The sequence below is a fragment of the Leptodactylus fuscus genome, chromosome 1, assembly GCF_031893055.1.
Source record: "Leptodactylus fuscus isolate aLepFus1 chromosome 1, aLepFus1.hap2, whole genome shotgun sequence".
NCBI lineage: Eukaryota > Metazoa > Chordata > Amphibia > Anura > Leptodactylidae > Leptodactylus > Leptodactylus fuscus.
In genome coordinates, this window is record NC_134265.1 from 85,291,980 (window position 1) to 85,352,927 (window position 60,948).

Genomic DNA, 60,948 nt, shown 5'->3' on the forward strand with positions numbered 1-60,948 from the left:
AAGCCGGGCCGGAGCTTTAAAGCAGGAGCTGAGCTCACAGCTCCTGCTTTAATCGCGATTCAGCTCATCGGCGGACGGACGCCGATGAGCTGAAATCGTGACAGCCAGGCAAGTGCCGGGGGGCCCCCAGAGGCTCTGCGGGCCCCGGCACTTGCCCGACTATGCCGAGGCTAACCAGGCTCGCCTGGCCCTGGATCCGCCTCTGGCTCCTTATCACTCTGCCAGTGGCGTAGCTACCAGGGTAGCGGGGTAGCAGGAGTAGCGGCTGCCACAGGGCCTGGGACATTAGGGGCCCAGCGACAGCCGTTACCGCTGTGTTTTTTTTTTTTCTTCATAGTCCGTTACCAGCTGGAGTTACTTCAGCCGGTAACGGGCCCTATTTACTTACCAATCTTAGCAGTGGCCGGGATCGGTATGTGACCAGACCCCCGAGTATAATGATCGGAGGCCCAAGAGAGGTAAGGGAACATAAACAGTGTTACTTACCTCTCGGCGCTCCAGACAGGGTTCGGGCCTAGTTGTGTGACGTCACATGACGGGGACCTGCGTAAAAGGTCATGTGACGTCTGGACATCATTGAAGATTGCTGACACCACCGAGGACTGCAGCAGAGCCGGGGATAGATAAGTGACAGTGTTTTTTATGTTTGTATCTCCCCTCGGTCTCTGATTATTATACTCTGGGGTCTGAGCTAAAGTGACTTCTGACTGCTGTGTGAATCATTAGCTTACTCACCAATCAGCAGGATAATGCATGAATTGCAAAACAGTTATAAAGCTGGGACCGCACATTGCAGAAATGCAGCATTTTGGCCATAGGATAAAGCACTGCCTTTTACAATACCTGCAAAGTGAATGGGATTCTGGCTAATCTGATCCATACATTGCAGAAAAAATTGCAGCATGTCAAATATGCCTATGGAAAAATTGGCACTTCACATATAGATATACTAGTGGCAGAAAGTCTGCAGTGGAAAACTCTGTGGACTTTCTATGAAAAATCCACATTGACCTCCATTCATCTGAACGGATGCAATATATTGATACATTTCTCATGTAGCTGCTTATTAGGTTACATGTATATAATAGAGCGGGACCTTCTTCATTGAGCCAAAATGAAGACCCACTCCATGGTTGTTCTGGACAACTTGAATTCTTCTTACATGGTTGTCCATGCATTTCGATTTTGTAGCTTTCTACTTCAAAATTAGTAGACAACCCTAAGTGCTAAGAAGCAGGTAGTCTTTGATAAGACAACCACTTTGATAATGGCCACCAAATTCTGACCTGTTCTTAATACGCATGCCAAGCTGAATTTAAAAAAGAAAATTAATTATTATTCTTGCTATTCTCCGGAACCAAATCTTATTTAAGATGGGTAATATAGAAATGATGAGTCCTTGTAAAACAAATGGCTGCACCTTCATTTTTGTTGTATAATAATATAAGGTTTCTATTGGATATTTATCATGTTGGCATTGATGTCTTTTCTTCAAGGACATGAAAGAATATATAAAAATTAACATGACAGCTTCCAGTCAGGTCAATTTATTGAGCAGCTCTAACTCATCATATTCATCCTGTTCTCCAGAAAAATTATTGGCAAGTTCTTCTAAGGTCAAAATTATTCATACAATGCATTATGAAAATAATTCTATTTTACCATCTATTTGGTTTTTGTTCAAATACTACCTTAAAGAGGTAATATGTTTGCAGAAAATAACACTTATTGTTTGTATATATGCATTTAGGTCATTCTAGTACTGGTGGCTGATGGACATTGCTGCAGTGTCTCACCTCTCCCCTATGTCCATAGGCTCCCTGCTTACATTGACTGATCACTGCACTCGCGGGGTCATAATACTAGTACCAAATGGGACAAATGCACTCTGTCTTCTTCTTAAAGAAGCCAGTGTGTGAACTGGATCTGTGTGCCCCAACCACCATACACCCTTGGTTATTTAAGGCCCTTTACTTCATGTGAAGGTGCCTGGGCAATATGGGACCTAGTTCCTGTGAACCATAGTTTGTAAATAATATCCATTTTTGATCTCAGCATGTGTTACCCAACTAAACATGTTCCACTTATCCAGACCTCAATCTGTTTACCATATTGATTCTGCATAACATGCCTTGCCCTCTGCCTGGATTTTCATCAGGCACAAACTCTGACTGCCCTGACCTTTTAAACAAATTATTTTTCTATATCAATGGCATATTATAATATGGGTGGTCTTGGCGGCAGTCTAAGGACCAAGGACCAACTTCAATAGTCGCACTACACATTTAGCAAGGAGAGGGGTATGTTTTTGCATACATGTATGCAATGAACCATGATAGAACCTTCACAGGCACTGAAGCTTCTGCTAGATTCCACTAAAGAATATACTGATGGAGAACATGTACAGTGGCTTGCAAAAGTATTCATATCCCTTGAACTTTTTCACATCTTGTCGGCGTACAACCACTTGAAGCTCGTCAAGGGAATGCCAAGAGTGTGCAAAGCAGGAATCAAAGCAAAAGGTGGCTACTTTGAAGAACCTAGAATATAAGACATATTTTCAGTTGTTTCACGCTTTTTTGTTAAGTACATAATTCCACATGTGATAATTCAAAGTTTTGATGCCTTCAGTGTGAATCTACAATTGTCATAGTCATGAAAATACAGAAAGCTCTTAGAATGAGAATTTGTGTCCAAACTTTTGGTCAGTAAGCTTGTTTTAGTACCGTGCCAATTCAGTAAGCATGATTATTTTATCTTATTCATGCTGTAAACTTGGTTCTTGTACCATATCTATGTAATAAGCTTGGTTCTGTTACCTTATTCAAACGGTGACTTTGGTAACATTGCAGTAGTAACTTTGGTTCTGGCAGTATTTGTTAAATCACTTTAAAAACATTATACTGATAGGGACCCACAATCTTTATACCACCTAGAGCCCATAATAACCTTACTTCTGCATGCTTTTCAAGATCTCTGCTTGCTGTCATTGTATAAAATGCTTGATTGTTTTCGTCCAGATAATGGAATTCTTTCCTGGGCATATGAGCATCACATAGCTGTAGAGTTTATTATAGCATAGTGCTATAGTGTTTTATGATAATCTATACATCTCCAGAGAATAAACTATGAAGGTTCCTATTCAAAATCAGCAAGCAAAGATTTCACAACATAAGTAGGTGATGCAAAACTTGTATGTGAAAATGTAACTTAGGGCTAGTTCACATGGAGTTCCGCGTGTACACATTCCGTCGCGGATGCCGTGACGGGATGCCGATGCAGTGCACTGGCATCCCGTCGCAGCATTCCGCTCCGGATTAGGCCCAAATGAATGGTCCTAGTCCAGAGAGTGATGTCGCAAGGCAGACGTCCGCGGCTGATTCCGCCTGAAGAAAGGACAGCTCGCTTCTTTTTTCCGCGAACAGGAACAAACCGCTACTGGAAAAAGGAAATGACCAGATCCCATTGATTTCAATGGGAGGCTTTTTTTTTTAGCAGGATTTTGATGCGGATTCCCCGTCAAAATCCTGACCATTTTGCCCCGTGTGAACTAGCCCATACTGAGATAGTTTGCTTGCTCGTACCATACCCGGCCATAAAAGTATGTGCCTGTTTAATTTTTCTGTATAATGTTGAGAAAAACAAGATGACTTTATTATTCTCAAATGTTACTGTTCAGATTCTTGCACTTAATAACAGAAAATTGAGCTGTCATATAAGATTTATCAGCCATGTCAAGATAAAATATCTGCACAGCTTTAAAAATGAGAATATAGAAACTAGAAAAAAAAAATGTACCGACTTTCAAAAAAGTTCACATATATAGTCTGTGCTTTCTGTCCTACAGCAGGGGTGTCAAACACAAATACACAGTGGGCCAAAATTAAAAATTTGAACAAAGTCGCAGGCCAACCTTAATGTTTATTGAAAAAATGTCTATAATGGAGGAAGTTTTTCCTTCTCATCAGATATAACAATGAACCTTTTAATATGGAAACATACTTAAGCTTTGCTTAAACATAAAATCAGGTACAAGCAAAGCTTATTACAGTTTACTACACTCTTATATACTCTACTAGGCACACTAGTAGACATTTGGTATGTTCTCACGGGCAAAATATAATTACACTGCGGGCCAGAGTGTGATACCTAAGCTCCGCAGCAATAGTTTCTATATCAATGATCATACAAAAAGATATGTACTAATGGTCTAGAATTCCTGATAATTTTATAAAAATGTATATTAAAGCCGGTTGCAGATGACCAAGGCTGAACAGCCGCCCGTATGCTGCCAATGCACTGGCCGTGCTTCTCCAGCCCCTTTCATGAAATGAATAGGAGCCACAGAAGCAGGGCTGCAAAACAGTACAGGAATCGGACATGTTCTATATTTTGCGGCCCCATACACATGATCATGTAATTCAGGTTTAACACTACTCTCACCAGACCAAGATTCAGATGTCAAACTCGATTTTTGTATGTGCCATATTTACAAGCCTGTAAATTATGCAGGGAGATAGACTCCCAGCTACACAGTTATCTATCCCATAGGGATTATAGTATTGGACATTATGTAGCAGAGTGGCAGGGTCTCTTGGCATCACAGATAAATATAGTGCTAGGAGTCCATCACCTCGCATAGTGTTCAGTCCAGTAAATCCAGCCAGCATATGGACCAAGTTTCACAACCAAAACCTGTTTGTATGAAGTGACGTAAATCACAAATCATGGAGAAAAAGCTATTTCTCTAGGTAAGAACTAATTGTCATCACTACAGGACAGTATATAGCAGACCGGCAGGGACTTCTATCATAGATAACTATAATTCTAGCAGTTTGTCTCCCGTCATAGTGTACAGGCCAATGCACACTTCTTCCACGAGAAGTGGTAATGTGAAAAAAAAGCCTTAGGCTGAGGCCCCACGTGGAAACGAAACTTTTTTTGTTGCACATTTTTCTGCATTTTTTTAAGCCAGAGCCAAGAATGCAGAACTTACATAACATTCTACCACCAAGCACTGAGACGGGGCAGTTTTTTAGACAACAGGGCTATGAGCAACAAGCAAGGTAGCCAACTTATAGCTATGAGGGCCACCAATTGGAGACAACTATGCTAATAACTAATTTACAATATTCCTGCTCAAGGAACATCAAATCTTGGTGGGCCAATGGCTCTGCCCACAGAACACCCTTGCTGTACCCCCTTTCCATTCTTTTCAGAGCTCAGTTTAGTGTTATGGGCAGAGTGAGGTCCCATTTGACCGCCAGCAAACTAAACTTTCTGTTTGCTGTCTCCTCACCAAAACACACCAAACTGGCTCTGTTTATGTAGGCGCGGGCTCTACTAGGTCCTTTATACTGCTACTCAGATCTCATTCGACCCTAACCTGCCAGGCACAGCTGGTGGCTAGCGTTCTGAAACAAGGACGGTTCATCCCCTCAGATTACATTTATCAAGGTTTTCCCAAAATATTACACATTGGTAATAAGCATTCAATCTGAGAAGAGGTGTTTTAGAGCCTTTCCAAAGACGCCGATTCACCGAGCTGTCAATTAGATTCACTGCTGAGGATTCATTTTATATTGTCATACACTATGAAGTGCAAGAGATAATTAAGAAGAAGTCTATGGAGTATAAATCTGTATCTCTGCTATTCTGGTACGCTTGATAATGAGCATGTATGCTTTAGAATATGACATTTAGATGTCACAAGAAAATGTGTTTACTCTGGTCCAGACCACCCTCATTAATAAAAAGGAATGGCATATGGGAAAAGGCTAGAGAAACTCAGGGCTGTTTACCTAGAAAATAGGCAATTTAGAAGCAACCTATTTGTGTATAAATATATCACAGCTCTGTATAAGGATCTGTCAAAAGTTTGTTCAAGCTTAGAAAAGACTGTTGGCCAAGAGGCGCACGCTATGAATAAAACAAAGGAAGGGGGGCAGCACGGTGGCTCAGTGCTTAGCACTGCAGCCTTGCAGTGCTGGAGTCCTGGGTTTGAATCCTGCCAGGAACAACATCTGCAAGTAGTTTTATGTTGTGTTTGTGTGAATTTCCTCCCATTCTACAAAGACATAATTATAGGGAAAAAAATGAACATTGTGATCCCTATATGGGGCTCACAATCTACATAAAAAAAAAAACAAAGGAAAAAATCTTTTATCATGGTACATTAAATAGAGTCTATACTTCCCCCGGCCACCTTATGGCAATAGAGTTGGTAATATGAATAGAAATCACACCGTTGTTATGTTTCACAGTGCAATGGATACCAAGAGGATGGAGTTTTATTCAATATGCAAATTGGATACTTGGAGTATTGGGGCCTTAACTTCTGCTGTATTCAATAAAAACACCCCCCTGATGCTGGTAGTGCAGCCCATGGGAAATAAGAACTGAACCTCCAACTACTCTGATATCACAAAATTATCGTCGAGACTCCATGCACGTGCAATGTGCTCTTGTAGTCTTGTATGCTCATACATGTTGAGAACTACATGAGCACATTGTGCATGTATGGATTTTGACAATGATTTGGTGACGTCAGAGCAGTAGGAGATTTAAGGGTCAGTGCAAATTGAGTTTTTTAGCACTGATTCTGACGCTGAATCCGCCTCAAAATCAGCCTCCAAAAAAAGCCTTCCAATAGAGGAGGCTTTTTTTTTAGGCTGATTTTGAGGCGGATTCAGCGTCAAAATCAGCACCAAAAAAACTATGTATTCACTGACCCTAAGTCTCATTGTTCAAGAGGCCGCACTAACAGCATCAGGAGCTTTTTTTTTTTTTTTTAACAAAAACATGTTATTGAAATAAAGGTAACACCCCCCCCCCCCAGTGCCCCAGGTACCTGATTTGCATATAGAATAAAACTTAAAATAATAATGATAAATATTCTCAGCATCCATGAAGCTGTGAAACATAACAAAGGTATGGTTTTTTTAATTCACGTCACCACATCTACAGCACTATGGTGGCAGCTTAAAGTGGCCTGGGGAGGTGATAGATTCTCTTTAAAGATAATGTCTACCTGTAAAATAAATAAGACATTAGAGCTGCCACAAAAGTTTGATAGTTATATTCTAATCTCCTTACTTGCCAGTAGATATCAGCAATTTTTATTCAGCCGCAGGGGCCAATTTTTCATATATATTTTTCAGCAACACTTGTGTTAACTTTTACATAACTGTCACTGGCATCTAAGATGACTGTGTTACTGTAGTCACTTTAGCAAAATTGCCACTATACAGAAAATTGCTGATATCTCTGTAAGTAAATAAAACCAAACTTTATCTGTTCTAGCTTCTTGTTTACTTATATATTATATATGTATTTTTAGATTTTAGGTGAAAATAAAGTTTATAGGTATTTTGAGGATATAACATTGATGGACAACCACATGTGTGGGAATCCAATCTAAACAAAATGAATAGAGATGAACAGCACGCTCGCATAGAAATGAATGGACGTAGCTGGCACGCGGGGGTTAAGCGGCCGTTCGCTGTCAAAGCGGAAGTACCAGGTGCATCCATTCATTTCTATGGAGCGTGCTGTTCGGATCGGCTGATCCGAACAGTACTCGCTCATCTCTAAAAATGAACTTCATTAAAGTATATCTTCAACTTTTATTATACCTTTTGTTATTCCATTTATTTGTAAGTGGAGGAAATGGACTGCTGTGGCAGCTGGGGAATGGGGTGAGGATTATTGTCATCATTGGGGAAAGGGGTGCACTGATGTATTTATAGACAGGCATGGCTATTAATAATGAGAGCATGTGGGATACTGTTATGATTACTGTTGAGAGGATGTTACAATAAATCCTTGTATTATCCTTGTACCTAATGTTATGGCTTGGGGTTTTTTTGCTTCCACGAACAGAAATCATTTTACTTTTGACATGTGACTACTGGACATACATACATGTGTCTATACATACCTGCATACCTGATTTAAGGATTTTAGAAGATATTTTTTATTGGCTAACTGAGTAGGTCAAAGTTGCTTCCTCCTCTGATCCTGATGTCATTTACAGCCTTGATGAATCTGACTACAGCTTATATTAATAATATATTAATGCATATTAATTATCCATTAAACTACATGAACTGGAAGTAAGCAGGGTGAATGACAGCAAGCAGAGGTTTAGAAAACTGTGAGGAATTGATACAGAAAATATATTGAAAAGTTGTACAACTTTTCATTATACAAACAATAACATTTATTTGCTGAAATCGGACAACCTTAAAGGGGTTGGCCACTTTGAGACCAATATTGACAAAGAAATGTACAATAGAAAGATATACAGTTTTCCGATATACTTTCTGTATCAATTCCTCTCAGTTTTCTAGATTTCGGCTTGCTGTCATTCATTCTGTTACTTGTACAGGATAAAACTCTGACCATGGTCATGTGATTTACGGTCCATGGTCATGTGATGAGCACACAGGTGCACAGCTGATTACCAGGCAGATGTCTGATTACTGCGCTGTGACTGTAACGAGAGGCACCTGTGTCCTCATCACATGACCATGGACCGTAAATCACATGACCATGGTCAGAGGTTTATCCTCTAGAAGTAACAGAATGAATGACAGCAAGCAGAGATCTAGAGAACCGAGAGGAATTGATACAGAAAGTATATTGGAAAATCTTTCTATTGTACATTTGTTTGTCAATATTGGTCTGAAAGTTGCCAACCCCTTTAAGACTGAAGAATGAGAAGAAACCTTAGAATCTTATACCCCAGTTTAGCTAGTGCTCTGTAAGATGGTGAAACAGCCCTTTTGTTGTGAATGTACCTGTTTCTGTAATTAAGATTTTTTTCTATAAACTGACATTTTGTTGTGTGACCACAAAAGGCCACTGTTGCAAGGCCACAAGACAAAGGGAAAAGACTGTATGTTTCTGGAGTAGTGACGTGGAGACCCTGTTCTGCAGAGGTGGAGCTGCAAGGAGGAGAGTGTGTGAAGCAGCCATTTTGGGGAGTGTGCTTTGTGCTCTCGGAGAAGGAGGACTGGAGTGTCATCCTTATGTAGGAGATCCTTAAGGGACCAGAGCTACAGCAAAGTGGAGCTGAATCTGAGACTTCCAGAGTTTATCCACACAACATCCTGAAGGAGAAGATTGCCGTCAGGGACTCGGCTGAGAAGTGGCACTGTCAGTGAGATCGCATGCTGTTGGGACAAGCCCCTCTTCCAACTGTTCCAAATAAAGGCTAAAAGGTACCCAACAGAAGTAACCGTGCACGCGCCAGATTGCAAGTTTGGCACCAGATTGCAGATTGCAGAGTAAGGCACAGGTCGCACTACTGGTGAATTATCTACCTGTCCGGTAGTAAGGACTAAGACTCAGAGGATTCTACAGAGTTATAACTCTCACAAAGAGACTTCTACGGAAGTCTGGGAGCGACATTCAGTTTAACTTCACATTGGTTTGGCTTTCAATCTAACCTACTATTATATTTACTTGGTTGTACTTTGCTTGGGGGGAATAGGGGTGTGATAAGATTTTAAGCTTTGGTATTATACCGCCGGTGCCTGTGTCACACTCATTGAATTGTTCCTGTGTATTAGGGTGAAAAAAGGTAACAGGCTGCTGTATAGGTGCAGCCTGCAGCTAGGTAAAAGCGTGGAGTATATTGGAAGTGCACATCAGAGGGCACCGCACTGTTCAATACCAGGGCCTCAGCTTCCTGGCTGAGTGAACGTAAATATCCAGGAGTGTTTTTTGGGGTAAAGGGGTGTTACTAAACTAAGTAAAATCTTGTCTTTGCTAAATTGAGTGGGACTCACTTCCTTTGTTCATGACTTCGCTGTATCTTAGGGAGCCCACCCCAGTACATGGCTAACAGGTAAACCACTTACGTCTTAAGTTCCAAGTGAACAAATTATATAAGTTTCACACACAATACCTTAAGAAGAGACATAACCTGTCCAGACAGTGTGTATCTGAAATCTACTTAGTTAGCCAATAGTACTTGTATCATACAACTACAAATTTTGTCTCTACATATGGATAAATGGTGCAGCACTCTACAACTGGTTTAACCAACTTTATACAGCATATGCCTGTGAGAAGAAGCAACAGTTTGTGGACTTCGTATTCGCTTTGACGCCTGACGCTATTATTGGAAAATGACTTTGAAACAAAAGGTACATTCTCTATAACAAAGACTTCCCATATCAGTGCTACCCATTATGACTGTACCGCGGAACCAGCAAGACGACATTAATCAGCAAGAAAAGGGTATTCATTTAGCTGCCTGAATTTTCCGAGATAAATATTCTAGTAAGGTTTCCTGAATTGCAATATAACAACTTGCCAAGGAAATGAAGTAGAGCCGCTGATGTCTGGGCGATTCCTGCGAGATAAGAATACAACAACGGAACATTTAATTCCAGGACAAAAATATACATATGATCCGTAGCTAAGAGAACAATCCTGTCACAAGATAAATATAAATCAAATCTCGACCAGACAGAACAATAATTGTCCTATAAGCAGGAAGGCAAGAATCAATACTGCAGGGTGAATAAGCATTATCCTGCTTTGTGAGCTGTAACATCGGCAGGTATTAGTCTGTCAGTGCTTGAGCGAGCATTTCACTATCCATAGGATTCTAATAGGACTATACGGTAGATAATCATATATAAGAAGAAGAATTACACATTAGCTCTATATGAAGCTCATAATAACAAATAGTCTCTGAAATCATAATACTCATGAAATGTCTGTGATTTAGGCCACAAATGTTGTCAGTGTACTAGTCATGTTTTTCATGGCTAGCACACAAACCAAATCCTTTCTATAGCCAAATGCACATGACCATATAGTTTTATTGTCCTGTGTATGGGACCGTAAACCTGGGGCAAAACTCAGGACAAGTTCTATTCCTGTTCATTTTGCAGCCCATACTTACTGACCTGAATGAAAGGGATTGTGTGCATGTGAAAGTATCCAGACACCCCCCAAAACATACGTTTTTCATATTAGGTGCATTGTGCTGCCACCTACTGCCAGGTACTCCATATCAGCGACCTCAGTAGACATTAGACATTGTGAAATGGGGCGCTCCGCAGAACTCACGGACTTCCAACGTGGTCAGGTGATTGGGTGCACCACATCATGCAGGTCAATGCCAAACGACGCCTCACTTGGTGTAAGGAGCATAAACATTGAATGATTGAACAGTGGAAAAACATTGTGTGGAGTGACGAATCACGGTACACAATGTGGCGATCCGATAGCAGGGTGTGGGTATGGCGAATGCCCGGTGAACTTCATCTGCCAGCGTGTGTAGTGCCAACAGTTAAGTTCGGAAGCGGTGGTGTTATGGTGTGGTCGTGTTTTTCATAGAGGGGGCTTGCACCCCTTGTTGTGTTGCGTGGCACTATCACAGCACAGGCCTACATTGATGTTTTAAACACCTTCTTGCTTCCCACTGTTGAAGAGCAATTCGGGGATGACGATTGCATCTTTCAACACATTCAAGCACCTGTTCACACTGCACGGCCTGTGGCGGAGTGGTTACACAACAATAACATCTCTGTAATGGACTGGCCTGCACAGAGTCCTGACTTGAATCCTATAGAACACCTTTGGGATGTTTTGGAACACCGACTTCGTGCCAGGCCTCACCGACCTACATCGATACTTCTCAGTGCAGCACTCCGTGAAGAATGGGCTGCCATTCCTCAAGAAACCTTGCAGCACCTGATTGAACGTATGCCTGCGAGAGTGGAAGCTGTCATCAAGGCTAAGGGTGGGCCAACACCATATTGAATTCCAGCATTACCGATGGAGGGCGTCACCAACTTGTAAGTCATTTTCAGCCAGGTGTCCGGATACTTTTGATCACATAGTGTAGCTATAGAGTAAAATGGGGGCATCACTGGATCCAGTAGCAAGGGTTAATAATAAAAGTTTAATAATAATTATGGTTATATTCTACTTTGGCGGCAAAATCTTACATAATGGAAGTAGGCTATCTATCATTCAGTAAAAGTATGGTGTACATTTTCTACATTGCTTTTAGAACTAGATATTATACTATTTTATGCTATGGCAGCATAGCTTGCTTTTTATTTTTATTTTCAAGTCTTCACAGCAAAACACCTGTCAGAAGCAAACTTGTGATACCATGACAGCTCGCTTGCCTGATTTTTTTTTTTTTTTTTTACCTATTCTATCGCTTTACTTTTTATGTGCTTGAAATCTGATCCAGGAGCCCAGCAGGAAAGAACATCAGCCATCACCACAAGTTTTTTTTCCCATTGATATTCCATCAGAGCCTCCATTTGCACAACCTTCTCCAGTGAGCAGAGATGTCTAATACATTATACACAATTGAATAGGGTCTTCTACTAGGGGGTGCCCTTTCTGCTTTTATATTTTCTAGGTCTTTTGTAACATCACAAACTATACCATAAGTTTTTTTTCAGGCAGCTGTGGGTTGTGACATCTCCAGTTTGTTTCCGATAGGTACGCGGCTGAAATACAAGTGTACTTCTCTTAGGTAAGCTGTTACTAGCTGGTACCCGCGACTTCGTCTGCGGTGATTGTGGAAGTGGGTAAACAGGCGCGGGTAAGGTTTTCATACTGTGTATAAGGTATGGGATATGAAATGTAACTTTGTATGTTGTTTTTGCTGTAATTCTGAGAATACATGAGACTTTTGTGATGAATGTAATTTGTATTTCAGCTGCTATACGGTGTTCTGAGAAACTGTACATAGTGTCTTTGGGACAGAGGTATTTCGATATACGACATTGTATGATTTGTTATTTTCCGCCAGTACATGTAACTTTTGGGCACAGGATACTCTTGAGCAAGCAACATAAAGTCTGGCCCTGTGCATGACAGTTTAGTAACTCCATGTGCCTCTTATTAATAGCAATTAACCCCATCATGTCCCTCACATTAACCCTTGTGTAAGAGTTACTGATATGTGAGAGACTTGGAGGTAATAATTAAGTATCTTCATTATTGAGGTCTTTTATTATTACCTCCATATGTCTCACATATTAGTAACCTTTATATGAGTCACACAGGGGTTAATATGAGGGACATGATGGGGTTTATTCCTATTAATGTGAGGCACACAGGGGTTAATATGAGGGACATGATGGGGTTTATTCCTATTAATGTGAGGCACACAGGGGTTAATATGAGGGACATGATGGGGTTTATTCCTATTAATGTGAGGCACATGGAGTTACTAAGACTAAACTAATAACCCCAAATGCCTGACATTAATGAGAACAGTAATCCTATGTACCTGCGTGTTTTTCAGTTTCACTTTGCTAGCAGCTTCCTCTCCTCCTCGGGGAATGTTTGCAGGATGCAGACCACTATAGCAGGCACAGACCTGAGCGATTAAGCTCCACCCCCTGGGTTTCCTGCACCCCTCTCAAAGGGGAGTGTCCTTATGCCTCAGCTCTAGCAGAGCACTGAAGGGACCTCGGACTTCATTTAACTCTTGCAGGTCCTGTGCTGCTGCTGTGCCAGTGAAATATGGCAGGAGTGCCACTCTTGGCACGTGTGCTAGGGGTTGCTGACCTCTGCTGTAGAGGGTAATATGAATTTTGTGGCTTGCTATGGTCCAAAGTGTGTGAGATTGCAGAGATAGTGATGTGAGTTTGGGTTTTGTGGGGGTCCTGGGAAAAACGTATGTGCGCTATTGTGACGAAAAGTAGCCTATTGCGCAATCCAGTGTAGTAACTATGTTTGTGGAAAATTTCAGCCAAATCGGTCGAGCGGGTTTTGAGCGATTGAGTAACAAACATCTAAACATCCAAACACACAAACTTTCACCTTTATAATATTAATTGGAATTACATCAACGGTGAGTTCAAGTCAAACTCTTGTGTAACATCACAAGTGGGTTTTCTGTCAGGTAAGCTGTTGTAGCTGCTATGTCAGGTAGGTGGTTATGATTTGTCGTGCAGGGCCGGTTTTAGACAAATTGGGGCCCTGAGCAAAATTAAAAGCGGGGCCCCAAATGCTGATATATAAACAACACCAATATATTTCCAGTGGCAGCCCATTAATAATACACCCTTTTTGTCCCCAAAACAATAACAACTACCCTAAGGGGTACCGCCTAATAGATTTTTGCACCCCTTATCAGTTATTATAGGGGCTTCTTATAGTCCTCGCATATAAACAGTGCCCCATATCAGTGATATTCCCCCTTATCAGTAATAGCCCCCTTTCCTCTGCATATATATATATATACACTCACCGGCCACTTTATTAGGTACACCTGTCCAACTGCTCGTTAACACTTAATTTCTAATCAGCCAATCACATGGCGGCAACTCAGTGCATTTAGGCATGTAGACATGGTCAAGACAATCTCCTGCAGTTCAAACCGAGCATCAGTATGGGGAAGAAAGGTGATTTGAGTGCCTTTGAACGTGGCATGGTTGTTGGTGCCAGAAGGGCTGGTCTGAGTATTTCAGAAACTGCTGATCTACTGGGATTTTCACGCACAACCATCTCTAGGGTTTACAGAGAATGGTCCGAAAAAGAAAAAACATCCAGTGAGCGGCAGTTCTGTGGGCGGAAATGCGTTGTTGATGCCAGAGGTCAGAGGAGAATGGCCAGACTGGTTCGAGCTGATAGAAAGGCAACAGTGACTCAAATAGCCACCCGTTACAACCAAGGTAGCCAGAAAAGCATCTCTGAACGCCGCACAGTACGTCGAACTTTGAGGCAGATGGGCTACAGCAGCAGAAGACCACACCGGGTGCCACTCCTTTCAGCTAAGAACAGGAAACTGAGGCTACAATTTGCACAAGCTCATCGAAATTGGACAATTGAAGATTGGAAAAACGTTGCCAGGTCTGATGAGTCTCGATTTCTGCTGCGACATTCGGATGGTAGGGTCAGAATTTGGCGTCAACAACATGAAAGCATGGATCCATCCTGCCTTGTATCAACGGTTCAGGCTGGTGGTGGTGGTGTCATGGTGTGGGGAATATTTTCTTGGCACTCTTTGGGCCCCTTGGTACCAATTGAGCATCGTTGCAACGCCAAAGCCTACCTGAGTATTGTTGCTGACCATGTCCATCCCTTTATGACCACAATGTACCCAACATCTGATGGCTACTTTCAGCAGGATAATGCGCCATGTCATAAAGCTGAAATCATCTCAGACTGGTTTCTTGAACATGACAATGAGTTCACTGTACTCCAATGGCCTCCACAGTCACCAGATCTCAATCCAATAGAGCATCTTTGGGATGTGGTGGAACGGGAGATTCGCATCATGGATGTGCAGCCGACAAATCTGCGGCAACTGTGTGATGCCATCATGTCAATATGGACCAAAATCTCTGAGGAATGCTTCCAGCACCTTGTTGAATCTATGCCACGAAGAATTGAGGCAGTTCTGAAGGCAAAAGGGGGTCCAACCCGTTACTAGCATGGTGTACCTAATAAAGTGGCCGGAGAGTGTATATATATATATATATATATACAGTCCTATGAAAAAGTTTGGGCACCCCTATTAATCTTAATCATTTTTAGTTCTAAATATTTTGGTGTTTGCAGCAGCCATTTCAGTTTGATATATCTAATAACTGATGGACACAGTAATATTTCAGGATTGAAATGAGGTTTATTGTACTAACAGAAAATGTGCAATATGCATTAAACCAAAATTTGACCGGTGCAAAAGTATGGGCACCTCAACAGAAAAGTGACATTAATATTTAGTAGATCCTCCTTTTGCAAAGATAACAGCCTCTAGTCGCTTCCTGTAGCTTTTAATCAGTTCCTGGATAAAGGTATTTTGGACAAACAATTCAAGTTCAGTTAAGTTAGATGGTGGCCGAGCATGGACAGCCCGCTTCAAATCATCCCACAGATGTTCAATGATATTCAGGTCTGGGGACTGGGATGGCCATTCCAGAACATTGTAATTGTTCCTCTACATGAATGCCTGAGGATTTGGAGCGGTGTTTTGGATCATTGTCTTGCTGAAATATCCATCCCCGGCGTAACTTCAACTTCGTCACTGATTCTTGAACATTATTCTCAAGAATCTGCTGATACTGAGTGGAATCCATGCGACTCTCAACTTTAACAAGATTCCCGATGCCGGCATTGGCCACACAGCCCCAAAGCATGATGGAACCTCCACCAAATTTTACAGTGGGTAGCATGTGTTTTTCTTGGAATGCTGTTTCTTTTTGGACGCCATGCATAACGCCTTTTTTTTATAACCAAACAACTCAATTTTTGTTTCCAAAATGAAGCTGCCTTGTCCAAATGTGCTTTTTCATACCTCAGGCAACTCTATTTGTGGCATACGTGCAGAAACGGCTTCTTTCTCATCACTCTCCCATACAGCTTCTATTTGTGCAAAGTGCGCTGTATAGTTGACCGATGCACAGTGACACCATCTGCAGCAAGATGATGCTGCAGCTCTTTGGAGGTGGTCTGTGGATTGTCCTTGACTGTTCTCACCATTCTTCTTCTCTGCCTTTCTGATATTTTTCTTGGCCTGCTACTTCTGGGCTTAACAAGAACTGCCCCTGTGGTCTTCCATTTCCTTACTATGTTCCTCACAGTGGAAACTGACAGGTTAAATCTCTGAGACAACGTTTTGTATCCTTCCCCTGAACAACTATGTTGAACAATCTTTGTTTTCAGATCATTTGAGAGCGGGCTGTCCATGTTCGGCGACCATCAAACTTAACTGAACTTGAATTGTTTTGTAGAAAGAAATGGTCCAAAATACCTTCATCCAGGATCCAGGAACTGATTAAAAGCTACAGGAAGCGACTAGAGGCTGTTATCTTTGCAAAAGGAGGATGTACTAAATATTAATGTCACTTTTCTGTTGAGGTGCCCATATTTTTGCACCGGTCAAATTTTGGTTTAATGCATATTGCGCATTTTCTGTTAGTACAATAAACCTCATTTCAATCCTGAAATATTACTGTGTCCATCAGTTATTAGATATATCAAACTGAAATGGCTGTTGCAAACACCAAAATATTTAGAACTAAAAATGATTAAGATTAATAGGGGTGCCCAAACTTTTTCATAGGACTGTATATATATGTTACCGGCAGGGTTTGATATCAGGCCTTCTATACAATGCCTGGGCATTGTATGTAATGCCTAAATCTAGCCGGCAATGCATGAAATGATTTATATTTCACACATTTGCTAAGCATTCTATAGACTGCCAAATGAGAAACCGAAAAAGTGTTAAAGAAATCTCTAATTCATTTTGAATATCACGTGGCAAGGCACGACTTTTAACCCGCGATACGGTCGCCTCAGGCTTACAATTTGTCAGTTGCACTTTCCAGTTTGTTTGGGAGTGTCCATGAAAATGTAGGAGCAAGCCGTAGTCTTGGAGAAGGACATGAAACAACGATTCGACGATGACCTGTCCAAAATTCGAGTTAATGCTGCAAAAAACAGTATTTTCTTATCGAAAATATTTACCAGAAATTAAGAAATGATGTTCAAAAAGCCAAAATGACAGCAGACCTACAGTAAGCCTCTAGAAGCTTGAACTAATGGAAGATCTTATGGCCTCTTTGTGGGTATATCTATGGCAATTATTTCTTGGAACTATTGGCTATGAGGCAGAAACACCCAAGCATCCCCAAATATGGCTTCCCCTGGAACCCTTCATGTCTGTAAAAGATTACATTCCTAAAATCTTTTATTTTTTTTTTAACCCATGCCCTCTCTCCCTTAAATGTATTTGTTTTTTTTATTGAGTCATTGCTTGTCTATACATTTTATTGAGTCAGTTTGTGTCTATGGCATATTTCTGCTGCACGAGGTCAGTCCTGCAGTAAGCTACTAATAAAGAGAAATACGTTTTTAGAGAGACATGAGCGACGCTTTGCTGTTTTTCCTATCTCACACATTGCTTGTATTAAATTTACTCACTGAACATGTCATGTTCTCAACTGCATACATGCCTTGTTTCCTCACATCCACTTTATCTTTACTGACTATCTGCTTCTTTAGGCTCCATTCACACAGCAGAATTTGCCGCTGATTTAGCAGCAAATTCTTCCACAATCCTCCCATGTTTTTAGTGAGAGGCCGAGATCGATTTGGTCAATTATCGGCATTTTGCTTCAGGAAGGCAGTGGGCAGAACATGACAAGGAGTCAGAGAAAAATCTCCCCATATAATTACTCTTCATTTTCAAGTCTGAACAGTCTCTTTTCCTTTTTATAAATTATTTATATGTTTAATAAAAATCATCAGAAAAAAAAAAGAAATGAGTATTTCTATAATTGCTAAATATATAATCAAAGTCTAATTCTGCCCCATTGAGGATGTGAGCTGCATCAGAACATGAAATATTACGGGATTCACAGAAAACTGCAGTCATTTGTAAAATGATTTTTACTAATTATATCTGGAGGAACAGCTGCTGCTGGAATCACAGATATTAGTAGTACAAGGCCTTAATGGAGGAGGCTGGAGGATAAATCTTAAAAAGAGAGCTAAACAGTAAACTAGATAAGAAGAAAAACTCCACACACATTGAAGAAACAAAAAAAAAAAAATCTATTTATTCAATGCGACTTAGATCAGATGAGATCATGCCCAAACAAGTAACTTGATATTGGCTGACATTTAGAGAATGCAATCATCTGACAGGACAGACTGAGACCTCTCTGTGTATGGTAGACTATAGGCCATTAGCCTGGAGGCCAGCCCAGCTGACGTCCTCCAAGAATATGCAGGTGAACGTGGTACACAGACTGGCCACCATCTGGCCCTTCATTCAAAACCATGCGGTAGCCATTTGCTAGGCCTAGATCAGCAGCACATTTTTTTCCAACAATCATCAGATGTCCTAGGAGCTGCAAAGAGAAAACAATAGAATTTAATTCAGATGCACGGCACTATTCACATTGTCAGAAAATATTTCTCAACATAATAGAAAAGCGTGTACAGATCCAGAGACACTGTATGGAGAGAACACAGATCTAGAAAACTTCCACTTCCAAGTCAATTGTCACCAAACAAAGGTGACCTAACTCACCTTCTCTCAGCATGGTTTGTAAATGCAGCTTCATAAGGATAACAATTATTTCTGCCATTCACAGGATGACCATTACAATACAAAGGATGACCATTATTTCTACCATCTTAAAGGGGCTAGATCATTGGGAAAAGTCATTTTGAACTAATCACATCCTTGCATAGGCGTTAGAAAGCCTATTCCACACCTACCTATAGTATGTAAATTGCCTCAGTGATTTTTGAATAAGTCCGTTTTTATTCATATGCTAATTAGACCGGGGTGGACGATGCTTCGTGCACAGTCTTTGCTATTGTTCCCTATGGGAGTATATGCACAGGCTGCTGCTGATGATGATGACTCAGCTTCCTGTTTGCACACAAACATAGGAGATGATAGCAGAGACGAGTGCTGCTGGGAACTTCCTGTGCTGGCTGGAAGCTCATTAGCATATGAAAAAAACTGACTTATTCAGAACCCACTGAGGCAATTTACATACTAAAGGTAGGTGTGGAATAGCATTTCTAAAGGCTATGCAAGGATGTGATTTGTTAAAAATGACTTTTCCCAATGATAGAGCCCCTTTAACAATAACTAGTGCAAATGTTCTCTTATAATATGCTCACAATAGCTCCGAGACTACAATAAAACCTTCATCCCATGATATTGATTACAATTTCTCTTATGTTGCAGAGTTGGAATGAAATATAATATGCAAACAGAACCTGTGATGTACTAAGAGCTAATCTTTTTGTTACTATACAACATGAACAGGACAACAATACTATTAATCTGCCATTATAGAAATCATAATGCCAAACTATGGACAGGAGAGTAACCTATCCCATTAGAACGTTTCCCATAAAACAATTTTATTAAATTTGTTAAAATTGTATCCCCTGAAAAAACAAACAAAACAGAAAATCAAACACCCACAAACCAGTGTACAAAAATGTGATCGCCCCCCTGTTTTTGGAGATCAAAACCAACGGCCAAAATAGCCCAAAATTAAGTCCCTCAGAAAAGTAAGACCACTGATACTGTGGCTCCCGGATTCCTTTTAAATCCTTATGGAGTGTCACACCGATGAATAAATCATCCGCGGTCATAAAACAGAGACAGCCCTGGATCCCGACCCTTGTTAATTTTTCACCAGTCGGACCTACAAGTATAGGCTACAAACTCTTCTCTGGACTTAACTGAATTGCTACCTAATAAACATCTACAAATGCCACCTGACGCGTTTCAGTGCCCCATAGATGCAGTTCGGGGCATCTCCTCTGAGGTAGGATTAAGATAGAAAAAATGGCTATCACTCTATCATTGTGCAAATTATTTAGCCGGTTATATGGAGCCTCAGCTGTACACTAATGCCGGCGGGGAGCGGGGGGGTTTAGGATGAAAAACCAAAGAATCATTCCCTCCATATAACAGGCTAAATAATCTGCACAATGATAGTGATTTTTTTCCATCTTAATCCTACCTCAGAGGAGATGCCCAGAATTGAATCTATGGGGCATTGAAACGCATCAGTGGCATTTTTAGATGTTTATTAGGTAGCAATTCAATTAAGTCCAGAGAGGAGTTTGCAGCCTATACTTGTAGGTCCGACTGGTGAAAAATTAACAAGGGTCGGGATCCAGGGCTATCTCTGTTTTATGACCGCGGATGATTTATTCATCGGTGTGACACTCCATAATGTTTTAAAACGAATCCGGAAGGCACAGTATCAGTGGTCTTACTCTTTCTGAGGGACTTAATTTTGGCCGTTGTTTTGATCGTTTTTATCTCCAAAAACAGGGGGGAGGGGCAATCGAATTTTTGTACACTGGTTTGTGGGTGTTTGATTCTGGTTTTCTGTTTTGTTTGTTTTTTCAGGAGATACAATTTTAACAAATTATTTAATAAAATTGTTTTTATGGGAAACGTTCTAATGGGATAGGTTACTCTCCTGTCCATAGTTTGGACAATAATTTTGTGTTAGATTATAGAAATCATAAACACAAATCAGACCATAGAACAGTAAAAGTGGCAAATTTTTGGCACAAAAAGTTGTGTACAGTGAATCATAATTCATTTGTTTCAATCCATTTTTAATTTTTTAGATTGCATATTATTTTATGTGATATGTTTTTATGTTTTGGGATAGCCATTTTTTTCTGAGCTGTTGTTCTAAGCTGTAAACATCAGTTCAGAGATTTCTGGCAGGGAGGGGGACATAAAAAGAATTGTCAGAAAAGGATTCTTAGTTGGGAATGGTTCCATATATTGACATACCATGTATGTTTCAATTATGGGAATAGTTTTCTTTCTCAATTCTAACCTCCCCTTTTTCCCTCTCCCCCTATAATCTGCCTTGCGTCCTTAAGACAACTGGGGTGTTCTTGACCTGCATTTACCAATTTCCACAATCTAACCATCACTTTCCCTCCATAGGCCGGGGCCCCACAGGAGAGAAACACTGCAATTTGCCTACAGCAGAAACGCAGCGGGAAAAACCGCAGCGTTTTACAATAAAGGCAAAGTGGATGGGATTCTAGTGAATCCCATGCCCACTTTGCCGTGAAAATTGCCGTGTAGACACGCTACGATTTCCAAAACTGATGCGGTTTTGGAAATTACAACATGCCAATTATACCTATGGAAACGTCGGGAGTTTTCCCATAAGTATAATTGTAACAGAAAGTCCGTGGAGGAAAACTATGCGAACTTTCTGATTCAAGTGCTGCGAGAAGAACCATAATGAGTTGCCACTGTGGTTTTTCCTGCAGCGCTTTTTTGCTGCGGGACGTCCTGTTAAGCTTTAGCCTTACGATCATGTCTTCTACCACCAGCTTTACATTTAGTCTATGGAAGACAACAAGATGGACTTACCCACCTTGTGGTAGTGTCAAGTCACTTAAACACGCTCACGAAATTCTGGTTTCTGAACCGCTCTTGGGCAACCCAATTACTTAACCTTCATCTGCTCAAATATCCTTAATGATAATGAACCTCATTAACACCACCGAAACCAGACTATTGGCATAGATGAATTAGTAAATCCCCACCAAAGTATGTAAGAAGTCTATTTGAGCTCTGCTACATCTGTACCTCTAGCAGTATTTGATCCTTGTTTGGTATACATATAGAGAAAAGACTTGATTTGCTTTATTTGCACTTGACTTTTGTAACTGACACTTATCTAGGTCTAGTAAATGACATTTCCTCTCTCCCTTCATCAGACATACACTATGATTTATACTCGCAGCTCCTTCAACTTGAAAATAAACTGGCTGCCTAGCTGTGGGTTTCTGTTCAGCTCCTGGTTTATACAGAATACATCAAAGTAAACCTGTCCCACTGCGATCTGTACGGCTGGAGGCAATGTATCCTCAATGGGCTGAAAGAGGCCGGTTATTAATCAATATCACAACAAGCTTTCACTTACAGCTTCATCAGCAGGATCCGCTTCTGAAATCCTGCAAATGGCCTTCTTAGGTACCACTAGGAAATGTGTCGGCGCTTGTGGAGAGATATCATGGAAAGCGATACACTACAAAAGAAGAAAATCAAGACACATTAAATAATGATAAGAATCCTGAGGCGTCCATGCTCTTACAATACAGGGATAGAGCGGCCTTTGTGTACATTCTGTAAGTAAAGAAATGAGAGGCTGGGAAAGATTACTGCACAGACCTACAGAGAGTACTGCACTCGATAGAACCGGTATATGCTAAGTCTGTGATGGTCAGTCTGCTGTACCTGGAGTAGATGCCTACGCACCATATATTGATGGCCTATACCAAGGGTAAGCCATCAGTATTATATTTCAGACAACCTTTCTATAGCCGATCTCTTTATTTTAATTCTTGCTTATTCTGAGCTTAGGAGTCCAGTGGGCAGTCCTACTATATCAGAATGTAGACTTATACAATCACAATCACAGATAAGACCACCTACTGGACTCCCAAGAGGAGAACAAGCAGAGATTAAGATGAATGAAATAGAAGTTATAGTAAACCTTTTCCCACAAAGCTGTATATCTATCTTCTCAGCATCCCTTGCCCTATATAACATGCTGCCCATATTCTCGCCATGACAAGTCCATTTTAATTCTAATATGGGCATCAGAAATGAGGATCAGGGCTATCCTGGAGTTTAGTAAAGAGAAGACTGCCTCTTCTACACGGTGCGTACTATACCAGGACTTTGAAGGTCAACATAGTTTCATATTCACTGTGACAATAAGTATACTCATCACATAAGGTTACTATATGGTGAACATATCAAAGTGCTTCACCATCATTTGCTATGGTAGGATCACCATCATGGTACAATTATTAGCAACTATTCTTTTATGGGCAAAAATTGCTATGGAACCAAAGGGTGTCCAATAGGCAATACAGCAAAATGGAGGTGTCAGTTATCCTTACATGCCTGTTTCAGTAAGTATTTGTAATGCTTACACATCTCTTTATACAGCTCTGTGATATGCTGTCCTTTAGTTGTTCCTCTTGTCATCTGAAAGTGCACAAGCACAGTCTGACACACACTATAGACAAGCTAAATGGTAACCCCCAGTTGTTAATCAAACATTTCCAGGAGGTATAACAAAGTAAGGACACAACACAGTCATGAAGCAGAAGGTGTCCCAGAATAATTTTTGCTAAATAGCAGCAATGGAACTATTCAGTGTCCTGTAAATGTTTTACACCAAGAAACAACATTAGGAAACATGGACTTTGTGTATGCGTCCACCAGAATGTATCCCAATGTCTAAAATGTAACTAAAATACAACAGAGTTGCATGAACAGTATTCACACACGGCAGACTCCCCAGATTTCTACATTCAGCTTCAGCCCACATAATCTAAAGACACAAAAAAGATCTACTAAAACCCTGTGACCCCTTTATATGAAGATGGTGAACTAAACTACAATGTAAAGAACAGAACCACGGTAAATACAGGCCTGGGGACCTAAGTAGCTTCTGTATATCCTGACCCTCATGTGCAGGCCTTGTCTTCAGGGATACAGATCAATAAGAGGATTCTGACAGGTCTGCAGTTCCACAGAAAGCAGGGAGGTACAGTGTGGGGATCCACTGACAAAGATCTAACCAACTGTAGGGCAACATAGTGGCTCAGTGGTTAGCAGTGCAGCCTTGCAGCGCTGGAGTCCTGGGTTCAAATCCCGCCAAGAACAACATCTGCAAGGAGTTTGTATGTTCTCCCCATGTTTGCGTGGATTTTCTCCCATTCTATAAAGACATACTGATAGATTTTTTTTTTTTTTAAATGTACATTGTGATCCCTATATGGGGCTCACAATCTACATTTTAAAAAAAGTAAAAAATAAAAAGCTCTAACCAACTGTCTGGCACTTACGTTCCTTATGTTTGCTTATTTTTTTTGGTCACTTCCAATACATCAGTTTCAAGACCTGGCTGTTCACTTGATTGATTTTAGCAGCAATTTAATTTTTAAATGAAAAATTGCAGTCAACGATAGATCCCATAATAGGTAGAATATTAATAAAAACCTCAACTGGTATGAGGTACCCCTGTTCTCTCACTAGATCCGATGCACACTTATGTACAAGAATGGAATTCTATGCCAGTCAGAGACTGTCACAGATTGTAGATTTCCTACTCACGTCATGGGTTACTATAAACGTCAGGCTAAGCCACCCACATTTGCAGAAAGCGGGCAAGGCCCTGAAAGGTGTACATGGCACACCTCAAACATGAAAGCCAAAAACATGACACCCCCATCCCCAATACTCTCTCAGCTTTAGACTGTCTCCTGTTTGCATGGTCTTCAACTGCACCAGATTTTCCAAACTGTCTGATGGTGTTAGTCATCTGTTGCACTTTTAGACAGTGTGGTCTAATTTTACGCCACAGCAATGCAAAATTAAACATGCCCCTTTGATAAGCTCACCCTTTCCAAACTGCTCAACATGTGGGTGAAACCAATTTGCAGAGAAGGTTAGAAAGTGTATAAAGTAATACAATAAAATGATTGTTTAAGCATGTACTCTAGAATTTATGCCAGAATTCTTCTGCATTTTCATTTGTTACTATGGACGTTCATTTGATACTATGGATTTATAGAACCAGGCGTCATGACATCTGTCTGTAGAGAAGGTTTTAGACATTGGCAGCTTTCATGCAGACTGTAAACATATCCCCTATGACAGGTGCTGGGTGTATCTCAGAGGATTGCATTTAGAAATTAAAATTAATCGGAAATTTGTCAAAACCCAGAACATTGTTAAACTCTCACACATATCACCTTTCATAAAGGGTATTACTTGGGCCACATTGAGCTGGTATATTTTAGGCCTCATTCAGACTGCACTATTCTGGTAAGTATTTTGCATCACTATTTCACAATGACAAACATTTGTAATGTGCTTTTCCCCAAAGTGCAGGAATTATAGAGGAATTACTGTATTTTGCAGACTATAAGGCGCACCGGACTATAAGGCGCATTACCCATGAGCGCCTTATAGTCCTGCCTAGGTCCATATATAAGGCGCACCGGACTACAAGGCGCAGCGCTGTCCGGTGCGCCTTATATGATTGAAAGCGGCGGCCGGCAGACTTTGCCGGCGGCCGCTTAACCCCCCGCGTGCCAGCCGCTTCTATTCATTTCAATGGCACGCTTCCATTGAAATGAATGGAAGCACTCGGCACACGAGGAGTTAAAGGGATTCTACCTTTAAAAGAACTTCCTTCTTGATCACGTTGGAATAGCCTTAAAAGACTATTCGTCTCTTACCTTTCCCATAGCCAGCGCCGCCTTCTCCCTGAGCTGTGTTCGCGCATTCCGTGTCGTCTTCTTTGGGCCTCATGGATGACGCATGCGCAGTCGGCTCTAACAGGCTCTCGCAGCCAGAGCCGACTGCGCATGCGTCATCCATGAGGCCCAAAGAAGACGACACGGAAGGCGCGAACACAGCTCAGGGAGAAGGCGGCGCTGGCTATGGGAAAGGTAAGAGACGAATAGTCTTTTAAGGTTATTCCGACGTGGTTAGGGGGAAGAAGTTCTTTTAATGGTAGAATCTAGAGTTGAGCGAGTACTGTTCGGATCGGCTGATCCGAACAGTACTCGCTCATCTCTAGTAGAATCTCTTTAAGCAGCGGCCGCCGGCAAAGTCTGCATGCCGCTTCCATACATTACAATGAGAGCGCGCTATTCAAATAGTTAGAGATGAACGAATACTATTTGAATAGCGCGCTCCCATTGCAATGTATGGAAGCGGCATGGAGACTTTGCCGGCGGCCGCCGCTTAACTCCTCGCGTGCCGCCGCTTAACTCCTCGCGTGCCGCCGCTTCAAGCCTTATATAAGGCGCACCGGACTATAAGGCGCACTTTCGATTTCTGAGGAAATCGAAGTATTTTATGTGCGCCTTATAGTCCGGAAAATACGGTAGTGGTTGCCATATTGGCACTCATCCTCAACACCCACAAGAGTCAGTTGTTTTAAAGGAAGCAAATTTACTCATCAGTATTTTGGGCATGTGGGAAGAAACCAGAGTATCCGGTGTAAGTGAAGACCAGGAGTGGAAAATAAAACAATGAAGAAATGAAATACTCTCCACTGTATTTTTTGTGTAGGTTCCATTCCAGGTTTTGGCTTACTAATGTAAAATACTGGCCAGAATTCTGCAGTGACGAATGAGGCCTTACAGCCAGCTAGTAAACATAGTACCATTCTCAAAATGTGATTAAACAGGACCTTTCACCAGCTCCGCCAAGTCCAGCAGAACAGTTGCAAAAGAAAAAAGTCTCGATCTCACCATATGAGTAAGCTCCAGGATAACCTGATTCACCAGCAGAACAGTGCCCCTTTACTGCTCCTACCTGACAAGACAGATCCTAAATAACATATCAGGCACCAAAACTAAAAGCACTACCGACTGCTCAGGAACAAGGAGGAGGAAGAGGAAAAAGACATCTAACTACGCTTGACTTGGTGAAAATGGTAAATGGTCCTCTTTGAATCAATTATTGCAGCCCATATATCTGCTGCATTTGGCCGATAGCTAAACCCACTGACTCCTTTGAGCTTTCAGATAAGCAGTATGTCCAGCTTATTCCATCATAAACCAGAATAAATTAGGTCCAACAAGCAATCACTGGCACGGCCCTATCTGGTGTCGTTCCAATCTGCATCCAATATAAACTATGCCACTATACTTGCCACTATACGTGTTCAGTGTATCATTCGCGGGCTCTGTTTCCTCTCCTCTTTCCCTTGCTGTTGGGGTTCCTCAGGGCTCAGTCCTCGGCCCCCTGCTCTTTTCTCTCTACACAGCCCCCATTGGACAAACCATCGCCAGATTTGGCTTCAGGTACCATCTTTATGCTGATGACACCCAATTATACACATCTTCCCGTGACATCACCCCTGCACTCATACAGAACACCAGTGACTGTCTCTCTGCTGTCTCTAATATCATGTCCTCACTCTATCTGAAACTAAATCTCTCTAAGACTGAACTACTACTGTTTCCACCATCTAACAGATCTGTCCCTGATATATCCATTGCAGTCTCAGGCCTTACTATAACTCCTAGGCAGCATGCCCGCTGCCTTGGGGTCATATTTGACGCAGACCTTGCCTTCACCCCTCATATTGAATCACTCGCACGTTCATGTCACCTCCACCTCAAAAACATCTCCAGAATACGCCCTTTCCTTACCAGAGATACACTAAAGACACTTATTGTCTCTCTGATTCATTCTCGCCTTGACTACTGTAACTCCTTACTAATCGGTCTTCCCCTCACTAAACTCTCCCCTCTACAATCTATTCTGAATGCAGCGGCCAGGCTCATCTATCAGGCTAGACACTACAGCGATGCCTCTGGTCTGTGCCAGTCAATACATTGGCTGCCTATTCATTATAGAATAAAATATAAAGTTATCACCCTCATCCACAAGGCTCTCCATAATGCAGCACCTCCCTACATTTCTTCCCTCATCTCTGTCTACCGCCCAACCCGTGCTCTCCGCTCACTCAATGACCTAACACTTACATCCTCTATTATCAGAACCTCCCACGCTCGTATACAAGACTTCTCCCGAGCTGCACCACTTCTCTGGAATGCTCTACCCCGGACAATAAGATTAACTCCCAACGTCTACAGTTTCAAACGCAAACTAAAGACGCATCTTTTCAGACAAGCCTATCACAATTCCTAATGCACAAAATTGTCTGAACACTGTATAAGCAATGCCGCCCCTGCTACCTCTTGTGTCACCCCTCTACCTCATAGATTGTAAGCTCTTTTGAGCAGGGCCCTCAGTCCCATTGTGTGAAATGACGTTCTTTGTTATGTATGTCTGTATCTGAACCCTATAAATTGTACAGTGCTGCGGAATATGTTGGCGCTATATAAATAAAATGTATTATTATTATTATTATTAAAAGTCTTAAACAGAGCCTTGGCTGCTGAGCCAGACTATATCAAATGTCCACTGATAAGAAAGAGGCAGCGCTCACTATAAACTCCAGAAGAACTCTATTGTGTGTTGCAAATATAAAATAACATGCCCAGGCAGATTCTCTGCAACAGGCCATTTCACACTGACAACGCTTTAAAAAAGTATTCCCATCTCAAGGATCTGATCTATACTGTTAGTTTATGTAAATTTAAAGACTTTTCCTAAATATATTGCTTTAGAAATACTGCTTTGTTTGCCTGCTACATGAAATTATTCCTCCCATTGTTTACAGCGTCATGGCTGGGCGGTAAGGAACGCCCCTTCTCACAGTACAGCGCAATAGAGACTACTGTGAAGAAGGGCATTCCTGACAGACTGTCAAAAACGCTGTTCTGACACTGAATAGCTACGGTAACACCACAGAACGGGAAAGCCGATAGTACGCTGAATTCAGCGCAGTTGGCTTTCTAGCGGTGTATTACACCACATGTGCCCGAGGACGTGAAAGGTCCTCTTTAAAGGGTTATCCCATCTTGACAAACCGCTGCCAAAATGGGAATAACTGCTTATTCACAAGAACAGCGAAACAGTGCTGCTTTATGCTATGCCAATTGCTTCCATAGAGAAAAATGGAAGCTGTGAAAACAGTATACAACAGATGTGTTGCTTCCGTATCTCCCAGTTTATAGGTGTTACGTGAACAGCGTAAGGGCCCATTCACACGGGCACAGAGGGGGTGGATTGCATGTTGCCGCTAGCGAAAAAAAGAAACGAGCCGCCCTTTCTTCAGGAGGCAGCAACCTCCGGAGTCGGCCCATTCATTTGAGCTAACACCAGAGGAGGAAGCCGCAACCTCGACAATCGTGGCAGGTGGGTTTTGACCCGAGTGTGATGCGGCTCCCCGCATCACTCTCGGTGCCAAAACCCGCCCCACGTGTGAACTAGCCCTTATTGGGAATATCCCTTTAGTATTGTGTGGCAGTGATTTTTTGTGTATAATACTGGTATAAAGTAAACTAAGGCTGGGTCCTCACCTGCGTCTGTATTCTGCTTGGGGTTTTTGTCCCTGAACCCGCTTAAAAAATACAGATCGCAAGCAGAACTTTTCTCTCTGCATATTTCGTGCGGAAACCACATGAAACCCATTATAGTCTATGGGGTCTGTGTGGTTTTCTTAGGCTGCGTTAACGGGGTTTTTTGGTCCGGATTTTGACATAGAATCCACGCCAAAATCCGGATCAAAAAAACGCCTCCCACTGACTTCAATTGGTTCCTTTTTTCACGAGTGGTTTGTTCACGCTCACAGAAAAAAGAAGTGACCTGCCCTTTCTTGACGTGGATTCCGTGGCTGACTCAGCCGCGGAATCCGTGGTGCGGCGCTCCCTCCTGACTAGACCCATTCATTTGGGACTTATCTGGAGCGGAATGCCATGACTGGATGCTGGTGCACTGTATGCACTGCAGCAGCATCCAGTCGTGGCTAGCCGTTTTTTGGACAGGATTCTGAGGCGGCTTCTGCGTGAAAATCCGGACCAAAAAACCCGTGTGAACCCAGCCTTAGGTAACCGCTTTTTTATGCATATAGGTTTCCAAGCAGATTCCCTGAACGGAAACCTGAACACAGATGTGAACCAGGCCTTATGAATGAGTCAGAGCAGAAGTTAGCGTTGTTCTGTGGAAAAAGTCGATGGTTTGGCCTTAACAACGCTACAACCCTGGGAAAAAAAACGTGTTCTATAATTTATTCTGTGCAGTTTCTAGCCATAGCAGCAAAGGCACACATGAAGGTAACAACCAGGTTAAAAATCCATGGTATCTGAGTCACAGATAACACAATCGAGTTCCATACCTCCCAATCGTCCCAATTTCCACGGGACATTCACGAATTCGGTGTCCTGTCCCGCGGTCCCCGGGAGGTATGTCCCGATTTCAACTCATCGGCGTCCAGAGTTTAAATGAGTTGAGTTGAACACATATGCGAGTAAAGCAGGAGCTGTCACAGCTCAGCTCCTGCCTTACCGCTGCGCTCCGGCGTGCGTAGGCGCGATGTGATGATGTCACATCGGGCCTACAACTATGTGAGTGGAGTGAGAGAGCGGCAGGGGAGCGTTGGAAGGTGAGTAAGTATTTGTGTTAAACATTGAGGGGAACGTAATGTAACTGTATGAAACTGGGATCATATGGAGGGGGGAGAATGACATCACTTCGGGGCAGATGAAGGGGGGGGGGACGGCATGGCACTGGAGCAGATGAAGGGGGGGACATGAATCTGGGGGCAGAGATAGGGGGACATGAAACTGGGGGCAGATAAAGGGATTATATGAAACTGGGTTAGAGATGGAGGGAGGAAATATAATTTACAGATGACTATAGGAGGATTATAATGTGTGGTGGCAGTGCGCCGCATGTTTTGTCCCTCTTTCCGCTCTTCAAAAGTTGGGAGGTATGGAGTTCTACCATGGAGTTTACAAATCTGGGGCTGATTTTCAGCTTCAAAATATAGTCATGTGAACACTGCCTTAGACTTGCCATGCCTCCCATTTATAACCCTAGGATATATACTAGATGTCCACAAGGAACTATTGTAATGGCAGCAAGAAAATGAAGTGGTAGTACAAGGTGCACTCAGCCTGGAATAGCCCAGATCACTAATAGCGAGGCGTGCACATCCTCCATAGACAGCTGCACAACCCATTACACTACACGTTCCTCCCCCCAATATGCAGACAGTCTGTAAGATGCACAGTCCACATCACCCCATGCACACCACGTGTTACTGCCAGGATCCCCCGGGATCTCCCTGGATCCCTCCTGCACACGGCTGCACGTACTTGATCATCCTCAAAGAAGATGTTGGCCGGGATTTCCTTACGGATTATTTTCCCGAATATGGTGTCACCACCAGGACGGGCTGCCTGGGCTTTGCTGATCTCATCCGCCATGGCTGCAGCCCAGTGACAGACAGAACATGAGGGCGTGGCTTACGGCAAGTCAAGCGGCTCATAAACCGGCGACTTGTCGGCGCTATTCAATTTCGTAGCAGCTACATTGTCGGCCATTTTGGAATCGGGAATAATTGAATGCGTAAGTTAATAGTGTTTCCCATTTCAAAAATGGCGTTCAAACAACCCACGCATGTGGCGCAATGGGGGCGTGTCCACTAGCTTGTATTATGATTGGTCAGAAGGAACAGACCTGGAGATTGATGTCCTGGTGTGGGATGTGAGGGACATGGAAGGTAGAATGAAGGTGAGTGTTGTGTTGGGTTCGGGGCAGCGGCCTGTGTGGTCTCGTGTAGTTCAAGCAGAGAACATCATAGTCAGAGAAGGTTAACCACTTCAGGACTGGATTTCAGGTTATCGTGTAGTGTAATCCACATTATTGAGCTTTACTTATTATTGCAGCATGTTTATTGTGTTTTTTTACTTGTCTACATAAAGTTGTGCTAAATTAACCCTTGGCGGGTCTTGTCACTGCTGCATCCTTATTTCTCATATGTAGCTTTGCTTGATTGTACCTGGACAGGTTTGTTGTCAGAATTTTTGCAATGTGAGTTTTAAAGGGAGTCTATCATAAGAAAATCACCTTTAGACCTAATGGAACGTTGGAATAGCCTTTAAAAGGACAGACACGGACTGTAAAGAACGCATATGAGGTCCCATTTAGATCAATGCAAAATGTAGCGGACACAGCTAGTGTCAGATGCTAATGTCCGCGCTATCAATCCATTTACTGTCTCAGTCCAGTTCAACGGGACGGGTAAAGGTGGAAATAAAACTCTCTCAATGCATTTCGATAAGTTATCTCATTAGGAGAGGATAATTCTTAGGGTAAGTTCACACGGTCATAGTCCCGCACGGGTTTTGACACAGAGAGAGAAGCGGCGAGCCGCGTCTCTCTCTGGTTAAAACCCGCCTGCCGCGACCATCTTGGTCGCGGCTTTCCCCCCCTATGTCAGATCAAATGAATGAGCCGACACAGGAGGGTGCTGCCGCTGAAGATAGGACATGTCGCTTCTTTTCTCCGCTAGCAGCAGCCCGCCGCTAGCAGAAAAAAGAAGCCCGGCGGTCTGCAAAGACCACCATTAAAAAGGGGGCGGATTTTGAAGCGAAATCCGCTGTCAAAATCTGCCCACGTGTGAACGAGCCCTTATAGGTGTCTAAGACGTAGATGCAATCTTGAGGTTATAACCGATGGTGGGAGCCAGTACTCAGTGTCAAACCCTGGGGTTTAAATAGAGCCCATATGCACAGAGGACACGCCTCCCTTACTGACATCATGGACGCATCCACCAATCACCAAGTGAATGCCTCCTCCAGCCTGGGAATCCCCTGGCTATCCTTGATATTAAACAAACAGTAAGAAGAAGCTCCTGGTAAGTATGTGATATGAAGGGTAGATACACTATTTATTTACAGGAAACCTCCATAAGAATTATTATATTACCTGTGAATTACAAGGCAGGTGTCACATCTGTGTCAAAGTCTCTGTTGGAGACTCGTCGCAAAGACCAACAAAAATCGGCCAAGAAAAAAGTCCTGTACAGAGGACTAGAGATGAGCGAGTACTGTTCGGATCAGCCGATCCGAACAGCACGCTCTCATAGAAATGAATGGACGTAGCCGGCACGCGGGGGGTTAACCAGCCGGCCGCCGTCAAAGCGGAAGTACCAGGTGCATCCATTGATTTCTATGGAGCGTGTTGTTCGGATCGGCTGATCCAAACAGTACTCGCTCATCTCTACAGAGGACTTATTACTCTGCCTCTTTCAGTTTCAAAATGGCGGACACTCCATGGGCCTCCTTTTTTTTTTCTTTGTACAACCCAAAGTTGTATAGTGTGCCAAGGCCATACATCACTATTAGAGATGAGCGAGCAGTATTCGATCGAATACCTCGCTCCCATAGGAATGTAAGCGGCCGAACACCAAGGGGTTAAGTGCAGTGAATATTTGATGCGCTTAACCCGTTAGTGTTCGGCCGCTTACACGCATTCCTATGGCAGTGAGGTATTCAATCAAATACTACTCGCTCATCTCTAATCCCTATAGCTGCAGTGAATAATCTGTCTGTGAGATTATTATTAGATAACAGGACAAGTGATGTGCAGGAAGTGAATTGATCGTACGTGTTCTTTTCTGGTGTTTTAATAGGTTCTGAAGCTGTTTAAAACCCTACACAGAACAAGACAAAATGTGTTCCAAAATGACTTGCGGGCATTAGATGGTAAGTGAGATATGTCTAAATCCTAGTAAGGAGGCATTTGTGTTATGGTCATGTTATAGAGTGGAGAAATGGGTCATTGCCCCATGACCATCATTCCCATTCTTTACTGTATCATGCTATCATAGCTTAGAAACACTGCATCACCCACTTCCCTCCGCTCTGAATAGCTTAGAGTTGTCATGTGCTATCTATCGTCTCTATATGCAGAGATATCTTAGATGGGATGCTTTCAGTCACTGACAGGACAGCCCCTAGATTTCTCACAATAGAAACCGCATAGATTTCAATGGACAAATAACAATTTATACAGAATCTTTTCCCACAGGCCCATGTATCAATCTGCTCAGCTCTTTCTCTCTGCGCTCTGCAGATTTTACAGCATTTTATATGTGACAGGTTAATATAATAATACATTTTATTTATATAGCGCCAACATATTCAGCAGCGCTGTACAATTTGTAGGGTTCAAATACAGACAGAAAGATACATTACAAAGAAAGTCATTTCACACAACGGGACTGAGGGCCCTGCTCGCAAGAGCTTACAATCTATGAGGGTGACAGGTTCTTGTTAAGGCCGGAGCCATATGTTGCAAAAAAACCCTGTGTTTTGGCCAGCAGGAAATGTTGCATTTTACAGTACCTGCAAATTGGATGAAAAAAATTGTAGAAAAAAAAATTTCAGCATATCAATTATACCTTATAGAAACACTGGTGTTTTCCATATAGGTATAATAGGCGCAGAAAGTCTGCAGAATGTTTCCGCTCCGGTCTTTTCCGCCGCATTATGTCTATAGCGCACTACATGGGGGTTTTCTAGCACTAGTATGTTAATGACCTGTCCTTAGGATAGGTTATCAATATGTGACCAGAGGGGTCCAACACTCTAGCAGAAGAGGCTGCAGCACAGTGCTATACATATCATAGAGCTGTGCAGCTCAGCCCTAGTCACGTGAACGAAACTGAGATGCTGCTGTTGCGCTATGTCTTATTACGTCATCCGTACAAGGAAGAGGCTGCAATACGTATTTATTTGTTATATCTCATTTTTATTATATTTTAGCCGCCAGACAGAAAATCAATGAAGAATTCCGGAAAAATAAAAATGAAAGTGCTCCCGAAAAAATATCTGAAGTAAGTGTCGTTTAACATTAATACAGCTTTTCAGAAAGTAGATTTTCAAATATTTCTGTATGCTTGTGAACGGAATAAAAAGACTCAGAAAGTCATATTTTTTACATATATATTTCTGTATCTGTTCTTTAGACTCTGCTTTCTGAGCTTCTACCTCAGTACATTGTGAGCATGCAACACTATGCGTCTGTACATGTCTAGTGGTCAGGAAAAAGGACAGAACTTTTATGCTATGTTCTCACTGATGTAGCATAGGTTTATAACATGGGAATATACACTGCAAAACCTTCCAGCCATATATCTCCAACAGAAAATATAAACTTAATGTGAACAAAGCCTAAGATGGCTCATGTTTCTTTTTTGCTATTACTCTAATAGCATTTTTCAGACTTCTGTATTCAGACCTTGCTTAGGCTGCGTTCACTGACAGCACTAAACTGAACTCCGATCAGTTTTACCAAGCCATGGTTAGACAGTAAATTTGGCCGATTTACAAACTGTTTTTTCCCTTCCTAAACACGTCCCTTCCCATCTGATACAGGCTACAAAAGTGATTTTCCAGGCATAGTATTGATGACTTATCTTTGGGATAGGTTGTCATTGTCAGATTGGCACACCCAGGGGAACATATCATGTTTCTTGAAGTGCTTGCTTAGGTCTTAATGCTGTGCTTTTAGTGTACTTCATTACTGTTTGATCATTTTTCCCTGGGTACTTTAATGTAGTTTATTAGTATAACATATATTGAGGAATGCAGTTCTAGGTCATAGGTGAAAGGTAAGTTTGCTATAACAACATGACCTTAAGTTTCTTCATCTTGAGTAAGTTTGCTTGTAGTGTTATTTCTATCGGCTGCCACTTATGACCTGCTGGTTTCTCACTTTGTTGTGGCCAGCACAGGCCTCAGCGTTATCCTTAAGGAGGACCTTTCACCACCTCAACGAATTTGAGTTCCCCCACCTTTCCCAAGCAACAAGCACAGTTAGAATCAGTGTCTGATGTGCTATTTAACCTCAGTAATGTCAGGTGGGCGATGTCAGGCAAGGGGTGTGATTCAGAGCACCAATCAGAGGCAGCCAGTGTCAGAGCAGAATCACATCCATTGTCTGCTCCTGCCTGACACCGCCCTCCTGACAATACAGATATAAATAGCATATTAGACACCAAAACTAACTGCATTGATTGCTCAGGAATGGTGGGGGCTGTGCCAAAATCAGTGAGGCAGCACCTAGTAACTGATGTATAGAGTTGGATTTGTTGTAGGTTGTGAAAGGTCCTCTTTAATGCAGGCTCATACCACAGTGAGAAGTGTTTGAAGATGCTGAACTAAACATTATATGTTCTTTGCTTACATCTTTTTGTATTTTAGCTGCTAAAAATTGGACAAGATGTTGAATATCTGCTGAGGACAACAGTTATCCAAGGTGTTCACACTGATTCTGATAGAATAGGTAAGCGTTCCTTTGCCATTCTAGGTGCTTATAAGGTTGGGTTAACACATTGTAAATTTATTGGAAAACCCACTATAAAGTAAAGTGCAATGCAAATGGGTTTACAACAAGCAAAACATACTGCATAAGAAAAAAGATGCAAAATAGCCTAGACATATAAAAGTGATATAACATTCTTTGTGACAAAACACGTTAAAAAAACAGGTCAAACATGACGTGCTACTACATCAATATCCAATATATCTAGAAATGCTGTGATATTGATGTAGTAGCACTTCATGCACTAATGTGTTTCTGGTTAAAGGGATCCTATCATTAAAAGTTAATTTTTTGTCCCTAACACGTAGGAATAGCCTTAAGAAAGGTTATTCGTCTCCTACCTTTAGATGTCTTCTCTGGGCCGCCGTTTATTATATAATCCGGTTTTTGTCGGTATGCAAATGAGTTATTTAGCATGCAATGGGGGCGGGCCCCAGCGCTCAAACAGCACTGGAGGCGTCCCCAGTGCTGCGAGAGAACTCTTCCGTGCCGCCTCCATCTTCTTCAGGAACGGGTCTTCTTCCGAGCGGTGGCTTCAAGCTTCTAGACCTAGGGCAAAGCCGACTGCGCATGCGCGCAACCACAAAAAAAATGGCCGCTTACAATACTGTGCAAGTGGCCATTTTTTGTGGCCGCACGCATGCGCAGTCGGCTTTGCCCGAGGCCTAGAAGTTTGAAGCCAACCCCCGGAAGAAGACACGAAGACGACCTGTTCCTGAAGTTGGAGGCGGCGCTGGAGAGTTCTCTCGCAGCATTGGGTGGATGCCCCCAGTGCTGTTTGAGCACTGGGGCCCGCCCCCACTGCTGCGAGAGAACTCATTTGCATACCGACAAAAATGATTATATACCGAATGGCGGCGCAGAGAAGACCTCTAAAGGTAGGATATGAATAGCCTTTCTTAAAGGGGCTGTCCCATCACAAGGATCCTATCTATACTGCTTGTTAATGTGGATTTAAGACTTTTCCTAAATACACTGCTTCAGCAGAACTGTCCACTATCTTACTTTATTCAATTCTTTGTGGTCACAGCCCTGACTTAGCTGCTCATGAGTCAAGTGATGTATCTGCTGCTCTCAGGGGGGAGGGAGGAGGGGCTAAGTGCACGGGAGCGAGCCTGTGTCTGTAGCTATTCCTGTGTCTACACCACGTGACCTAGCTTCCTGCTTTCAGATAAAGGAGGGGGGAAATGAGTGCTGGGGGCTTGAACCTGCAGTCATTTGATTGCAATTCCCATAGACGGCAATACAAATGTATTGCCGTCTATGGGACTTTCTGTATATTACTATTGCGCCTGGGGGGAGGGGCCGCTAATACAGACCCGGCATCCGCTGTAATAGAAAGGCGGATGCCGGGGAGGGTTAGATAACAGCACAGGTGCCGGGGCCTGCGACATCGCTACGCTCCTGCCCTGCATAACATAGGCGTCTTAACATCACTGTAGGTTGCTGGTTTTTCCAACCGTGAGCCCCGAAAGCACGGCTGGCGGAGGCTGAAGGACCTGCGATGACATCATCGCAGCCATGCGCGATGTTACCCAATTGGCACATGCGACGGAGGGGACGGTGCTGTAGAGGCTCAAGCCAGCTGCCAACCCTTCGTGCCAATCTCAGACTGGAGCGGCCGATACAGGGGGCAGAGCTACAGAATCTCACCCCGGCCGCCGCACAACACGAACAGCCGGCGTCCATCGGTGAGTCCGGCCGGGGCCCCAGGAACTGGCACATACCTCCCCAAAGTGCCGTCTACCCGTGGGGCCCCGTGCATGGCCATAGTTGCTATGCACAGACTCAGCGCGCTGGAGGACCATACAGTCTGGGGTTAAGCCGGGATCGCGGCTGTGGGGAGGGGGAGACCACGGTCGTCGAAGCCGGGCTCGCGGCAGGGGCTTGGAGGAAGGTGGGAGGAACCAGGGTCGCGCCAGGGGAGTAGGGTTTGGGGTGGGGGGCCACCAGGGTCGTGGATGGGAGGGGGAGGCCGCAGTCGGGGTACAAGGCAGGGGGGGAAGGAGGGGGAGAACGGGGTGGTGGGGGTGAGGAGCACAGGGTCGCGGGTAGAGGTGGGGCAGGGGAAGTGGGGGGGGGGGGGGAAGGGGAGGCTGGGGTAGCGGCAGCCGCAAGGCAATGGGGGAGGGGCCAGAGCCGCGCTGCAGGTGGGTCACGCAAGGAGGGAGGGGGTTGCAAACGAAGTTGCGGGTATTGCTAGTATTATATAATTTTTGGAAATGTAGGCTTTTTTGCATTTTTTTTGTTTTGTTTTGGTTGCTGCCTCATAGGGCAGGTGTATTTCCCAAAGTATACAGGGCAGTTGGGCTATGCGTATATTTTGGTTTATAAGAAAAAAAAATTGCCGTGGATTTTGGACATGTTCTGGATTCTCAGGTGACTGAATTCTATCTAGAAGTCTATATTCTGCCTATCTGTATCTAAAAACTGAAAATTGATTTTCCAGCCCCCAAAAAAAGACATGACTAAATATCTGGTTTATATTTCTGTTCTAGTTCTACAGCCAAGAGAAGAGGTCCTGCTAGACAATATGCCATACTGTGATTTGCCAAATAAATGACACTGCCTTTATGGGATTTTCAAATGTTTTAACCTTTTGTATTGTCCTTTATTTTATGGGCATGACATTGTTTCATAAATGTGCCACGGGAAATCGTGTACATTTGATTTAATGGAAGAAAACAACTTTTAGCTGCTTTTATGTCCATGCAATACACACATGAAAGAACAACATTTTATTTTTTATTTATCATCAGTGATATTCTGTAAATTATTGTACTTTAAATAAATAAAATATTTTTACTTCAGATCTGTTATGCTGTATTATACTTCTTTCTATTGTATTGTACACATGTAGCAGTGTGGGGAAGGTTGCTCGGTAGCAGCAATGATACGGACCCAGCCAGTCAGAGACAGGGACACAATATCTGTAGCAAACAGGTTTATTTAGAAAAAAACAGCAAAATATTTTTTTTTTTTACTTCCAGTACAAAATGAGCTAAATATAATATATTCTTAACTTCAGGCAAAAGAATGTAAAACAAAACCCTGCTTGTCTGAGCACTAACTAAACAATAAAGTTCTAACTGTACATGTAGCTTACTACAAACCACACGTGTAAACTAAAATAGCGCAATACAGTCTCACCAGAATCTGTGTGTCAGGACAGACCCAGGCACCTCCTCTCACTTCCAGGATCTGCCCTGAAGTGTAGGCTCTGCAGCCTTTTAAGGCCCAATAACGAGCCCAGGACCCACACCTGGGGCTGAGGCTTATTCAAGACCCGCCCTGGACCACACACAGCTCAGAAACCTGGGACTGTTATACTGGGACTCCAGCACTCTGCCTGTCACCTTCTCACACTTAATAGGATACGTTCACACTACTGTTATTAATGTCTGTTGCTCTTATCCATCATAAGATAAGAGCAACAGATGGTAATGGCAATAAAGTAACTAATGTAGGTGGAGCACCGTCTGTCTACATTCACTCTAATGTTAAAAAAAAAAAAAAATGACTTTTTTACCTTCATGTTATGTTACTTTTCTGATGGAAGAAAAAGTCCTACACGCAGATTTTTTTTTTTTCTTCCATTAAACAGGTAGACAATTGTGATGGCAGAAAGAAAGTTTGGGGTTTTGTTTTTGTTTTACATTAGAGTCACTTTATTGGCATGTCCATTGCTGTCATCCTATGACAGATGAGAGCAACAGACATTATTAAAGGGAGTCTCTCATTGGTAAACACATTTCTGAATAGCCTTTAAAAAGGCTACTCTACTGCTGCCTATATATCTTTAAGACACCCTGCCGTTTCATTATAAATCCCTATAAACATTTATGCTAACCAACCCCCCAGAGCACCCTGAGCATTCCCCGGGGCCTCCAAGTACCCCTCACCCCACGTCATACCTCTGTTCACACTCCTCCACTGCTTGTGCTCCATCTGCCCTCCTCCTCCCTGGATGTTCAGCCGCCCAGATCGTGCTCCAGCACTTGAAATCTTGGGAATGCGCAGTTCCGCTCCATTCAAAGCGGTACTGCGCATGTCCGAGCGCCATTTTGGTGTAGTTCACTATAGAACTGAGCAGTATGTTCAATTCTCCAGTGCTAAGTTTTATCAAGGAGAGACTCCCTTTAATGGTAGTGTGACCCGTTCCCTTAGAACGGACAATGAGCACCTCTGTAATGTGCAATGAATATCTATCTTTGATGATGGATTACAACTAGAGAGAATAGATGTCTATACACGTTTTGTTTAATGTTGACATCTAACTTCATGTTTTTGCTGAGAAGTGCAGAATTTAACCACAAGGTGGCACTCGAACACAAATTTAATTATTTTTAACATCTACACTGAAAAGCTGTGTTCACTTTGACATTTGGAGTCATTTCTGTTCTTCTGATCTACAAAACTAGATTTTGTCTTACAAAATACTGTAGGATACTACTTTGTAAGGACCACCAGTTGTTGTCGGATGTTATTTGTGAAATCTAAAATTGACTACATGCAAAGTAATTTAGTTTGCATCCTATTTGGGGGGGTGGGGATAGGATTATGCAGCAAGTCTACGATTCTCTATAGGACATGAAAAAAATGTTACAACAAATAATTTTAAAATTTTATTCTGGGTAAAGAATACAAATCATTGGTGGAAAAAAAGGAATTTGCTCCTAGCGCCACCTATTGGAATGGAGCTCCCTATAGATTAATACCAGGTTTTTCAAGAAACCAAAGATATATACAGTCCTATGAAAAAGTTTGGGCACCCCTATTAATCTTAATCATTTTTAGTTCTAAATATTTTGGTGTTTGCGACAGCCATTTCAGTTTGATATATCTAATAACTGATGGACACAGTAATATTTCAGGATTGAAATGAGGTTTATTGTACTAACAGAAAATGCGCAATATGCATTAAACCAAAATTTGACCGGTGCAAAAATATGGGCACCTCAACAGAAAAGTGACATTAATATTTAGTACATCCTCCTTTTGCAAAGATAACAGCCTCTAGTCGCTTCCTGTAGCTTTTAATCAGTTCCTGGATCCTGGATGAAGGTATTTTGGACCATTTCTTTCTACAAAACAATTCAAGTTCAGTTAAGTTTGATGGTCGCCAAACATGGACAGCCCGCTCTCAAATGATCTGAAAACAAAGATTGTTCAACATAGTTGTTCAGGGGAAGGATACAAAACGTTGTCTCAGAGATTTAACCTGTCAGTTTCCACTGTGAGGAACATAGTAAGGAAATGGAAGACCACAGGGACAGTTCTTGTTAAGCCCAGAAGTGGCAGGCCAAGAAAAATATCAGAAAGGCAGAGAAGAAGAATGGTGAGAACAGTCAAGGACAATCCACAGACCACCTCCAAAGAGCTGCAGCATCATCTTGCTGCAGATGGTGTCACTGTGCATCGGTCAACAATACAGCGCACTTTGCACAAATAGAAGCTGTATGGGAGAGTGATGAGAAAGAAGCCATTTCTGCACGTACGCCACAAATAGAGTTGCCTGAGGTATGAAAAAGCACATTTGGACAAGGCAGCTTCATTTTGGAAACAAAAATTGAGTTGTTTGGTTATAAAAAAAGGCGTTATGCATGGCGTCCAAAAAGAAACAGCATTCCAAGAAAAACACATGCTACCCACTGTAAAATTTGGTGGAGGTTCCATCATGCTTTGGGGCTGTGTGGCCAATGCCGGCATCGGGAATCTTGTTAAAGTTGAGAGTCGCATGGATTCCACTCAGTATCAGCAGATTCTTGAGAATAATGTTCAAGAATCAGTGACGAAGTTGAAGTTACGCCGGGGATGGATATTTCAGCAAGACAATGATCCAAAACACCGCTCCAAATCAACTCAGGCATTCATGCAGAGGAACAATTACAATGTTCTGGAATGGCCATCCCAGTCCCCAGACCTGAATATCATTGAACATCTGTGGGATGATTTGAAGCGGGCTGTCCATGCTCGGCGACCATCTAACTTAACTGAACTTGAATTGTTTGTCCAAAATACCTTTATCCAGGAACTGATTAAAAGCTACAGGAAGCGACTAGAGGCTTTTATCTTTGCAAAAGGAGGATCTACTAAATATTAATGTCACTTTTCTGTTGAGGTGCCCATACTTTTGCACCGGTCAAATTTTGGTTTAATGCATATTGCACATTTTCTGTTAGTACAATAAACCTCATTTCAATCCTGAAATATTACTGTGTCCATCAGTTATTAGATATATCAAACTGAAATGGCTGTTATAAACACCAAAATATTTAGAACTAAAAATGATTAAGATTAATAGGGGTGCCCAAACTTTTTCATAGGACTGTAATAAATAATATAGAACAATAGCCAAGCCATTATTACTCCTCCAGAAGGAAGAGTTATTACAAATGAATTAAAAAAGGCTGAAAAACTGTATACGAAGAAGCTCTGAAAATAATGTGAAGGGTTGATGTGTATATAATACTGTGGAATTTGTTGGCACTGTAAAATAGATATTACAATAGGTTATCTGAATGCATTCATTTTCTTTCACAGTGTTTTTGATATGGATTCTAAGTCAGGGATCACTCTTAGATTTCTGGGGTGCTCAGCCTGCTCAAGACAGGAGAACTGGGCCCCATTTGAAAGATCAGTGGAGTTCTTTTAGGGACTAAAGTCAACCCCTTTAAGGATTATTATGCTTCGCTTTTTAAAATCCCCACAATTTGCAAATGTATGCCTATGAACACGTTTTCTGGTCAGTGTATACCTTAACTCTGTGCCATAAACGATATCAGCAGAGCCTACAAGCTATATAAACCATATGGGATCAGTACATCAGCGCATCCTTCTGTTGCTGTTCTATCACGCAGCCTTTGTTGTGCTGTGTCTTGACCTTGGTAGATACGTCTTTGTGCTCTAAGTGATCAGTCCGTTGTAAATAAAACTGTGTAGCAAGTTGTCTTGTCATGATTTTCAGAACATAAAATGACACCAATAATTCCGTCTGAAGGAAAGTGATATAAATTGCATGAACTGCAAACTCCAGGGGTAGGATGATAATTTGTTCATCTGTTAAAAGGAATAGGATGAGTGGCGTCTGTATAAGGAATGTCAAGAGCAGAAACCCGGCCAATTCTGGAACCTAAGGGACAAATTATTAAGATGAGAAAAAAATAATGGTACAGCGCCACCTACAGTTACTAAAGCACAATGTTACTTGTTACATCTTTATATAATGTAGTTGTAAAGCGGTGTTATACAGTAATACATATGATTAGAGATGAGCGAACAGTAAAATGTTCGAGGTTCGATATTCGTTTCGAGTAGCCCCTCAATATTCGACTACTCGAATCGAATATCGAACCCTATTATAGTCTATGGGGGGAAAATGCTCGTTTCAGGGGTAGGCAACGTTCGATCAAATTATACTTACCAAGTCCACGAGTGAGGGTCGGGCTGGATCCTCCGAGAAGTCTCCTTGCAGCGTCCCTGCGGCGTCTTCCGGCTCTGAATTCACTCTGCCAGGCATCGGGCCTGGGCAGAGCCGACTGCGCATCCCCGCACTACAAGCGGACATGCGCAGTCGGCTCTTCCCAGGCCCGATGCCTGGCAGAGTGAATTCAGAGCCAGAAGAAGCCACGGGGAAGCTGCACGGAGAAGACTTCTAAAGGTAGGAGAAGAACTAAGCGTTGATTGGCCGACTGTATAGCATTCGGCCAATCAATGCTGGTTCTGCATCGAACTTTTACATTTGAATAGTACGAGTATTTTGAATACCGTAGTATTAGATTGAATACCTACTCGATCGAGTACTACTCGCTCATCTCTACATATGATCTATTCCTCCTCTGGTATCTGGTTCAGGAAGTCTGGAAATGAAATGCACAGTGCCAGCTCTTACCATCATCCTCTCATCTCTTTCTCTTGGCTCCTCCTGTAAGTTTTTATATTAGCTTATGTGCAAGGCCCTGATGCAAAATATGTGATGGGGCCATCATTTGCTATGTATAATATACGTGAGCCTCATGTGGTTTTTAGAAATGCATGAGTTTCTGTAAGTGTACGCTGTGTAAACCCACCCTAACACTTATGTCCTGAGAGGTTACCCAACTTTCTATGCTACCCCCTTACTAGAGTGAAATATGCAACAATTATTGCTCAAAAAGCAGCAACGTCCTATTTTGTGACTTTTTTTGTGTCAGAATTCTGAAGTGCAGACTTGATAAGTTCCCCCAATATGTTGTAATTTTAGAAATCAGATTCTAGCATACAGAAACACTCCCAAATGTGTTGCAAGTATTACTGTAAAAGATGTGGTGTTATCTCACTTTATGAAATAGCAATAATTTAACATCTATTGACTTGGTCAATACAAATATAGTAGTAATGTACTGACTATTACTTATCTGCAGCTTGTTTTATCAAGAACTATTCCACTGGTCCTTCAGATATCGCTTACCTTCTCATGTAAATTTCCAATGTATCCCAGGTACAGTCGCAGACTTTCTATTAATGTGAGAATGGTGACAGCTGTTACTAGAAGGACTTGATAATAACCAGGCAGCAAGTGATACTGGGGAAACAGGAAAGAAGAGCAGTTCTGAGGCTGACATTCTCATATAGTATGTCGGGTCAAAAGGATTTGCCCAATTGTCATAATGGTGTCAGAAAATGTGAACCTCAGTGTCATTGTGGGTGTAGTCTATGACTGTAAGGGCTAAGACATAGAAGAGCAGACTAAGGACCTGTTCACACATCGGAAAGCCAAGAGAAATTAGAGGTAGTCTTCTGCCTCCAGTGCCTCTCCACCTTCTGACCCTGTGCATCCGACAGAGCTTCAATGTAGCTTATAAAATGGGCAATGATCAAGTTCTAAAACTTTACATGTATTGAAGCTTGAGCTCAGTTTATTGGAAATCTGTTAATCCTGTTAATAATTTGCAAAAACAAAGGGGGGGGGGGGTCCAGACCGAACATTACTCAAGCTAGAGATAGGCCTGATCCCAGTGACCGGGGCACCTCACAGTCTAAGGGCACTCTCATATTGCAGTATTTTGCATCGGTATTTGCAAGCCAAAATTAGGAGTAGAACCTACACAGGAAAAAGTGTAATGGAAAGAGTCCATGTTTTGGCCCCTCCTGGCTGTGGCTTACAAACACAGATTGTGGTGTTGCCATGTGGAAGAGACCTAAGGGCTAGTTCACATGTGAATAGGGTGTTGCGGAATTTGGTCCGGGAAAAAAAACGCTTCAGGAATTAGGAAGCTGTTTTTTACATTGGAGCGGATTTTGGTAAAAGCCGCCCCAACAACCGCCAGGCGTTTTTTCCCTCCAGCACAGTGAATTGGACCTTAAAAAAAACCATGTCGTGGTTTTTGGCAAAAGAACGCAACACGGTTTTCCGCCTCCCATTCACTTGTATTGATTTCCTGAGGCGGAATCCGCTTGCTTCTTTTTTCCGCTAGCGGGAACAAACTGCTAGCGGAAAAAAGACCGCTAGCGGTCTACATAGACCTCTATTGTGAGGGGCGGATTTTGAGGAGGATTCCGTGCCAAAATCCATCCCCTCTTGCCCCGTGCGTATTAGTGCAGGGGTCAGAAACCTTCAACACTTCAGTTGTTGTATAACTGCAACTCCCCGCATGCATACTTGGACTCCTATAACAGAGAATGGAGCATGTTGGGAGTTGGAGTTGTATAGAAGCTGGATCACCTAAGGTTGCCAACTCCTGCACTAGTGTAAAGGTGTCACACAGATCAAAAGTCTATTAAAGGGAGTCTGTCACCAGGGTGAAGCATATTAAACCAGATAGGTCAGGCTCGCCTGAGTGTAATGCTGTTACAAAGATTTTCATTTATTAATATTCATAATAGTTTATTTCAGAGTATGCAGATGAGCAATCTGGGTCACCAAGGGGAGCTCTGTTGCACCAAACTACTGCTCTCCACACTGCTTTAAGACGCCCTCCTTCTCCTTTCCTTTCTTGGACTGACAGGACTAAGGAACAAAGCTGGTATCTTGCCTGGCCTCTCACTCAGAGAAAAGATGTGGAAAGGAGCAAGTATTAAAGCAGCATGCAGGAACAGGGATCCATACTGCTCCTTTGCATATTCTGAAATAAATTAAAAGCACAAAAGCAAGATAGGGGATAACTTGCAGATCAATGGAGCGGTTATTAGTCAGTGCGTATACCACTCCTTTCAATGAGAGCTCCGGAAATAGCTAAGCTCTGTACTTTGACCATTTCTAGCACTCCAATTTAAATGAATGGCGCCCAACCACCACTACATTGAAAACAGGGGAAGAAAGTTCCCTGTTCTCCTGATCAGTGGGGATCTGAGCGGTCGGACCCCACTGATCTGAAAGTTATCCCCTATCGTATGGCAATAAGAAGTGTTACATTCAGGTTTGACCTATCTGTGTTGCTGGTTTAACATCCTTCATCCTGGTGAGAGACTCCCTTTACAGAAGAATGTTCTTTATTTCTGTATTGAAATGAGATTATTTCTAAGTAGGAGTATTATTGGTTTCACTTATTTTACCCCTTCAGACGTTTTGTACTTTAATATTAATAGTTTCAGGTTAATAGTCTTCTTTTATGTTTTAATTTAAAAAAAAAAAACCTTTCCCATGAAGGCTTTTATATCCCTATCAGGATATACACTAAATCTACGATGTCTCCTCACCTTGAGCTCCAACATGATGACCTCAGATATAAACCATATAGGAAAGAAAGCAACATTAAAATACAAGGTCATCTGTAAAGGAAGGCTTGACACCACTTCATGTCCTGCAGAGACACAAAGAATAGGCCATACAATACAACAGTGTATGTATTAGAAGATCCCTGTATAAAGCTGCCATGTGGGGCACACTTTATGGCAGAATTGTTTTGTTATTAATTTTGTTTTCACATTACAGAATGTTCCGTAAAAGTCCAATCAATAGCGGTTAAAGGGGTTGTCTGACTTTTTAACAATTGTTCTGCTGATAGGGGGAGTAACATAAAAATAAATAAATAATAAAAAATGTACTCGCCTCTCTCTGGTGCTCTGCTTCCATTGGTCGCTACTCACATCCTGTGTGTGCCAGGTGACCTCCGCAGCCAATCACAGGCTTCAGTGGTGACCTCTTCACAAACAACATGACACAGCTGAGGCCATTCAGTCACATGCTGCTTGTGAAGAAGTCACTGCTGAAGCCTGTGATTGGCTGCGGAGGTCACCTGGCACACAGAACATCGCAGATGACGTCAGCCAGGGCACCGGTAAGCAGAAGCCGCTGATAGAAATGGTGGACCAAGGAGAAGTGAGTAGGGTTTTTTCTATTCCACTTACCCTATCAGCAGCACAATTGTAAAAAAAAAAAAAAACAGTAGAACAACCTCTTTATTGATATAATTTTATGCTTTAGACCAGTGGGGTAGTGCAGCACTATTATATATAATGGGAACTATTATTTATAAGGTAGCAACTAATATATAAGAGGGGCTATTATTTATAAGGGAGGAAATAATATGTAAGGGGAACTATTATAAGGGGAGCTATTATAAGGGGGCTGTTATTTTAAATCAGGATAGATCATCAATAAGAGATCAGTGGGGGTCCAACATCAGGGACCACTGCTTGTGGTGCTTGTGCAGGCACCCTGACAACTTTGCTATTTACAAAGAACCACTGTAAATTCAAATAGCTGGTCAGCAGGGGTCCTGGGTGTTAAACCTCCACTGAACTCTTATTGATGAGCTATCCTGGGGAACTGGAATATCAATTTAAACGGGTTACTAACCTTTTAAAAATTGCTGGCCTATCATTGATATAGGCCATCAATTTTAGATCGTGGGAGTCCAACTGTTAGAATCCTTGCAGCTATTTCCCCGAGCCTGCAGCTCCCAGCATTGTCTGCATGCCGGCACTGTACTGCTCGCTCATTGCATTCTTGATAACAGCATCTATATCTCTTTTAAGTCTCTGCCCCTATCAAGAAAACGCTGTAGAGAGGGGGTAGGAGCCCACAAGACTTTAGTTACACTACTGCATTAGCCCAAGTGCTTCAAATTGGACAGAGTCGTAACATCCGTAACAGTCTATGAGGTCATACTGTACCTCTGTGTGTCTCTGATATCACAGTATATCATTAATGGCTTATTGATGAAATTGGATTTTAGATTATGAGCCATAATAGGGAGCCGGAACTAATTTGCGTGATCTCTGCACAGTGCTGTGTAATATGTTGATGCTATATAAATGAATAAAATAATAGTGAAATTATTAATAATAATAATAATTACATTGCCCAAGGTATCTAGATTCTTGATAATGAATATATCATTCTGAATGCTATCCAACTGCCCAGTCAGAAATAAATGCAAAAACAAAGAGATATCACAATCAATGGCAGAACTCAAAAGATCATCACTATATGGGTCAGTCTGGAGCAGTAAACCAGCATAGTCTGTGATAGTCTGGGAGAAACAAAACACAGTACCTGTATGATAAGAATGACTTTCCCCACAATCCCTAGTTTTGTTCTGGATGAAGAAGGACCCACTGATGCTTGCAAGACCGTGGCGGACATTACTTGGCAGGGGAGTATGAAGAGGCATGACCAGTACTCACACTGCCCAAAACTGCCATTCTCTTCTTAGCAGACAAGATTAATCCAGACATCTCTGCTAATTGTGATGCTTTAATGGGATTACAACCTGCTGCACAACAAGGATTAGCCAACTGTTGGTGGGAGAAGACAGATGAAACATATGGAAGAGTTGCTATAATTTACACATATGATATGTTTCACAACTTGTGTATTTAAACCACAAATGTCCTACTAAAGTTTCCAATCATTTACAATGTTAGATTAACTTTTTTTTGTTTATATTGAGGTTTATTTAGTACTTACACATGTCCAAATCCATATGTTACCATTCTTGAATTCATTCATAGGGTTCCAAGACTAATCATTAATGACCTACCAATAGCATAGTCATCCTCCACCTGGAAGCGCTGAGATATTAGCTTTTTTCCTGATGAATTGTTTGGCCCAACGAAAGTGTCACCATTGCTTTCCTCACACCAAAAATCTACCTTCATGTTAGGATTGACAGTGCCAGGCAATGTACATGTCAGTCATTGCAGGCAGGCAGGGAATGGGCATTGAAAAGCATAGCTCTTTTGTGCAGTGGGATGCCCTCATTGCACCAAACAGCTTATTATTCACTTATAATCATGTGTACACTGGCTGTCTGACTTTAGTTCAATAGGAACTCTTCTGGTGACAGACTCCCCTTAACTATTTCCCTACCCTGGACATATGTCATACGTCCTGAGAGGGAAGCACTTCAGTAGCCAAGGACGTATATAAGGGATAATAAGATCTTAGGTTCATTTCAAACCTTCACATATCAATTCCTGAAAGTGTTTTAAACATCTTTAAAATGAATCTAAGATCATCTTAATAACTCTTGGATCTGGAGCTCTAAAGTGTCCTCCCCTCCAGCCTCAGTCAGCCTCTCCGGACAGCAAGAAGGAGGAAGAAGGGGCAGAGGAGATGAGCTGCAAAATGCACATAAATATCATTATCTGTGCATAAATTGAGTCTAACCTCAGGGGAGGAGTAACATGGACTTCTACTATCAGAGAGGTCTCTGATTGTCACATAGAGAGGAAATATAATACCCCTCTGAGCCTACTCATAGAGGTATTCTTATGTAATACCCCTCTGAATATAATCAGACCATTAACCCTTTCGCTGCCAAGCATGTAGCTATACGTGCTCCCAAGGTGGCACATCAGTAGCCGATATCTCTGGACTGCATCAACATATCTTGATGCTTTAAAATGCATTTTAAAGAAGAGAATCTCATTTTTAAAATGATACCAGGAACTTGATGATTGAACTTACAGTTTTGGAGTGATTCACTGTTGAAAAAGCTATTTGGCATTGAGATCCAACTGCAGATCTCAATTCCCAACAGCATTTCAACAGTGAATTGCTCCAAAACGGTAAGTTCAATCATCAAGTTCTTGGTATCATTTTAAAGATGAGATTCTCCTCTTTAAAATGCATTTTACAGCATCAAGATATGTTGATGCAGTCCAAAGTTATAGAGCTCTAAATTGTCCCCCCCCCCTGTCTAAGCAAGCAATTTGCGAACTGTAACAAGAAAGGGAGGGGGGCACGAGCAGCCCAGCAGACAGAGACAGAGAAACAATCTGACTCTGTATATAACTTGTATGTGACACCAGGAGGGGGGTGGCAGGGACTCTTCTGTCCCTATTAACCTTTCTCCTGACAATCAGAGCGCATACTATACATTTGTCTCTGATTGTCACATACAGGCATAATGTAATTCCCCCCTGAGCTTTACTAGTGGGGTATTCTTATGTTATACCTCCTTAACATAACCAGGAAGTTTATTGGCGCTGTGACCCAGACGTTTACCATTGTCCAAGTCGCAGCACCAAAAAAAAAAAGTCGCACCAAACAGTTACACAACATATACATAAAGTCGCAAATAAAGTTTACATTTCACCCAATCCCTGTCCTGTCTATACCTGAGCTTTCTACAGTAAAATACGTCTCTAGTGATATCCGTTACACGCTAAAATAATAGTAATAACAATTATCACTAGAGATGAACGTATAGATTGCTAAAATTTTTATAGGGGGATGGAAAATAGCATTTTTATGTAAAGTCCTATTTAATTTGCGTGCACAAAATGGGATGGCGCATTTCTGCGATTTTGGCGATTTCTTAACACCCGCCCCTGTAAATATATACATGTGTGGTATGTATGAACTCACATATTGCAGTTTTATGGACAGTACATTATGTTTGCAGAAAGGGTTTGCTTGAGCCGCACTTTAGTGGCAAATTTTAATTTTTGTGCGATTTTTGCTAGCAATCTTTGTTTGCTGCAAAGTTGAATGAAGGTGGTTGTATATATAAACTATTAAATTGTGTTTTTATATACGGAATGCAGTGTACTATGAAAAAAAGTTGCTTTTTGGTATCACAGTCACAGTTTGGTAGGTGCAGTATAGCTTTTTAACATATTAGTGAATAAAAGCTAAATCCTGCTTGTCTTCTGCATTCGTGTTTTGGGGAGTCTGAGCTCTTGTAGTAGTTGATGTTTGCGGTACATATAGTATATTTACACATTGTATACACCTTAAGCTATTATTTTAAATGTATTTTGTATACAAATCTGAGATTGAACATGAGTTTTAGGTGCAAATATATGTTTTAGCGTATTTTTTCAAAAAATTATTTGTGTTGGTTGCAAAGCTGCATGAAGGTGGATGTGGCTATCAATGACCCATTAAGACATTTGTAATCTTCAGGTTGTCTAGTTTCAAAAAAATATATAGGGTTTAGGGGTTCATTTACTTTTCATCGTGTGTAATCCCTACATTTTATAGGATGATACTTTTTAACATTTCCAGCTTCAAAGCAGATTTTTGTTCCTTCCAGTTCTAGCGATTTTCTGAAGACACGTGCATGCGGGTGCAGGCTATAGTGATATGTATGAACTCTGCACATGTTGAACTCTTATTTTTAGGAGGTTTGGTGCATTTAATTTTTTGTTTGGTTTCCGCTTTTAACAACTAATATACATTTATTTGCATTTTTTCATAAAACATTCACTTTAAATCAAAATTGCATGAAGGTGCCTATTCGTACACAGCACCAAGTGGCATTCTGACAATGCTGCAGGTGTCTACTTTAAGAAAATATAAAGGTATGGGGGGGTTGGATGCTTTTTTAATGTTGCAATTTACGTTTGATTTGTCCATCTCAAAACTGTGAAAATTGCTCTGGCTACTGGAGGTGCAAAATTTCCAGAGACCCTTGGCAGCGAAAAGGTTAATTGGCGCAGTGACCAAGGCATTTACCATTTTCCTGATCAAAGTGAAAAAGAGTTGCACCAAACACTTCCAACACAAACTCAAATTTAGTAATAAATTTTGCATAACAGTGTCAGTGAAATGGTTAATGAAAAGGGAAGGAATCCTTGCTGATGCAGACACTTCGAAGCTCAGCACTGTCCCTTTAAGGAAATATTGCAGTTAATTATATGACCTTTTTCTTACCTGTGGGTGGCATCATTGTACTGTAAAGACCTGGACATCAATGTACAATTTACCTACAAAGTCTTACTAGCATTATGTATGGGAATCTGTGCCAAGGCATACGTGTATGAAACTAATCACCATTTTTTCCTACATAGGTTCAACCAGCTCTCAACAAACAAAGTGAATCAACCTTTGAAATATTGTGTAACCATAGTTGCACCATACTTCTTGCACCATATGTTCTGACTAGTTTCTTATGTGATTAGATAAGCTTTACCCTTGCAGCTATTTCAGAAGCCTTGTTCTCCTCTCCACTTCTATCCTGAAGTTATTAAAGGGATTATCCGGGTTTCTAACATTGATGACCAACAATATTACATCTGTCAGGGTCCGATGCCTAGAACCCCTGCAGATCACTAGTACTCAGACAGTGCAGATCTCAGTATTGCTGTACAAACTGTAGCAGCAAGCGTACTGTTTGTATGGCAAGTGAGCAACATGGCTGTCTGGGTATCAGGGATCTGCAGGTGTCCCGGATCTCAGATATCCATAGATCTAATTTTGATGGCCTTCTGACTGTCATGTCTGATCTCACACTGATAGACAAAGATGACAGAGGTCAGAGTTCAGAGGCATGTGTGTATTGTCTACAACTGTCTGAAATAAAAGACATACATAGCAGGAACATAGGAGGGAGACAGGGAACTTGGGGTGTTTAATTTAGCAGACAATGATGTAGGAGAGGGTTTGGGATCACATACCTCCTAACTTTCAAAGGGCAGAAAAGAGGGACAGAATACACTGTGGCAAATTTAGCTCCACCAACTTCTATATTGACTCCACCTATTCCCATCCATTTCTTTGTGCCCCCACACAGTGCCACCCTAACATTATATGCCCCCACATTATAATGTTCCCCTTCAATTGCCCCGTAATATAAAGTTCCTCTCCTGGTATCCCAGTTTAAATGGGAGGAAGCTGGAGGGGGACATCTATGTTATGTATTGTAGGACATTACGTATTGTACGACAGGTATAAAACATTTGCTTGTACCATATGTTTTGTACTTGTTTATATGGTTGAATTTTCCTTACATTAATTTTTGCTTGGTTTGTACTGATTTATTCAGTGCCTAGTGTATACATTACCTGATCATAGATTTGTCATTTAGCACATTTTCACAGATTCACACCGATTATAATAGTTTATTATAAAAAAGGGTAAAATTCTACAAAGTCTTCCTTTAATACAAGAGCATTTCATTTAGTTTAGTATTACGGGCAGATTTCCTAGTTAATGCTATCAGTACAGTACTATGTGTAGTTTCACAGCTCGTCCCTTGGGGCTTTCAGGGGAAAGTGCTGGAACTCCTTTGGAACCTCTTCTCCTTTTTCTGATCTCTTGTAAAATCCTGCTTCGTCCAGTATTGCACTAATTTCATCAGCTGTCTTGTTCTTAATTTTTGTCACCTAGAATAGAATACTCAAAAGTTGTTAAGCTTAAATTGGAATTTCACAAAGTTGTACCAAGAAGATAAAAATGTACATTTGTATATACATGTCAAAGCCCAATATCATAGCAAGTATATGTTTAAAATAATTCCAACACTCAATGCCACTACATAGGTATAACAGTCTACTGGTACCTGCAGAGATCAAGCTGTCCAATGGTCTAAAACACCGGGCATTGGCCAAACCAGCCTAGTCAAACTGATATCAGCTGTTCTATTACAGCTTGGCTCCCGGTACTGTTTACTTGGTGGGAGCTGTGCTGTTCACTTGCTGTAGAAAGTCTAGCAGCAGGCTTGGGTACTGCAGTACTGCCACATAGACTTCAATGAGACATCAAACCTGATGGAACTACAGTGAGTAAGCAGTGTGGGTCCTGGAATGGGAGCATTAACAGGAGCCACAATTTCCCAAAACAGCTAATTTGCTTGGGTCTTGTCAGACCCCGGCAGATCTAACATCAATGGCCTATCATAAGGATAGGTCATTAATAGTAGAAAGTGGTACTTATGGCTACATACACGGTATATGCCAGAAATGCCCAATAGATGCAAACCACTTTCAGTGATCCACATCTATCTTAAGAACAGGGGTCCTTGACCTCATTCATGGTTACAATGAGTGGAGAGACAGCAGTGCATACACACTCTCATTCACTTGTATGGGAGTCGCCAAAAAGAGCCATGCATACAGCCTGTGGATATAGACTTAAATTCCAAAATCGGAAAAGTCTTTAAAGTAGCATTTCAGGGAAAAAAAAAACTATACATTGTAAAAAGGCAGTGAATATCTCATGAATTCTCTTAGAGCCGTAAGCTTGGATATAGCCAGTTCTCCCCGGTTTTGCCACTCTGGTTGAAGCTCCATAAATTGTGGGAGTGCTGGGTGACAGACCCCCACTAATGTATATGTATATTTTTCAATTACAATTTTCCAAATCCTCTACCTCACTTCACACAGCCAGATTTAAAGTAGCACTCCAATGCTCTTCTCACTGAAGGCCATATTTGTGAGTTATCCACTTCGTTCTGGTCCTCAATTACCGTATATACTCAAGTATAAGCTGACTTTTTCAGCACAGTTTTTATGCTGAAAAAGGTCCCCTTGGCTTATACTTAAAACAGGGTCCAACTCAGGGTCGGACTAGCAAAGACCTGCATAAATTAAACAAGGGGGGAGGTCCTTTGGTGCTACAGTAATGATATAGGACACTCCCCCTTCTCTAGCAAGAGAGATGAAAGCTCGGGAGGCCCCTGCTGCTGCCCTGCATCGAGGAGAAGAAACACACAGGTACCTGCTGTCTTACTATTCCTATTATTGTTCGGTATGTGGGGTTATTAATTTAGTTTCAGTAACTCCATGTGCCTCACATTAATAGCAGTTAATCATGTCCCTGATATTAACCCCTGTGTGCCCCATATAAGGGTTACTAATATGTGAGACACATGAGGGTACTAATGAAGGACCTTAATTATGAAGATACCTAATTACTACCTCCATATGTCCCACATATCAGTAACTCTTATGTGAGACACACAGGGGGTTAATGTGAGGAACATGATGGGGTTAACTGCTATTACTATGAGGCACATGGAATTACTAAGCTGTAATGCACATGACCATGATGTCTCAGGTAATGTAATTTTATTGGTATCTATTTTAATTTTTGAAATTTTCCAGTAGCTGCTGCATTTCCCCCCTAGGGGTAAAACTAGGGGCCTCAGCTTATATTCGGGTTGGCTTATACTCGAATATATACGGTATGTCATGTGACCGTCAATAAGACTCTCCAACTGACAGCATGGACATGTGTGGACAGGAAGTCAGTTTCTCTTTTAATTCAAATAAGAACCTCAACATGAATCTGTTGGCGATCAATAGAGAAACTGCCTTCTTGTCCACACATACGACCTGTGTCACATGACACAATTGAAGACCAGAAGGACTGAATAACTTAATAATATAACCAATGGTAAAAAAAAAAAAAAAAAAAACTTACTACTATAAAGAGGACCTGTCTCCAGGTTCCAAAAAACCAATGACACACTTCATCTGATAAGATTGGCCTCTCTCTTGTTTTGTTTCTGCTAATGTCATGGACACTGATGGAGCTTATATCTTTGGAACGGCTGAACTGATTGGAATAGACAAAATATCGAAATGCTCTGAAATGCAGATGAGGTGACTGGGATTTTGAGAATGATGACAGGTCCTCTTTAATATAATAAATTGCTATAATAGGATTGGACCAACAATTATAGTTCACATTTGTCACTTGAAATCACTTACATACATACCTTAAGAACCTCATTTTTATAATTGTAGAAAATGATCTGAGGTTCAATATCATCATTGGATTCATATTCAATGTTATGGCTGGAAAAATGTCATGTCAAGGATAACACAAGTTCTGTCGCACAGGCAATTTTCATGGTGAATAACTGATCACCAGAAATATTTTATAAAGTATTTGAGTATAGAAACTAAAGATTTACTGCATCTAGTCTGCTCTTGTAGGATTTTCTTACATTCCTTTACTGTAGATTTCCTAACTACATCTGCTGGGAGTTTGCTCCAAGCCTCCACTACTCCGTCAGAAAAATATTTCCTGACATTATTCCTCATCTTCTACCCAACTTTCTTCTGTTTAGTTTTTATTAAACAAACCTCTGTCCTGAAACTTATGTATGACTTTAATGTATTTAAAGGTTTCGATCATGTCCTCCCTTTCCTCAAATCTATACAGATTCAATTAAGTCTCTCCTGGTGCTTTATACCTAAGACCATCCATCATTTCTATAGCCTACCTTTGAACTCGTTCTGTTTTATCTATGTCTTTTTATAGGTGAGATCTCCAGACTGGACTCATAAATCAGATTTTTCAATACTGTCTAAGGCTGAGGCCCCACGTTGCGGAAACGCAGCTTTTTTTGTTACAGATTTTGTTGCATTTTTTTGAGCCAAAACCAAGAATGGCTACAAAGGGAATTGGAAATATATAGAAATCTCTTATACTTCTAACTTCTGCTCCATCTAGTCCTGGCTTTGGCTCGAAAAACCGCAACAAAATCTGCAACAAAAAAAAGCTGTGTTTCCATAACGTGAGGCCTTAGCCTTAAAGTTAGACAATATTCTTAGACTGTCAGGTCTAACCTTAGGTGTGTTCATCAGATTTACAGGCCTGAACTTCATGCTGGGAGAGGGACTCATAAAATCATAGTTGTCTGTACTGCTAGTAGTCGCTGCCAGTAACATACTGTCCTGTACTGTAAATAGTATGGGACAGTATATTGCTGTGTGGCAGGGATTCCTATAAGCATAGATAACTATGATGTTACAAGTTCCTCACCCAACATGAAGTTCAGGCTGGTAAATCCACAGGTGAAACACAGTCTTGTGAGTCTAGGGTAACTATACAACTCCTATTATGCCCGGTTCACACATGCTGATGTGTTCCGTCTGTAAGAGTCTGCATGAGGACCCCTACGAATGGAAAACAAGCGCAACTGCAAGTGCTGTGCAGTTCAAGTGCACGGGCCTCATAGACTACAATGGGGTCTGTGTGCTTGCTTGTTGCTCGTTCATGCAGGCAGTGCGCGGCAAGCACACGGACCCCATTACAGTCTATGGGGCCATGCGCTTGAACTGCACAGCGCTTGCAGTTGTGCTTGTGTTCTGTCCATAGGGGTCCTCATGCGGACTCTTACGGATGGAACACATCAGCATATGTGAACCAAACCTTAGTTGGCTTAGTTTATGCCAGAACCCCAGGGGGTCGCAGATTAGGCCATGCCCTTACTATGAAGCCAGATACCTCTTTGTTGTACAAATTATAAAAATGTCTAAAACACTAATGGCACAAATTATGGCAGAATACTGGTGCATTTTGGTTGATAAATCTCCCTCAGTATTCCAGATGTGGTCTGACCAGTGCTCAATATAGTGGGATCACAATCTGTGTCTTCATACTGGTTACTCCTCTAGCTATGTAGCTGAGCATCTTACTCGCTTCCACTGCTGCCTACCCACACTGTGCATTCATTTTGACACTGTCTGATATCAGGACTCCTAAATCCTTCTCTTATGAAGTCCTGTCTAATACAGAAAATGGGCTATTGATACAATTATCATAACATTTGGAATAAAAGGATACTATAGTCCCCAGATGTCCAGCATGAATTTGTACAGCCCTGGTTTGCTCTTTATAGCACAACCTACGACACTTGGAGCCTGCAAAAAAAAAAAAGAACAGCCAGGTCATAGTATACATTGTGAAAAATACTGAGGTGTAAACTGCATAGAAAACACTATAGACATCTACAGACACATTAGGGCAGATTGTCGTACTGAATGACTAAGAACCCTTGTAGCAAAGTGCAGCAAAAAATCCTGCAAAAAAAAAGCAATGGAAACGTATCGTGTTTTTTTCCGCAACTTTTTCGTTGCGATTTTGCAGTGTTTCTGCCCCAATTATACCTATACAGAAAACACAGCTTTTCCACAACAGATTTTTTTTCTGCAATGTGTGGATGGGATTAGCCAGAATCCCATTCACTTTGCAGGTACTGTAAAATACTGCATTTTTGCAAGGTGGGGCCCTGGCCAAAAGGAGGGTCCCTACAACCCCCAGTCAGGGCATACAGCAATTACTAAAGTATTGCTGTATTTTATATAAGCAATCTACTGATATCAAATTAAAGTCCTGTACAGGAGCTAAAAAAGCGAGTAAAAAAGATTGCCCCCCCCAAAAAAAAAAAAAAAAAACTTATTATGAAAAACATTCAGTAAAGTGTACATGTTATCCTACGCCATTAACTCTGCAACAGAAAAAAAAAATAAGGATATGTGATTTGCAATTTTCAGTCACCTCTCCTACTCCAAAAAATTGAGTAAAAAGTGAATGAAAAGTCATATGTACCCTGCAATGGTGCCAATAAAAGAAAGCGTCTGTCCCATAAAAAGAGCCCTCAAAAACTCCATGAATGGTAATATAAATAAAGTTATACATGTCCAAATAAGCCAATGCATAGAAAAAAAAATTATGAAAACTTTTTTTTTACAATTTATTAAAATATGAAAGCATAGCAAAAGCCTAAGGCTGGGGCCCCACAGGTCGGAAACACCGCGATTTGCCTGCAGCGTTTTACAGTAATTGCAGAGTGGATGGGATTCATGCATATCTAATGCCCACTTTGCGGTAAAAACCGGCACGGTTTTGGAAATCGCAGCATGTCAATTTTATCTACGGAAACACCGGCAGCTTCCCCGTAGATATAATGGTAAGAGAAAGTTTGCGGTAGAAAACTGTGAACTTTCTGTTCAAAGCGCTGCGCTGCGTATTGTCCCATCTGGCCTTAGTCTAAGGGGTCTATTTGAATTGTTACTTTTGCTACATAGTGAATACTGAAAAAAGAAAGCCTATAAAACTATGATGCAATACATTATATGGAATATTAAATGGTGATATTAAAAATGAATGTAAAAATAACAACAAATGTGGAAGAACGGGACAACATATGTATTTGCAAATATGAAAAATTATTGCAGTAGAGGCATAACAAAAATTGTATATACAAATCCTATAAAAAAACCCCTCAAAACGGAATTAAGTTCCAAATTCTATATTGCTTAATTTCATAATATATCTGTGTAGGAGAGATTATATTAATAGCTATGGAAGCTGTAGAAATGTGTATGCAGAAAGCTAAACCTTATAACAGCTGCTACCGGATAACATTGTCAAATCAATTGTGTAATTTGCAATTGATCAATTTTCTAACCAATTTTCAATAGTTTACCTAAATCCGTAGTCAGTTTATTGTATTTTACTTTAAATGACGGGACTATTAATTGACATATCTGCTTTAGTTTAGATATATAGATAAAAATTCATAATAATAAAATATGCTAAATATACTTACAATAACTTTGCCTCTGGCTATTTCAATGTCTTCAATAAGAACCCTTTCTATTGTGTCATTTTCGCTATTGGCATTGACACAAGCAGAGATGGCGAGGACACACAGCAAAGCCTTAAGTACCATCTTTCTAGATGCACCAAGCAACATAAAGTTCCACAGCAGATTAAAATATAGTAAGAATGAACCATTATATAAGCAGGGGTGTTTCTATATTGCTAACAATCACATTCTGACACGGCATGTACCATGTGATTGTCATTAACTACGCAGGTGTTCCACAATCAACTTTTCACAGATGAAATAAGACTCTTTGTCAAGGTCTATTTAAGTGCATGTTTATCTTAGTTAAATATTACAAAAATATCCAAATTTTTCTCCATCATTATTGTTCAGTAATGGGAATATGTTGCTAAAAATGACCTTTTCAATCATGTTTGTATTTTTTCTATATATATTTTCATTTTCCTAAATTTTTTAAATAGTATAATGTCCTGCAATTTTCACTCCGCCACTAAGCCAAATAATAAGCTGACACTTGCCAATTCTGTAGGGGCTTCTTTGCAGCAAGTTTACTATAGTAGGGAACACATCTGTAGATAACACCATTTAATAGCCACTGTGAGGGTGTGAAGCTAGAGGGCGCTGTAGAGCGACCCAAAACAGGGTTAAAAAGGACCTGGACCACACCCATAGGAGAGAGAGAAAGGGGCTCAACTCCAGAGGGAGTGCACACAGCAGGAGAGTGCTGCTGACGGCCTGCAGGAGCAAGTGGACTGGACCAGTTGGAGACAGACAGGAGGTCTGTCCCAAGAAGGCTGGATTCCAGAAGACGCCGAACTCCAGAGAAGGAGTGTTGCTGTTGCACTAACACACCTGTGCGTGTCTTTTCTGCCTTCTGACAGTTTTCTTTTTCTTGCCCATAGTTTAAGAACAAGAGCCCACAATATGCACCAGTAACCTTGGCTTCAACGAGCAGCAACATTTTACTATCTTCTGTAGTCAAATGTATTCACAAAACAGTTAATTCATGTGGCACCACAACAACTAGCATTTTCTTCTGTCATTTTCTTCTTGAGTCCAGGAAAGGGACTCAACTCCAGAGGGAGTGCACACAGCAGGAGAGTGCTGCTGATGTCCTGCAGG

General features: G+C 41.6%; 4 protein-coding genes across 5 annotated transcripts; 1 reads left to right on the top strand and 3 right to left on the bottom strand.

The window, feature by feature from the left end:
* Positions 1 to 18,534: 18,534 nt before the first annotated feature.
* Positions 18,535 to 31,450, bottom strand: HINT1 (histidine triad nucleotide binding protein 1). Its single transcript, XM_075262449.1, has 3 exons — positions 31,291 to 31,450; positions 22,449 to 22,553; positions 18,535 to 18,857 (listed from the first exon to the last, which is right to left on the bottom strand). The coding sequence occupies exons 1-3, from the start codon at positions 31,399 to 31,401 to the stop codon at positions 18,693 to 18,695; spliced, it is 381 nt and encodes a 126-aa protein (XP_075118550.1). The 5' UTR covers positions 31,402 to 31,450; the 3' UTR covers positions 18,535 to 18,692.
* A 168-nt stretch (positions 31,451 to 31,618) lies between these two features.
* LYRM7 (LYR motif containing 7) lies at positions 31,619 to 39,117 on the top strand. The gene is made up of 5 exons (XM_075262450.1): positions 31,619 to 31,708; positions 33,612 to 33,684; positions 34,747 to 34,817; positions 36,187 to 36,268; positions 38,806 to 39,117. Exons 1-5 carry the CDS (start codon positions 31,691 to 31,693, stop codon positions 38,868 to 38,870), a joined length of 309 nt encoding a protein of 102 aa, XP_075118551.1. The 5' UTR covers positions 31,619 to 31,690; the 3' UTR covers positions 38,871 to 39,117.
* Positions 39,118 to 43,056: 3,939 nt separating this feature from the next.
* Positions 43,057 to 48,955, bottom strand: LOC142192991 (transmembrane protein 17B-like). Of its 2 annotated transcripts, XM_075262451.1 has the most exons (4): positions 48,786 to 48,955; positions 46,985 to 47,088; positions 44,757 to 44,870; positions 43,057 to 43,439 (listed from the first exon to the last, which is right to left on the bottom strand). In XM_075262451.1, the coding sequence occupies exons 1-4, from the start codon at positions 48,901 to 48,903 to the stop codon at positions 43,125 to 43,127; spliced, it is 651 nt and encodes a 216-aa protein (XP_075118552.1). In that variant the 5' UTR covers positions 48,904 to 48,955; the 3' UTR covers positions 43,057 to 43,124. The 2 variants fall into 2 exon arrangements, with proteins under 2 accessions (XP_075118552.1, XP_075118553.1); XM_075262452.1 differs by lacking the exon at positions 44,757 to 44,870.
* Positions 48,956 to 53,701: 4,746 nt separating this feature from the next.
* On the bottom strand, positions 53,702 to 59,928 carry LOC142193017 (selenoprotein M-like). The gene is made up of 4 exons (XM_075262453.1): positions 59,806 to 59,928; positions 58,038 to 58,114; positions 56,182 to 56,260; positions 53,702 to 53,845 (listed from the first exon to the last, which is right to left on the bottom strand). Exons 1-4 carry the CDS (start codon positions 59,926 to 59,928, stop codon positions 53,702 to 53,704), a joined length of 423 nt encoding a protein of 140 aa, XP_075118554.1.
* Positions 59,929 to 60,948: the final 1,020 nt, after the last annotated feature.

Bases quoted from the DNA above. Each gene is read 5' to 3' on its own strand.
- HINT1 (XM_075262449.1), bottom strand. From the start codon at position 31,401: ATGGCGGATGAGATCAGCAAAGCCCAGGCAGCCCGTCCTGGTGGTGAC. The intron at 22,554-31,290 runs GTACGTGCAGCC...CTTCTTTTGTAG, and splicing joins TCTTCTTTGAGGATGATCAA to TGTATCGCTTTCCATGATAT. The intron at 18,858-22,448 runs GTAAGTGAAAGC...TTCTCTTTGCAG, and splicing joins CGGATCCTGCTGATGAAGCT to CTCCTAGGACATCTGATGAT.
- LYRM7 (XM_075262450.1), top strand. The intron at 33,685-34,746 runs GTAAGTGAGATA...ATTATATTTTAG, and splicing joins TGACTTGCGGGCATTAGATG to CCGCCAGACAGAAAATCAAT. The intron at 36,269-38,805 runs GTAAGCGTTCCT...TTTCTGTTCTAG, and splicing joins CACTGATTCTGATAGAATAG to TTCTACAGCCAAGAGAAGAG.
- LOC142192991 (XM_075262451.1), bottom strand. From the start codon at position 48,903: ATGCCTCTTCATACTCCCCTGCCAAGTAATGTCCGCCACGGTCTTGCA. The intron at 47,089-48,785 runs GTACTGTGTTTT...GTGTCTCTGCAG, and splicing joins AAGTCATTCTTATCATACAG to GACATGAAGTGGTGTCAAGC. The intron at 44,871-46,984 runs GTGAGGAGACAT...CTGTTTCCCCAG, and splicing joins TCATCATGTTGGAGCTCAAG to TATCACTTGCTGCCTGGTTA.
- LOC142193017 (XM_075262453.1), bottom strand. From the start codon at position 59,928: ATGGTACTTAAGGCTTTGCTGTGTGTCCTCGCCATCTCTGCTTGTGTC. The intron at 58,115-59,805 runs GTAAGTATATTT...TTTTTTTTGCAG, and splicing joins TAGCCAGAGGCAAAGTTATT to GCTCCAAGTGTCGTAGGTTG. The intron at 56,261-58,037 runs GTATCCTTTTAT...ACATTTTTCCAG, and splicing joins CTGGACATCTGGGGACTATA to CCATAACATTGAATATGAAT.